Raw genomic sequence first — 72089 nt, 5'->3', positions numbered from 1 at the left:
TCATATTTTTTAAACTTCTTTTTCCTAGATAAGTCCCTTTAACATTTCATATAATAAGGGCTTGGTGATGATGAACTCCTTGAATTTGATCTTATATTTCTTAGAAGCACTTTATCTGTCCTTCCATTCTAAATGAAAGCTTTGTTGGATAGAATAATCCTGGATGTAGGTCCTTGCCTTTCATGACTTGGAATAATTCTTTCCAGCCCCATCTTGCCTGTAAGGTCTCTTTTGAGAAATCCGCTGACAGTCTGATGGGGACTCCTTTGTAGGTGACTGTCCCCTTATCTCTTGCTGCTTCTAGGATTCTCTCCTTCATTTTAATCTTGGCCAGTGTAATGATGATGTGCCTTGGTGTGTTCCTCCTTGGGTTCAACTTCTTTGGGACTCTCTGAGCTTCCTAGCCTTCCTGGAAGTCTATTTCCTTTGCCAGATTGGGGAAATTCTCCTTTATTAATTGTTCAAATGAGTTTTCCCCTGGTGGCTGTTCCTTTCCCCCTTCTGGTACCCCTATAATTCGGATGTTGGAGCATTTAAAGATGTCCTGGAGGTTTCTAATCCTCTCCTCATTTTTTTGAATTCTTGTTTCTTCATATTTTTCTGTTTGGTCATTTTTCCTTCCTTCTGGTCTGCTCCCTTAATTTGAATTCCAATTTTCTTTCCATTACTATTAGTTTACTGTGCATTACCATTCATTTCCATTAGTTTAGCCTTCATATGTTCCTCTAATTTGTGACTAAAATCAACCAGTTCTGTGAGCATCCTGATCACCAGTGTTTTGAACTGTGCATCTGAAAGTTTTGCTATTTCTTCGTTGCTTAGAGTTATGGGCTCTGGGGCTTTGAGATCTTCTTGAGCCATTTTTGGTCTGTTTGCACCTGTTAGGTATGAGGAGTGGAGCTTTAGGTGTTCACCAGGCCGGGGCCGCCCAGGTCTCTGGGTTGTGATGCTGTATGTGGGGGTGGGTCAGAGCAGGGAAATAGCGGCCCCCTCTGCTGCTTCCTGCCACCGCTTGGTCCTGTCTCACTGCTCACTCCTTTGCTGGTCTATCTGCACATGAATGTGTGACCACAGTCAAACTGCTGCCCTGTGCCCTTGCTTGGTCTGCCCATTGCTCACTGGGTCGCCCACTGGGTCACTCACTGGGTCCGCCTCTTGCAACCCCATGCCTGGGACCCGCACTCCTGAGTCCGTCTGACCAAGTTTTCCTGTGCAACCCTGCTCCGCCAGCTGCTGGCTTCACCCCTCTTACCTGTCAGGCTGAAGAATTCTTTGTTATCAGACTTCCAAAAAGTTCAATTTTCTGTGTTTTGGTTGGGTTTTCTGTTGCTAATATTTTGTTGTCTTTAAACTTGGTTGTGTGAGAAGGCACCGCGTCTCCACCTATGCCTCCATCTTGGTGGAAGTCCACTGGAGTACTATTCTTTATTATTTCTTTCACTCTACTTTAGTTTTAGTTTAACTTGCTCTTGCTGTTTTTTAACTGAAGTGAAAGCTTATTTTTTTCTTTTCTTTTTCTTTCTAATGAGGCATTTAAGATAATAAATCTCACTCTAAGCACTTCTTTTGCTACATCCTGCAATTTTTTAAGTCCTTGCCTGAAGATACATTTATTCATTTTAGAGAGAGAGGAAGTGGTAATGGAGGGAGAGAGAGAGAGGAATTAATGTGAGAGAAAATAATGATCAGCCATCTCCCAGATGTGCCCTACACGGTATCGAACCTACCACCTAGAGTATGTGATCTGACTGAGAATCCAACCCTTCACCTTTCATAAAACTAAATGATGCCCTAACTAACAGAGCCACACCACCCAGAGCACATCCTACGTAGCTCCATATACCAAATGGTTGTAGTTTGATCCCTGGTCAGGGCACATACCTAGGTTGTGGGTTTGATCCACAGTAGGGGCAACATACGGGATGCAACTGATTGTTTCTCTCTCACATCAGTGTTTCTGTCTCTATTCCCCTTCCTCTCTTTCTAAAATCAATACATGTATATTCTAGGGTGAAGATTAATAATAATAAAAGCAATATAAGAAAAAGCATTAAACACTCTACATGTAAAACTATATCAGGTTGATGTCTATTAGGAAACAGTAGATTTATAATATTCTCATGCCATTATTAAGATTAACTGCAACAACATAAAAGTTTTCTGGGATGCTAATTTTGTAAAGTAGGAGGTTAAATTTTATCAGAAATAAACAAAATGAAAATATTTTCAAGAAGTTCCTTACACTGTAGTTCTGGTGCTCTAATCTTGTAAAGAAATGTGAAATTTGCAATACTTGCCATTGCATCTAGTATTGTAAATGGTTAAAATGTTGCCACAGGAAAACTGCCCAGCAGGACTGACAGGTTCATCAGCTTGTGGCACTGTATGGCACCTGCTCCTTGGGCCTCCAGTTTTCCTGTCATCTTCACCTCCACAAATGAGCACCACCATTCTCCAGGCCCTACTTACATCTGTTATACAAGCTTCAGATTAGAGTGTGAGAATAGAGACAAATGCCACCCACTTCAGTGCACTTGCTGCTCTACCAACTGCTTGAATTGTGCAGTATGTTTTCTACTTACTCAGTCTCTTCATTCATGCATTTCTGAAGGTAGCTGACTGGTAAAGAGTATGATTTTCCTACCAGAATCCCCCTGCAGTGCAAGAAGCTATTTTCCATTCTCTAAACAGAGAACATAAAGAAAAATATGGAATAGGAAAAGTGTATCATAGCACCAGAAGCCTGAAAATAAAGTAGGGAGAACATCTCATCTGTTCATCTAAATATGATGTCAACTATTCATTCATTTACTAATTCAACAGATATTTATTGGCTAGATGGTACACAGAACTTATATTAAATTAGATAATTATTAATAAAAATGAATATTAAGGTATAATTAAATAGGCAACAATAAGTAATTAGTTCTGTTATATTACATTATTACATTAGAGGACTAAATTATAGGTTGTTTTTACAAATTTGTTATTTTAGCAAGTTTGATAATCTTGTGTTGTTCCCAGCAATGAGTATGTCAGCCTGAATATAAAAGAATACATCAAAATAAAAAGCTTCTGCATGGCTAAAGAAAACAGTATTAAATTAAAAAGACAACCAACTGTATGGGAAAACATATTTGCCAATGATACCTCAGACAAAGGTTTAATCTCCAAAATATACAAAGAACTTACACGACTCCACTCTAAGAAGACACCCAACCCAATTAAAAATGGGAAAAGGACTTGAACAAACACTTCTCCAAGGAGGACATACAGAACATTCAGAGACACATGAAGAGATGCTCAATATCGTTAGCTATCAGAGAGATGCAAATTAAAACCACAATGAGATACCACTTTACACCAGTCAGGATGGCTATCATAAACAAAGCAACAAACAACAAATGTTGGAGAGGTTGTGGGGAAAAGGGGTCCTTAGTTATCATAAACAAAGCAACAAACAACAAATGTTGGAGAGGTTGTGGGGAAAAGGGGTCCTTAGTTCACTGTTGGTGGGATTGTAGACTGGTACAACCATTATGGAAAACAGTATGGAATTTTCTCAGAAAAATAAAAATTGACCTGCCTTTTGAGCCAGCAATTCCACTGCTAGGATTATACCCCAAGAATCCTAAAACATCAATTTCAAAGAACCTATGCACCACAATGTTCATAGCAGCACAATTTACAATAGCCAAGAGTTGGAAGCAACCTAGGTGCCCATCAGTAAATGAATGGATCCAAAAATTGTGGTACATATACACCATGGAATTTTATGCAGCAGAGAGAAAGAAGGAGCTACTACCTTTTGCAACAACATGGATGGAACTGGAAAGCATTATGCTGAGTGAAATAGGCCAGGCATTGAAGGACAAATACCATATGATCTCACCTTTGACAGGAAGCTAAAGAATAAAACAAACAAGCAGACAGAATAAAAACAAAGACGCTGAAATAGAGAACAAGTGGGCAGCGACCAGAGGGGAGAGGGAAGGGAACTTAAGGGGAAAAAGGGGGAGGGATTTTGAGGAACAAGTATGAAAGACACAGAGATGAGGACTGGGGGTGGGGGGGATGGGAGGGAGGGGGGAGACTGGGCGGGGGGGAAGGGAAAAAAATGTACTTGAAAAGTAACTAAATAAAATTTAAAAAAAAAGAAGAAAGGATCTGATAGAACAACTGTAACAGCATAATCAATAAAAAAATTTAAAAAAAGAAAAAAAAAAGAATACATACATGATTATCTCCTGACATGTGGGCAAAAGAAGAAGTGAGAACAGGAAAGAAAGTCACCTTTCTCAGACCATAGCAAAGGCAGGTTAAACACAGCACTGCATAGCTGAGATGAGAGGGGGATCATAGCAGAAGGGAAGACACAGACTTGGAGAAAGCTAATCTACCCCTACCCCTGTTCAGGGTCATTAAATACCTCTCCTAGGGAGACATCAAGATCCCAGTAAGACCCTGGGGAGGCTTCAGCAAATTCCTACCTCCTATCTGGGTGGTGATCACTATGTTTCAGGACTCACTGACTATGGACACTCAGTTTAATAATTGGTACCCCACTTGACTTCTGGACTAGATAGCTGATACCTTTATGAGTCCTGGGGAAATGGAATGGCCTGCCCATAAACACACAGCAGATGAGGAACAGTGAATAGTTAGAATGTAGATTTCTTGAAGGCCAGCCATTTTGAAAAGGCTCCTGCACAGGGGTCTTCTGAAAAATGTGACCCAACACCCTCTGTTAATTTGAGATGAAGGTTGGCAGCCAAATAAGCATTTAAGTGTGTTGTCTAAAAATAATTTCCCTGAAATTCCAATTATAGGTAGGTCATTTTTTTCCTTATTCCTTAAGTTACATCCACAAGTGTTCTGGAGATCTTTGTTCCCATTTGACTGAGCTGATTGTTGAATTTCCAGCAGTTACATCTATGCAAGTTAGGTGACATCACATCAGTTGCTTGATATTGGTTGGCCATGAGAGGAGAGTCTACATTATAAAAACCAGTACTAGAAAGATCACTGACTTACAGTTACCAGCACACCACTAATTGCATCCATTGCTAAATTTGTAACTGGATAAAATAGTCACTGTGTCAGTTTTGAACATTCATTCAATGCACCAACTCCTTCCAGCAGTAGCATGGTTGGAATGTAATGACCACACTTATTAAATGTTAAATAACATTAATATTTTTTCTTTCCATGAATCACTCAAACATCCTGTGAGCTGACCACTTGAATAATGAAAAAAATGAGAAGTTAAAGTCAGCATTGTCTTGAGGGCTTGTTCTTTGAAAGCTTAAGAACCTACTCATTATCTAAATGCTGTAAACAACTAAAAGTAGAATGTTTGGGATCATTAAAGTTCACCTCAATGCTGATTCTTTGCTTTCCCACAAGCCTGAACCTACAGACCATTCCAGGTTTGAAAAATATCCCTTAAGGGAGGAAAATGCCATGTGCTTCTTCCTGCACCTGTCCCAGTACAGTGAAATACACCACTCCAGAGAAGGAAGTTCAAACCTCTTTATACAGGTGCCTAGTTTTACCTGCTTTTTAAAAATTGCTATTTAATGTAATTTTTGGTTTATAATTTTATATGCTAAGTTATCTTGAATCACTACATCTGCTAAATCAGATGACCTGGTATTTTTTTCTTCATAGAAGGAACAAACATTTTGAGTTTACCATGAAATAGAGGGTATACAGGCAAATAGCAGGTAGTGGTGGGTGGTATTTTAAGTCTGAATGTCTTTTCAGACTTAAAGGTATTTGATTTACCTAATTTACCTTAAAGGTAGGTATTTGATTTACCTAATTGAGCTAGTGGGTTCTATGATCAGCTAAATAGTCCCATAGCTGAAGTCATCACTAGCTATTTTCTTGGCTAACACAATAATGACCTTTAAATTGTCTCCAGTACTTGTGATTATTTTTGAAAATATGTGGAATGTCAGAAGCTCTAATAGGAAACATGTATGATATAACATTGATGGGAAATGTTTTTTCATATTAGTAGTTTTCATGAAGTCTTTTTAAGTGTCAAGAGAAAATGGTGAAACAAATTACAAAACAAAAAGTAGTGAAGGATCTGAAGAGAGGATTTTGTCTTGAAAAATACTGAAGTCAACAGATACTGGAATGATTTAGAAGTTCCTTACCTAAGTCATTTCATTTTATGGTTGAGAAAACTGAGGCTGGAGATAATAATTAGCTTATAAAGGTAACATAGCTAATGAGTGACAGTCAAAATTAGAATCTATTTTTCCTATTAAAAAGTGTATTTCTTCTATTAGTCTCTTAAAAATATGCTTTACTTAAGAGGCATTTACACTCCAAATTCCAAGTGGCTTGGGCCTCTCCCCTCCCCTCCCCACCTTTCCCCCTCCTCCCCTCCCCATCCTCTCCTCTCTTCTCATCCTCTTTCTCATAAACATAAATTATAGTTCCTTAGTAAACACTGAACTAGCCACTGAGGGTAGGGAGGAGTGATGATAGCATGACTGACACATTTCTTGATTTCAAAACAGTTTGCAGCCTGGTGAGGACGGTGTGTTGTAAAGCAGATGATGTAAGATAATAAACAAGAAGAGAGCAGAGTTAGGTAAAATTGTTGAGTGTAGGTTGAATATGAAGGTAACCACCTTTTGGGGGGCTCTAATATGGACCATTAGTGCTACGATAAAAGCTGGAATCTCTCAGGTGAGCAATTCCCCATTGGGGAAATCAGTTTGGGGTCCACTCCTGGGTTTCATCATTTCTTTTCTGTGTAGTAAAATATCAGCTGGGAGGGAGAAAAGGGAGAATGGGGAAATGGTGAAATGGTGTAGGGACTACAAAGCATAATTGGTGGGAATAAAATAGACGGGAAAGTTAAGAATAGCACAGGAAATGGAGACACCAAAGAACTTACACACATGACCCATGGATATGAACTAATGGGTCAGGGAGAATTACTGGAGAGAAGGAGATATTAGGAGGAGGGGGGCAAAGGTAGAAACACTGGGACAACTGTAATAACATAGTTGATAAAATACACTTTAAAAATTCAGGAATAATGATTTTGTTAAGCAAATTCACAGGAGAATGACTTACTGTACCTAACCATATCATGTTAAATCATAACAGAAAATCATCGCCACCAGGCCTAGAATACTTGTCAGCTGGCCATCATATTCTCTGCCCTATGGGAAAATCTCTAAGCTGCTCAAAGCAGTGCACATGCATTATTTATCTCTTATGCTCAGTACTTAGTGTAATATTTGTCACATTGAAGGTGCTAGAGAAACGCATAGTGAATAAATGAATAAATGAATAAATGAATAAATGAATGAACTGCCAGAAGGCTGCTTTCATTGAGCAGGAATCCAGCAAAGGGACTTGGATGATTTTAAGAAAGAGTGTTAGCTCACAATTACAAGTGTACACAGAGGCTATGAATAATCTGCACTGTAGTCTGCATCCAATCTAGTCAGAAGCAAGGACAAGAATAAATCTCTGACCTTGAAAGGATGAGGGTCACACTCTGTACCATGGTGAACTCATTAAGGCAATACCATTTTGTGAGGACACTTGAAAACTTGGCATCTTGTTCTCCTTGGCAATTCTCTACCCTCATCACTTATCACCATTTGAAATATCTCTAACCTCTATTACCTAAGGAAGCCCTCTCTTCTGTAGGAATTGATATCCAAAGTTCACAGAACAGGCATGCGAACTGAACAGGATAACTTTCTCCTTCTCAAGCTGCAAGCGGATTGTCTTCAGCAGGCAACTGGGATGTGGTGGCAGCTGCTGAATTCTAAAACAACTCAGTTCTGGCTGGTAGATGTTTTTCTCCAAACAACCCAAAGCATAATGACAACAGAATGAATTGCACTTAGGTCATACTGCCTGATCCTTGCCAGTGGTTCTTTTGGATTTTCTGTTTCCATTTAGAAGGTAAATTATAGTTGATTTTTTAAAATTTAATTTTAAAATGATATACAATAAAACTGACTTTTGCATGTAGTTCTGTGAGTCTGTGGCATGAATAGAATCATGCAACCCCAGCTGCAATCAGGAAACAGAGTAGTTACATTAGTTTCCTTAAACTCCCCCATACTGCCATTTTGTAGTTATATACCCTGCCCACCCCTGAACCTCTGGCAACAACTGATTCAGTCTCTGTCACCAGCGTTTGTCTTTTCAAGAATGTCATTTAAATGAAATAATTCCTTTGAGATTAACTTTTTTCATTCAAACATAATGTCTTTAATATTCATCTAAGTTGTTGCATGTATGAACAGTTCATGCTGAGTAATATTCTATTATATGAATGTACCTTTGTTGATTTATCCATTTATCTGTTGAAGGAAATTTGAGTTGTTTCCAGTATATGACAATTACAGAAAGAAATGCTGTGAGGTTTGTGTACAGCTTTTGTGTGAACACATTTTTATTTATTCTGGGTAAAATACTTAGAAGTGGATTGCTGAATCACTTGATAAATGTATGTTTACTTTATAATAAACTGCCAAAGTGTTTTCCAGAGTGACTGGACCACGTTCCCATCAGAAATATATAAGGCCCTGGCTGGTGTAGCTCAGTGGATTGAGTGCGAGCTGTGAACCAAAGGGTCACTGCTTCAATTTCCAGTCAGGGCACATGCCTGGGCTGTGGGCCAGGTCCCCAGTGGGGGTCATGTGAGAGGCAATCACAGATTGATATTTTTCTCCCTCTCTTTCTCCTTCCCTTCCCCTCTCTCCATAAATAAATACATAAAAAATAAAAAAAAGAAATGTATGGGAGTTCCAGTAGCTCAGTACCCTTGCCATCCCTTTGTATTATTTTAGGTATCCTAATAGGTATGTTATACTCATTTATTATGGTTTTAATTTTTGCATTTTCTTGATGATTGATGATGTAAGGCATGATTTTCATGGGCACATTTGCCTGGAGCAAATATTTTTAATTTTCGCAAAGTTCGGTTATCAAATTTTTATTCAAAGGACCAAGTTTTGCTGTTATGTGTAAAAACTCTCTTGGCCTAACTCTAGATCTTGAAGATTTTCTTCTATGTTTCCTCCTAAATATTTTCTAGTTTTACATTTTACTTTTATACCTATAATTTATTTTGGGTTATTTTTATACAGTCTGAGAATTAGGTAAAGTTGATTTTTATTTTTTGCAAATGTATGTCCAATATTTCCAAACACATTAATTGAAAACACTGTCATTTTCCATTGAATTGCCTTTGAACTTTTGTCCAAGATCAACAGGGTATATTTGTATGTATCTATTTCTGAACTCTTGATTCTGTCCCATTAATCAATCAGTCCTATGCTGTCTTGATTAACGTAGCTTAATAAAATCAGTCTTAAAATCAGGGAGTATGATTCCTTCAACTTTGCTTTTTCTCTTAAATAAACTTTTGACTGTTTTAATTGCTTTTTAGTTCCATATAAATTTTAGAATCAGCTTGTCCATGTTTATGCAATACCCTTCTGGGATGTTTATAGGAATTGCATTAAAACTGTTTGTCAATTTATCTTTACTATGTTGAGCTTCCAATCCATGACCTTGATATGTCTTTCCACTAATTTGTCTTTGATTTCTTTCTCTGGTGTTTTATATTTTCTGTATACACATTCTGCACATGTTTTCTTAGATTTATACCTATACCTCTCATTTGTAGAGCTATTATAAATTATGTACTTTATTTAAATTTCCAACTGTCTATTGCTTTTTTTTGTTTTGTTTTGTTTTAATATGTAGGAAAAATGGTAACAACCTAAATAGCGAATGTTAAAGAAACAGTTAAGCAAATTGTACCGTCATAATAGATTATCATGCAACCATTAAAAAATAATGTTTAAAAAGGAATTGGTCCATTTTGCCTAAGTTGTTAAACATATTTAAATAGAGTTGTTCATACAATTCCCTTACTTTCCTTTTATTGTCTACATGTCTGTAAGGATATCCTCCATTTTATTCTAGATATTGATAGTATGTGTCTTCTTTCTTTCTTTCTTTTTAATTTTAATTGTTGTTCAACTACAGTTTTCTGCCCTCAACCCCCATTCCAGCCACCCCCCAGCCTTCCCCATCTCCCTCTTGTCTCCACACCACCCTTGTTATTGTCCGTGTGTCCTTTATACTTCTTCCTGCAAACCCTTCCGCTTTTCCCCTGAAATTCCCTCCCATCTTCCCTCTCACTCCAGTCAGTGTTACCCTGTTCTCAATTTAAGTGTCTTTGGTTATTTTTTGCTTGCTTGTTTGTTTTGTTGATTAGGTTCCTGTTAAAGGTGAGCTCATATGATATTTGTCTTTCACTGCCTGCCTTATTTCACTCAGCACAATGCTTTCTAGTTCCATCCATGCTGTTGTAAAGGGTAGGAGCTCCTTCTTTCTTTCTGATGCATAGAATTTCATTGTGTAAATATACCATAGTTTTCAGATCGACTCATTTACTGATGGGCACTTAGGTTGCTTCCAGCACTTGGCTATTGTAAATTGTGCTACTATGAACATTGGGGTGCATAGGTTCTTTTGGATTGGTGTTTTAGGGTTCTTAGGATATAATCCTAGCAGAGGAATTGCTATGTCAAAAGGCATATCCATTTTCAGTTTTCTGAGAAAACTCCATACTGTTTTTCATAATGGTTGTACCAGTCTGCAATCCCACCAACAGTACACTAGAGATCCCTTTTCTCCACTACCTCTCCAACACTTGTTTGTTGCTTTGTTTATGGGAGCCATTCTGACTGGTGTGAAGTGGTATCTCATTGTGGTTTTAATTTGCATCTGTTTGATAGCTAGCGACACTGAGCACCTTTTCATGTGTCTCCGGATCCTCTCTATGTTCTCCCTGGAGAAGTGTCTGTTCAAGTCCTTTGCCCAATTTTTTAGTTGGGTTGCTTGTCTTCTTAGAGTGGACTGATGTGTGTTCTTTGTATATTTTGGAGATTTAACCCTTGTCTTAGGTATCATTGGCAAATATGTTTTACCATATGGTGGGTTCTCTTTATTTTAACACTATTTTCTTTAGCCCTACAGAACCTTTTAATTTTGATGAGATCCCATTTGTTTTTTCTTTCCTTTATATCCCTTGCTCTAGGAAACATATCAATGAAAACATTGCTATATGAAATATCTGAGATTTTCCTGCCTATGTTCTCCTCTTGGACTTTAATGGTGCCCTGTCTTATATTTAACTCTGTTATCCACCTTGAATTTATTTTTGTGTATGGGTTAAGTTGGTGTTGGAGTTTCATTTTCTTTCATGTAGCTCTCTAACTTTCCCAACACCATTTGCTGAAGAGACTATTTTTACTCAATTTTATATTGCTACCCCCTTTGTTGAGTATTAACTGACCGTAGAGAGTTGGATTTATTTCTGGGCTCTCTATTTTGTTCCTGTTTTTATGCCAGTACCAGGCTGTTTTGATTCCAGTGCCCTTGTAATACAGTTTGGTGTCAGGTATTGTAATCTCCCCTCTTTCATTTTGGATTATGTTTATTTGGGTCCTCTTTTATTTTCATTTAGCCTTCTTAGAGTCTTGTTGATTTTGTTTATCTTTTCAAAGAACCAGCTCCTGGATTATTGATTCTTATAATTGTACTTTTAGTCTCTATGTCATTTAATTCTTCTCTGATCTTGGTTATTTCCTACCTTCTACTTGCTCTGGGCTGTTTTGTTGTTGTTCCTTGAGTTCTTGTAGGTATAGTGTTAAGTTGTTTGCTTGAAATGTTTCCATCTTTTTTAGGTAGGCCTGTATCTGTATGAACTTTCCTCTCAGAACTGTCTTGTGTCCCTTAAATTTTGGGTTGTGAGTTCATTTTTGTTTGTTTCCAGAAACTTTGTGATTTCTTCCCTAATTTCATTCTTGACCCATTCATTGTTTAACAGCATGCTATTCAATCTCCATAGTTTTGAGTGTTTTTTTTTTCCCCCTTGGGGTTGGTTTTTAGTTTCAGTCCCTTGTAGTCAGAGAAAATGCTTGATATGGTTTCAATTTTCTTGAATTTGTTGAGGCTTGTTTTATGTCCTATCATGTGGTGTATTCTGGAAAATGTTCCATGTGCATTTGAAAAGAATGTGTATTTAGCTTCTTTGGGATGAAAGGCTCTGTATATATCAGTTAAGTCCATTTGATCTAGGGCATTGTTCAATGCCACAATATCTTTGTTGATATTTTCTTTGGAAGATCTGTCCATTTTTGACAGTGGGGTGTTCAAATCTCCTACTATAATTGTGTTGCTGTCAATATGTTTCTTAAAGTCCTCTAAGATTTTCTTTATGTATTTGGGTACTCCTATGTTGGGTGCATATGTATTTACAATGTTTATGTCTTCTTGGTGGATTCTTCCCTTTAGTATTATGAAGTAACCATCTGGGTCTTTCTTTATGGCCCTTTTTTGAAGTCTATTTTGTCTGATATGAGTATTGCTACCCCAGCTTTTTTTTCCTGTCTGTTTGCTTGGAAAATTTGTTTTCAGCCCTTCACTTTTAGTCTATGTAGGTCTTTTGTCCTGAAGTGGGTCTCTTGTAGGCAGCATATGTGTGGGTCATGCTTTCTTATCCATTCAGCTATTCTATGTCTTTTGATCGGAGCATTTAATCCATTTACATTTAAGGTTATTATTGATGGGTACTTATTCATTGCCATTTTTCTAACTGTGTTCCTCTCTGTCTTTCTCTTTTCCTTCCTTTCCTTAAAGCAGTCCTTTTAGTATTTCTTGCAGAGCTGGTTTGGTGGAGGCATATTATTTTAGACTTCTTTTGTCTTGGAAGCTCTTTATTTGGCCCTCTATCTTGATTGAGAGCCTTGCTGGGTAAAGTAGCCTTGGTTGCAGGCCTCTGGTTCTCATTACTTGGAATATTTCTTGCCATTCTCTTCTGGCTTGGGCCATTTCCTTTGAGAAGTCAGTAGCTAACCTTATTTGGGCTCCATTGTATGTTACTTCCCTTTTCTCCCTTGCTGTCTATAAGATTCTCTCTTTGTCTTGGAATTTTGCCATTTTAATGATGATATGTCTTCAGGTGGGCCTCTTTGGATTTCTCTTGATTGGGACTTTCTGTTTTTTCTGGGTTTGTATGACTTTTTCTCTCATCAAATTAGGGAAGTTTTTCATTATTACTTTTTGAAACAGATTTTTTATTCCTTGCTCATTTTGTTCTCCTTCTGGTATCTCTATTATATGGATATTATTATGTTTCATATTGTCTTGCATTTCCATTAATCCCTCTTCAATCTTTCTGGGCCCCTTTTCCTTCTCTTGCTCTACTGTACTGATCAGTTCCAAAATTGTATTCTTCATTTCCTCTTGGCCCTTGTTGATAGTTTCTATTTTCTTTTTCATGTTAATGTAGTTTGCAATGAGTTCATTATAGTTTCCCTGTAGTTTTTGGTAATTCACTGTGAACTTATGGAGCTTCCTAATAACCATTGCTTTGAACTCAATATCTGATAGCTGAGTTCCCTCTATTTCATTTAGCATTCTTTTGGGGGCTTCCTTCTTTCCTTTCATTTGGGGATTGTTTCTTTATCTTCCCATTATTTATGAGACTCTTCTTGTCAGCCTCAGCTTCTTAAATTGATCTGTTCTGACTCCCTGGGTTTATGGTGTGAAATCTATGGTAGAATGCCTATGAGTTTCAGTGGTGCCATCTCCTTGATCTCACAAACTCACTGGTCTTGAGCTGTCATTTATGTTGGTTCTGCATTTGTCTTTGGGTTTTGATTGTTATTGGGTCTTTTCTTTGTGGGTCCTTACCACTAGCTGGTTAACTGAGGGTCACTCTGTCCATCACCTCTTGTATTTTGTTGTGCTGGTGTGGGCAGGCTTTGTTGAAGCTGGTTCTTTCTTATGTACAAGGTTTTGAGGATTCTTTCTTGCTCTTGTTCAGTTGTTTGTTCTGGATAATTTCTCCACCATTTAGTTGTATTTCCAGATAGGTCCTCGATTGAGGTTTGTGTGGCTTCCACTTCTTCCTTTACCCTTTTCTGTTGTTATCTGTTAGTGGTTCCTTTGTTGTTGGGTGTCCTCTTCCAGTGGTTATCCTGGTGTTCATAGCTTCCACCTACTTTTTTGCAATCAGTTGGAGCAGGAAGGCAAAATGGCTTAATACAGCAAGAGTGCATTCTATGATATTTACAGTAACAGCTCATAGAAAATGGATAGGAGATCCTTGGCTGTGTGTAGTGTTAACCATGATATTCTACCCAACTAGCCACTTTTTAGAAAGGGTGGAAAGAGGATAAGACTCTTGATGGGGAGGGAAGGATTGTGAGTTGGATCTAGAAGGCAGTGAGGTTGTGGGAGGTCAGATTCTGAGGTAAGGAGAGAGTACAGTATAGTAAATAGGTGTAGTGTGTGAGAGAATAGTGTTAACCACTACAGTAATAGAGTTCAGGAAACTGTGAACTGGGTAAGATCTGGGAAAGGTGTTGTGTAGCATTTACAATTGTATGGAGCAGCTATTATTTACAATAACAATGGAGCAATAATCACATATGACAGAATCTATGTGATCTGGATAACAAAAATAGGAAATATAGGACCTTAAGTAGTGTGCTAATGGAATGCAAGTGAAGTACAGTAAATTAACAATACACTATGAAAGAGAGAACAAGGGAAACCTGTCAAACAATACAATTTAACCAGCTAAGCAAAGAAAACTAAACAAAAAGAATACAAAAGTACTAATAAAATAAAAGATATAAGAATAATGAAAAAATAATAATACAAATATGCAATAACTTGCAGGTTCTCTGTATTAGCAAAGTGTAATTTGTCTCACTGTCTCAGCTGTTTGAATGATCCCTCTTTTTTTCAGATTATGGTATTTTCACAGTTCTGGTTATTTTTGTCTCACCTGTAGGAATTTTTTAAAAAGGAAGGAAGAAGAGATAAAATGGAAAAGGAAGGAAGAAGGAATAAAACAAGAAAGAAGGAAAGAGAGAAAAAGGAAGTGAAAGATAAAAAATAAAAATGGAAAAAAATTTTAAAAGCCTCTTGGTGGCTTCAGTCTGGACAAACCAGTTTTGTTGGTCTTCCTGGCTGCAGCAGGCTGAGGGGTGATTGGTTTCATTTTTCTTCCTTCCTGATCCACAGTCTGTCTGCCTCCAGCCTATTTCTCCTGCGGCCTCTCTGCTCCCTCAGGTTCCATAGTTTGGGTGTGCACTATCCCCAGGGCTAGCAGGGTGCCTCTGGCTGGAGCTTTGTGTGTGGGGTCCAGATCTTCCTCTGAGCACACTCTTCCCAGGGTTAGGGGTGTGGGCTTGGGGTTTTCCACAGAGTGCACTCTCCCCTGGTTGTGGGTGTATGTTTTCTGCCAGGCTGCCTCCAGTCCCTCAGGTTCAGGTGCACACACTTCCCAGAGTTATAAGGGTGTGCAGGGCCTTCTATGCCACCTCGGGAGCACTGCCCAACTGAGCAGGGAGGAGGCCAGAGTGGCTGCTGCAGGAGAATTCCCCAAACAGTGTCTCTTTTTTCACTTTTTCTTTTTGAGAAATTTCTCTTCCTCAAGACTGCTGCTCTATACAAAGGCCTGGTCTCTCGTACAGCACAATTCTCCAACCAGACCAGGGACTATTGGGGTCAGGGCCCATCACAGCCCAACTATCATCTCTCCCCAGTCAGCATCCACCGACTGTGGATATTCATAGCCCCTGTGCGTTTGCCACTTAGTCTTTATTTCCCTCTCTGTGACTTCAAGCAACCAGGTCTCTCCCAGTGCTGTTCAAACCTCGTTTGGCAGGGGAGAGAGCTATTGACCTGGCTCTCTCCCAGGAACCCTGTGGCAGACCTGGCCTGCAGGGAGCCTGGGACTGCCACCGCGCTGGTCTCTGCATTTGTCTCAGGGGCCTTATTGTCCTGAAGCACTCTCCTTAACACCTGGTTTTTCAATGTCCTCTACAATTTTTGGTCTTCTATCTTTATATATGCTGGGGTACTGTTGGCTGTTTGCTCTGATTCTCTGTAGATAGGCCAGGTTTTTCTCCTGTATGTATCGGCAAGTGGAATCCGCTCCCTCCTACCTCCCCACCATCTTCTCCCTTGTCCACTGCTTTTATGTAGAAGCATGATTAGTTTGGAGATGTTGACCTTGTATCTTGAAATCTTGCCTATTTATTAGTTATTAGTTCTAGAAGTATTTTGATGAATCCCTTGGAATTGTCTACAAAAAAAACTACATTATCAGTGAATAGAAACAGCTTTATTTTTTCCTTTCCAGGTTTGCCTCCATGGTTTCTGATAAGAAATCTATAGTCATTGGCATTGTTGTTCCTCTATAAGTAGGAACAACAAAATTTATGTTTTATCCTGTCACTTTCCTGTTTTGTTTGTTTGCCTGTCTGGTTTTAGTTCCCAGCAATTTGAATATAATGTATCTATATGAAATTCTTTTGCTATGTTTATTTAGGGGGTCACTGAATTTTTTGAATCTACATGTTTATTTCTAACCAAATTTTGAAAGTTTTTAGCCATTGTTTTTAAAAATATCTTTTTCTGAATCTTACTTTGCCCCTGGAATTCTGATGATATTCACAGTAAACCTTTGGGCATTGTCTCATGGCCCTGACCCTCTTCATCTTTTCCACCATTTTTTCTCTGTTGTTCAGATTGGATAGTGTCTATCCTTTTATCACCAAGTTCACTAACCTTTTAGTCTGAAAACATCTAGTGGATTTTCATTTTGGCTACTCTATTCACAGTTCTAAAGTTTCCATGTGGTCCTTTATATCCTCTCTTTCTTTGATGATCTTTAAGCTATTTTAACTTTGTTTCAAGAACGTGATTGTTGTTCAAACATTTTTATAGTAGCTGCTTTAAAGTCTGTTAGTGAATCCAACATCCATGTCATCTCACTGTTGGCATCTTTTGATTGTCTTTTTCCACATGAGTTGATATTTTCCTGGTTCTATCTGTGCCACATAATTTTGAATTTTATCATGTGCATCCTTAACAATATGGCATGAGGTTCTGGATCTTGATTAAATTCTATGAAAAATTTTGATATTTTTGTTTTAGCAAATAAACATCTGATTTGGTTCAGGTAAGATTACCCTTATTTGACTTATCATTGCAACATCAGTGCTACTGGTTGGTTTTTAAGACATCTGGAATGCTCCTCTGACTTGTCACAGGCCAGTGGTAGTCTATCCCTTCGTTGAGCTCTCATCTCTCAAGGACTACCTGCCATTTATTTAGGCATAGATCCAGACATGAACAGCTAGGGGTGAGGTGGTGGTATGGGAAGGAGTTCACAAACTTAAAAGGTTGCTTTCCTAAGCTTCTTCCTCTCAGTAACCACCACAGTACTTTTTGGTTCCCCAGTCTCTCCTTTTCACTCCTCAAGCCAGGAAGTGGGGACTTAAGTTTTCTTACTCTATGATACACTTCCTGTGATTATGCCTACATCCCAGTCCGAACACTGGGAAGACAGAGACGAAAAATGCAGCCAGGTTTGCCCCTACCTTCTTGAGATCATAGTCCCCTCACTCAGAATTTTAGATTTTTATACAACTGCGTTTACCCAGCCACCACCACAAACAGTAGATGGCTTTGGGGCTAAGCTGTGAGGAAACGGAGAGAGCATAATAACAAAGGAGATAGAAAGAATAATAGTATTTCCCCCACTCTGAGATTTAAGAGTTCCGTTTCATAGTCTTAGAGCCAGAACATGAGATCTTCTTCTGGAGCATTCTTTTTCAGCCTCCAGAGGTCCGTTTTTGGTTTTAGGAACTATGCCAAAGAAGAAACAAAATGGTGAACTTGCCACCAGATCAGTGGCACATGGAATTTAGATACAGTCCCCAATTTTCAGCTACTACTTACTTTTCAGTGTTCTCAAGCAGCTGCTCTATGCATTCTGCCAAGTTATGAGATGGAGTGGAAAATGCTTCCTCTATCTCAGAGGAGCTGGAGACTTGTAGGTGGATTTTTAAGCCTTATTGTCAAAGGAAAGGCTGATTACTGACTATGGCTCTGAATCTGATAAATTCAATATTGGGAACACTTGTTTGGACATTTTTATTTTGATATATTTTCAAACTTCAGGAAAAGTTGCAAGAATTGTACAAGAAACTCCCTTACACCCTTTACTCAGACTTACTAATGCTTCACATTTTGTCCCACTTGTTTATCATTCTCTTCACCCTATCTATAAATACATATAGACAGATAATTTTTTCTGAATCATTGAAGACTAAGTTGGAGATATCATGCTTATTCTGTAACTACTTATTTTGTATTTCCTAAGAAAAGAGAACATTCTCCAACACAACCACAGTACAATTATCAAGTCAAGGAATTCAAAACTGATATAACACAATTGTCTAATCCACAGTCCAAATTCAAATTTCCAGATCATTAATTTCATTTAGTTTTTGTCTCTTTAGTACCCTCAGTCAGGTACAGTTTTTAGCTTTTTTGTTTCCAGTCAAAATGTCATGACCATGACATTTTGAAGAACGTGAATTATTTTGTAGATGTCCTCCAGTCTGGGATTGTTGATATTTTCTCACACTTAGATTTTGGTAAGAATACCACAAAAATGATGCTGTATCCTTCTCAATGAATCCTATCAGGAGTCTCTTGCCACCAAATGTCCAAATATTTCTTTCTACAACTTAATAAAGGTGGCAACTACCCAGCTTTCTCATAAAAAACTAATAGAGTTTGTACACCAGCACAAGTTTAGGGGAATGTGGGGAGACTTGCTCTTGTGAAACTTGTTTCTCTTGCTTTAGTTAGTTCGGTGGTTGTCTTGACCTAACGTCTAGGGAACATGTTAGGAGCATTCTACCTGGAATCGAAACAAGCCCAGTTATTTTTGTGCTGCTTGCCTGCTATTCCCAGTCATAGATATGTCAATGCCTGGTGGCAGTGAGCCTCTCCTGGCCTTCCTCTGGGTAACCATCCATAATTCTGCATGCCTGTGGTGCCCAAATGAATGAAGACTGACCATCACTGTGGGTGTAAAGGAAAAGATTTGCAGGATGACAGGGCCCTAATTCTCATGGGAAAAAGTCTCTCTATTCTAAACCTTACTTCTGGTTCTCAAAATAGTCCAGTGAGAAAACACTTTTTGAAAATGAATTTTAGCCAGAGAACCATTCAAGAGAGTTCAGTTTCTGAAAGCACTCCCACTCCCTCAGCCTCTGCTGCTGTGTGGTGTGTGATTTTACACAAATTGTGGATGAGTTGAGACAAGCAATCAATATTTCATTTCTGCATTGGTAACTCCACTTTAATGCAAGCCTGACAAAGCAATGTTTTTCAATAAAAAGGAAAAAAAGGAATTTGCACTAGGGTGTTTCACATGGCTTCCTGCATATATTTGCATGAAGAAATTGAGGTCATGTCCTCAAAGAGTTCACTAAATTCAGGTTGGTTCTAGTTGAATGTGATTCCATCTTACTATGCACCTCAGCCATTAGTACCCAACTCCAAAGTTACTGAAGAGAGATGAGGAAATAAATATAGTACTGAGCCCATGCCGGGTGAAGACTGTTGTCTCAAACTTCTTTTCCCCAGCAGTTTAAATCATCTAAAGGATAAATTATGAATTTGTTCTATGTTCTTATTTACTAGTCATAATATCTTTATATACCCTTTTCAGAAGCTGTAATATTTCAATATACCCTTTCCAGAGCACTAACATAGCAAAAAACCATGAGGAGCTTGAGTTCCTGGATTTTTCTAGATTTCCTCTCAATGGAATCCTGACATTGCACAAAAAAAGAGAAACATTTGACTTGGGACAAGTAGAGGGGATAATGACCCATGGCCCTGGGGTGATTTCTCCAGTTCTTGTTGCTGGCATGGCCAGAAGTTCCTTGGGACACATACAAAATCTGTGCAAACTCACAAACTCTTTTTCTTTCAGTTATAAGAAAGGGATGGCCCTGGAAAAGGCCATGGTAAAGATTGATCTATCCAAAGTAGAGCATTTTGTCACCTTTTGTTAGCATTACCCTACCTTACCTCTGGCTCTCACTTCTGACATTATCCACTTTCACCAAAAACAAATTTGCAACTTGGGGCATGTTTATAAAAGTTTATGGATAGGTGCTTCTCTGTTGTTTTACACTTTGTCTGGTATTCCTGATATGCTTTCTTCTTTACACTCCTCTTTTCCTCAAATGTTCAAAAAATTCACACTTTACTCTCCACTTCTCACCTCTCTTTCCTCAGTATGTCTTTCATTAAAACTTTTTATTCTTTCTAATCATCTGCTAGGGAGATGAAATACATGAAAACAAGGCCCCAGTGGCTTTGGGCTTTTTCTGCTTTGGAAAGGCCACTCAGTTCCAGTCAGTTTTGGGAGGCCATGAGGGGGCAGTTGCCAGGAGACCTGGGCAGAAAAAGGACTGCCTTCTGAGGTACCTTGAGAAATTGACCTAACATGTGTCTGGGGTGATCTTGGTGCTTGATGGACAAGTCAAAAGCAGGGGATCTGTCTCTCAGTTATTTCTTCCTGGCCTGCACTTCTCAGACCCTAGTTAGTGCAAATACATGCACGGGAGTGGCAAGAAAGAGAGTATGAGTCAATTTATCCAATAATATCAGAATATCTCACCAATGTTATCTTTTGGAGTTCTGTGGATCTGTCCAGCTTCTCATTTTTCCCTGAAGAAACTGTTCTGTTTGTTCTTTCATCTCTGTGTATTTTGGATGCTAGACTCATGGCAGCGTGAGGTGGATGTGGACCTCTGAGTTGATCTGGTCTCGGCCCCAGGTCAAGGTTTTGATAGGTGATGGTACTCAAGATGGCACAGGACCATGGAAGAAAATAAGGGAAAAGCATGGATTTGAAGTCAGAGGGACTGTGGGTCGCTTCTGACTCCATTTACTTAATATCTCTGAGCTTTAGGGGCACATCTGTAAAATTATATTGATCACATGAATTTTAGAGGGATAAAGGGAATAACCTGTTGAGTTCCTGGGACAGTGACCAGTATGTAGTAGGCTCTGTATAACTATCACCTCCTTCCTTTTTTTCTGAATACTTTCTGCAGCCTTGCTTTGAATCCCTTCTTCTCTTCCCTTACTCTATTCAGTGACTCTTTCAAGAAACTACCTTCGTTATTTTCTCTCTTTTCATATAGTTCTGCCTTTCTACCTGTTTCTGTTCATGGTGAGTTCACAATCCTACTTGTAGCTTCTCTCAGGCTTTCACTTTCATCCATTTACCAGAATCTTCTTCTTCACTCTTTTTAAAAAAGGCAACTTCTGAAAGTATATCTTGATTCCTACAGCCCTCAACTTATTCCCCTTTTGAGCTCCTGCCTGACTTCCTGTCCCCACAACTCACAATGACTTGCTATCCTTTGCCTGGTCTTACTGGTTTTCCTTGTGTGCATGTGTCATACCTCCTAAGCCAAACTGGAAAATTCTTGAGAGCTAGAACCATCCTATGTTATTTAGTTATTACTTACTATATCTCATGTTATACTGTCTTACATGGTGGATACACAATAAATATTCTTTACTGGATTCATGGATTCCTATTATCCTTTCCCCAAAAACCCTTGTTCTGTATCTTCTGTACCAGAGGGGACACATATATGTGGATGAAATATATGGTGGCAATTTTACAGCTAAGAAAATGTTTCTAAGCAATGGCTCACTAAGTAAAGGCTGAAGTCCTTACCCTTGGTGTCCTACAAGCTTACATTGCCATTCCAAGTGGTTATAGAGAAATCAGTGCCTCCTCATGTTGACTTTCCTGTGTTTGCATCAGGGAAGTGCAGAAGCTTGTGTCTGATGAACTCTCCATTTCCCCCTTGGAGCACAAAATCATCTCATATTTACCTGTGAGTCAGCCCAGAAATGCATCTGTCAGCAACAGAAAGGCCTTACCAAGCCATCCAGGCTGCTCTCCAGTGAGGGTGCCTATTCCAGGCATTGTGTGTTTTCTAGACCTTCATCCCTTTTACAGGAAGCCCTTCAGACTGAATTTACAAGTGGACTTTAAATTGGATCACTGCAAGATGAATTTTCTATGCTCAGTCAGATGTTAGCAATATATATTTTGGTTGTGTAAAATGGAAGTTTAGTGATGTTAGTTTCTCCCTCCTCCTTACCTTAGACTAATTATTGAAGAAAATGTTTGCAGACCTGGAGAATCTCATAATTCACTTTGCCCTCTGTTTCTTTAGAGTCAGGCCTCATAAATATCTGTTTGTGATGACATAATCGGTTTCCAAAAGAATGTGGCAGTACTGCCTGCTGAGAGTTACAGCTCCAGACTCCAAGCAAACTGGGAGACTCATTCAAGCATAAAGAGTTATGCTCCACCCTTTGCTCCCTTTACCTAAGGAAGTCTTAAAAGTTGATGAGCCAAAACTCTTCCATGAGGGTGGCCACAACATATTAAACTAAAAGAACCTGATGCTTATTTAAAAACACAAGCTTCCAAAATTTTATAAAGAAAAAAAGAAATGAACACACCCCATGAGAAGCCAGAATTTATTGTCTCTTAGAAAGTACAACACTAAAAATATCAAAGCAACATCTTTCACTTTAGAGATCACTTAGCTTTAAAATATAGTCAAGGATAATCTAATTTTCCATTTTTAGTTTCTGTTTCCTTCCTGTTTTTATAGTGTTTGTAAATTTTTATCTCTATGACATATGTATATATTATGCATTTGAAAAAAAATTATGTAAAGAAAGTGAAAATCACGGCACATTAGAACTCTAAGAACATTTGAAATATTTAGTCCAACCTCTCATTTTAGAGATGAAGAAACTGAGGTCCAAACACACATCTGAGAGCTGGTTACTGATAGCAAAGATAGTGTCACAGAAGTGGCAGGACCCTGGCTCCTAGCCCCAGCTGACATTCCATGTGGTATACTGCTGATGTGCACATTCACTAAGCATCAGTTGGACAGACAGATGCATTCATCTCGACACACTCCCATCAATGGTTTTGAGAATTCTATAATTGGGAAAAAGCTAGTGTAACTATTCTTATTTCAAACTCAGGAAATGAAAACAAAATTGGAAAGTATTTAAGTTCAGTAAATAGAACATTGAAATGATTCCCATGTCACCATTCTCACTTTTCAAATGAGAGGGCTAAGCAGATGATTCCTGAGTCCTCTCCAGCTAGAATACTCAAGAATTATAAATCTTGCTGAATATTCTCTGTGAGATTCACCCTTTTCCTTTCCTGAAATATTGCTCCTTAATAATCCTGACCCTCCAATTTTCACAAACACAAAACAGAATTAATTGTATTTATGAGGATGAAGGTGGATTTCTGTAGATTAAGAGAATCCACAGAAAACACATTTAATTCCTTGAATAAAAAAGCAATATGGGAATAGAATACAGGGGACCAGCAGAGGAGGGAAGATGGCGATGGAGTAGGATGGAGCAGTTTCCAGCTCCTGTACACATGGGTGAAAATCCTGGCAGATCTACTGAGAAACAGCACAATCAACCAACAATTCCCCATCATTTATGAAATTAAAAGACCAGAGAGTGTGACAGACGCTGAATGACCAGATAGTGGCAGGTCAGTGGGGTCTGGGAGACCTAGGTAAAGACAAAAGCAGCGGTGGGGGCCATAGCCCATGGCCCAGTGGCCCTGGTGCTGCCTCCATGGTAGGGTTACAGAGGCATTGGTCTGAGACCAGCGCCAGAGGCGTCTGGCACAGGAATTCGGGCACCCAGCGGCATTGGGAGGTGACCAGTGCCAGTCATCAACTCCCTCCCTCCCCGTCTAAGCAAGGCTGGACAACACTGAGCACAGACCTGTCTGCTTGAGTTTACAGGGAGGGTTACAAAGACAAAGGGCCATGTTCAACTGCAGACTCTGTGGTTGCCAGCCTGGGAGAATTGAGAGGCGCATTGTCCTCACCGGTCTCGCTGAGGATTGGGTTGGGCTGAGAGGCAGGCTTTCTGGAGAAGCTTTTTTTTTTTTTTTTGTGAAAGTGAACTGAGGTGTTCTCCTGCCATGGCAGCTTGGCTTGCTTCCCACCCAGCCTGGCAGCAATCCAGAGGAGGAGTGGAAGCATTTGAGTCACACCACAGGACTGGGAAGGACCATGCCAGATCCCATGGGACCCAGGCAGCCTGGTGGGTGCATGAGCACCCACACCCCAGTCTGGGAGCCTGGATGGCATGCGTGCACACGCTAGCACCCCAGCCCACAGAGTGGTCCTGCTGCAACCAGAAAAACCTGTCTGGACAGTTTGAAACTAACAAGGGAAGGTTTTGTTGTTGTTATTGTTGTTCTTTAATATTTTTTTAGTAATCTTATATATTTTTAATTTTATTATTGCTTTATCTTTCAATATTTTGTTCCTCTCCTTTCTTTTTTTCTGTTTTTATCCTTTTTCCATTCTTCCCAAACTTATTGCTTTTTCCTCCCTTCTCCTGCCTTTTTGTTTGTTTGTTTTTGTTTGTTTGTTTGCTTGTTGCTTTGTGTTCTTTTACCCACAAGAGACACAAACAACTGGGAACTGTGAAAAGAGGCCCAAAGAGGGGGCATCTCAACAGGAGAAACAGAGAGACAAATTTCACTTTGCTATAGCAAAGAAGCCACAGGTTGCTGCATATTTTCCCATTATTCTCACTTTCTTATATTTTAATAATATCTTGGTATTCCCCCTCTTTCTGAATAGGCTTCTTAGCCTTGGCTGGTTATATTGTATTATTGGACAGGTTTCCCCTGTTCTCTCCTCCACAGTGTATTCCTAATCCTCTATACTGCATGCCACTTGTTTTCCTTTAGCACACTACCCAAACCTCTATACCCCCTATTCAGACAGATCACATGGAGTCTGTCATATGATTGTTGCTCTAATATTATTGTAAATAATAGCTGTTCTATACAACTGTAAATACTTCACTACACATCTCCTGGATCTTAGCCCACTTTACAGGTTCCTGAATTCTATTACTGTAGTGATTAACTCTATTTGCTCACACACTACACCTATTTATTATTTTCTACTTTCACCTTACCTCAAAATCTGACCACCCCACAACCTCACTGCTTTCTATATCCAACTCACAGGCCTTCCCTCCCCAAGAAGAGCCTTATCTTTTGTCCATTTTTTCTTAAAAATGGCAAGTTGGGTTGAATATTATGGTTAACACTATATAGGGCCTAAAGATCTTCTATTTCTTCTCTACCGGCTGTGACTGTAAATACCATAAAATACTCTTCTGCTGTCATAAACCATTTTGCCTCCCCCACCAACTGATCACACACACAAAAAGGAGTAGGTGGAAACGAAGAACACCAAGATACCTGAAGAAGACTGCACCACTAAATTTCACAGGTATTCTACCACAGAAGTTCACACCATAAACTCAGGGAGTCAGAACAGATCAATTTAAGAAGCTGAGGCTAATAAGAAGAGTCTCGCAAATTATGGGCAGACAAAGAAACAATTCCCAAGTGAAAGAAAAAGCAGACTTCAGAAAAAATATTAGATGAAATAGAGGCTAATCAATGATCAGATACTGAACTCAAAGCACTGGTTATCAAGAAGTTCAAACAGCTCACAATCAGCTACCAGAAACGACAGGGGAATTAAAATGAACACACCACAAACTATATCAACATAAAAAAAGAAACTCTCAATAGGAGCCAAGAGGAAATGAAGAACACAATATCTTAACTGAAGAACACAGTAGAAGGAATCAAAAGCAGGATCAATGAAGTAGAAGATCTGATCAGACAGTTGGAAGACAAGGTAGAAAAAAACTTCCAGAAAGAGCAAGAAAAGGAAAAGAGGCTCAGAAAGAATGAAGAGGGATTAAGAGAAATGCAAGACAATAAGAAACGTAATAATATCCAGATAATAGGGATACCAGAAGGAGAAGAAGAAGAACAAGGGATAGAAAACCTATTCGAAAGAGTAATGATGGAAAACTTCCCCAATTTGATGAGAGAAAAAGTCACACAAATCCAGGACGACAGAGAGTCCCAATCAAGAGGAACCCAAGGAGGCCCACTTGAAGACACATCATCATTAAAATGGCAAAATTCCAAGACAAAGAGAGAATCTTAAAGGCAGCAAGGGAGAAAAAAGAAATAACATACAAGGGAGCCCCAATAAGGTTAGCTACTGACTTCTCAATGGAAACACTCCAAGCAAGAAGAGAATGGCAAGAAATATTCCAAGTAATGAGAACCAGAGGCCTACAACCAAGGCTACTTTACCCAGCAAGGCTCTCAATCAAGATAGAAGGCCAAATAAAGAGCTTTCAAGACAAAACAAGTCTAAAAAATATGTCTCCACCAAACCAGCTCTACAAGAAATACTAAAAGAACTGCTTTAAGGAAAGGAAGGAAAAGAGAGAGACAGAGAGGAAGACAGGCACAAAAATGGCAATGAATAAGTACCTATCAATAATAACCTTAAATGTAAATGGATTACATGCTCCAATCAAAAGACATAGAATAGCTGCATGGATAAGAAAGCATGACCCATACATATGCTGCCTACAAGAGACCCACCTCAAAACAAAAGACCATTAAAGACTAAAAGTGAAAGCCTGGAAACAAATTTTCCAAGAAAACGAACAAGATATAAAAGCCGTGGTATCAATTCTCATATCAGACAAAATAGACTTCAAAAAAGGGCCATAAAGAGAGACCCAGATGGTTACTTCATAATATTAAAGGGAAGAATCCACCAAGAAGATATAAACATTGTAAATATATATGCACCCAACATAGGAGTACCCAAATACATAAAGAAAATCTTAGAGGACTTTAAGAAACATATTGACAGCAACACAATTATAGTAGGAGATTTGAACACCCCACTGTCAAAAATGGACAGATCTTCCAAAGAAAATATCAACAAAGATATTGCGGCATTAGACAACACCATAGAGGAAATGGACTTAACTGATATATATAGAGCCCTTTATCCCAGAGAGGCTAAATACATATTCTTTTCAAATGCACATGGAATATTTTCAAAGATATACCACATGATAGGACATAAAACGAGCCTCAACAAATTCAAGAAAATTGAAAGCACACCAAGCATTTTCTCTGACCACAAAGGACTGAAATTGGAAACTGACACCAAGAGAAAAACACCAAAACACCGAAAATCATGGAGACTGAATGATATGCTATTAAACAATGAATGGGTCAAGAATGAAATTAGCCAAGAAATCAAAAAATTTTTGGAAATAAATGAAAATGAAATCACAACAACCAAAAAAGTATTGTACACAGTGAAGGCAGTCATGAGCGGGAAGTTCATAGCAATACAGGCTTACCTAGAAAAGATAGTAACATTTCAAACAAACAACCTAACCCTACAACTGCAAGAGCTCGAGTAACAACAACAAAGACAGCCCAGAGCAAGTAGAAGGAAGGAAATAACCAAGATCAGAGCAGAATTAAATGACATAGAGACTAAACTCACAATTCTAAAAATCTATGAATTCAGGAGCTGGTTTTTTAAAAGATAAACAAAAATAGACAAGCCTTTAAGCAGGCCCATCAAAAAAAAAAGAGGAGAGAGAACCCAAATAAATACAATCAGAAATGAAAGAGAAGAGATTACAACTGACACCACAGAAATACAAAGGATTATAAGAAATTACTATGAAGAACTGTATGCCAAGAAATTTGAAAACCTAGGGGAAATGGACACCTGTCTAGAAAAATACAATCTTCAAAAACTCAATGAAAAAGAAACAGAAAATCAAAACACACCAATAACAGCAAAAGAAATCAAAGCAGTAATCAAAAAACTCCCATCACACAAAAGCCCTGGACCAGATGGTTTCACAGGAGAATTCTACAAAGCATTTAAGAAAGAGCTAACCCCTATTCTCCAAAAACTATTCCAAAAAATCCAAAATGATAGAAAACTCCCAAACTCTTTTTATGAAGCCAGCATCATCTTAATTCCAAAACCAGATACAGACACAACAAAGAAAGAAAACTTCAGGCCAATATCACTGATGAACATAGACGCTAAAATCCTCAACAAAATATTGGCAAATCGCATCCAACAATATATCAAAATGATCATACAGCAAGACCAAGTGGGATTCATCCCAGGGATGCAAGGATGGTTAAATATTCGCAAATTAGTAAATGTAATACATCACATAAACAAAAGCAAAGACAAAAACCACATAATCATATCAATAGACACAGAAAAAGCTTTTGATAAGGTACAACATCCATTTATGATAAAAACACTCAGCAAAGTGGGAATAGAGGGAGCATTCCTCAATATAATAAAGGCCATATATGAGAGACCTACAGCCAACATTATACTCAATGGGCAAAAACTAAAAGCTTTCCCACTAAGACCAGGAACTAGACAAGTATCTCCACTTTCACCACTTCTATTCAATATAGTATAGGAAGTTTTAGCCATAGCGATCAGGCAAGAAAAGGAAATAAAAGGCATCCAAATAGGAAAGGAGGAAACAAAACTGTCACTGTTTGCAGATGACATGATAGTGTACATGGAAAATCCTATAGGCCCTACCCAAAAACTGCTCGAACTATTTAATGAATTTGGCAAAACAGCGGGATACAAAGTCAATATTCAGAAATCAAAGGCATTTTTGTATACCAACAATGAATCAGCAAGAGCAGAAATCAAGGAAAAACTCCCATTCACTATAGCAAAAACAAAAATAAAATATCTGGGAATAAACCTAACTAAGGAGGTAAAAAACCTGTATGCAGAAAACTACACAGCCCTGAAGAAAGAAATCAAGGAAGACACAAACAAATGGAAACATATACCTCGCTCATGAATTGAAAGAATTAACATCATCAAAATGTCCCTACTATCCAAAGCAATATACAGATTCAATGCAATACCTATTTAAGTACCAATGGCATATTTCACAGACATAGAACAAACACTTCAAAAATTTATATGGAACCATAAATGACTCCGAAGAGCAGCTGCACTTTTGAGAAAGAAGAACAAAGTAGGAGGGATCACAATACCTGATATCAAACTGTATTACAAAGCCACTGTAATCAAAACAGCCTGGTACTGGCATAAAAACAGGTACATAGACCAATGGAACAGAACGGAGAGCCAGAAATCAACCCAACTCTCTACAGTCAATTAATATTTGACAAAGGGGGCAGTAACATAAAATGGAGTAAAGATAGCCTCTTCAATAAATAGTGTTGGGAGAACTGGACAGCTACATGCAAAAAAAATGAAACTTGAGCATAAACTTACACCATATACCAAAATAAATTTGAGGTGGATAAAAGACGTAAATATAACCCGTGACACCATTAAAGTCCTAGAGGAGAACATTGGCAAGAAAATCTCAGATATTTCACGCAGCGACATTTTTACTGATATGTCCCCTAGAGCAAGGAATATAAAGGAAAGAATAAACAAATGGGATCTCATCAAAATTAAAAGCTTCTGCGTGGCTAAAGAAAACAGTATTAAATTAGCAAGACAACCAACTGTATGGGAACACATATTTGCCAATGATACCTCAGACAAGAATGTAATCTCCAAAATGTACAAAGAACTTACACGACTGCACTCTAAGAAGACATTTAACCCAATTAAAAAATGGGAAAAGGACTTGAACAGACACTTCTCCAAGGAGGACATACAGAACATCCAGAGACACATGAAGAGATGCTCAATATCGTTAGCTGTCAGAGAGATGCAAATTAAAACCAAAATGAGATACCACATTACACCAGTCAGGATGGCTATCTTAAACAAAGCAACAAACAACAAATGTTGGAGAGGTTGTGGGGAAAAGGGGTCCTTAGCACTGTTGGTGGGATTGCAGACTGGTACAACCATTATGGAAAAGAGTATGGAATTTTCTCAGAAAAATAAAATTGACCTGCCTTTTGACCCAGCAATTCCACTGCTAGGATTATATCCTAAGAATCCTAAAACATCAATTTCAAAGAACCTATGCACCACAATGTTCATAGCAGCACAATTTACACTAGCCAAGAGTTGGAGGCAACCTAGGTGCCCATCAGTAAATGAATGGATCCAAAAATTGTGGTACATATACACAATGGAATTCTATGCAGTAGAGAGAAAGAAGGAGCTCCTACCCTTTGCAACAACATGAATGGAACTGGAAAGCATTATGCTGAGTAAGATAGGCCAGGTGTTGAAAGACAAATACCATATGATCTCACCTTTAACAGGAAGCTAAACAACAAAACAAACAAGCAAGCAGAATAAAAACAAAAACACTGAAATAGAGAACAGGGGGGACAGGGACCAGAGGGGAGAGGGGAGAAAATTTCAGGGGAAGAAGGGGAGGGATTTAGAGGAACTAGTATAAAGGACACATGGACAACAGCTAAGGGGGTGGAAATGGGAGGGAGGTGGGGAGTATGGGTGAGGGTGGGCTGGGATGGGATTAAAAGAAACATGTACTTGAGAAATAATTAAATAAATAAATAAATTTGAAAAAAACAATATGGGAATAAATAATAAACCATATATTGAAGCTCATAAATAGCAGTAACTATGGAACATAATAAACTCTAGATAAAACTGTATGCATTATTACTTCTTGCACTATTATTTCTAGCAAATGTTCGATTCCTGGTTGACTCTGTACCACTCAACCTGTCAGGATTAGTCAGGATGAACTCAAAAAAGCACTAGACACTTTTGATATTAAAAAAACAGTACTATTAAAAAAGGTAATTTGTTATTTGAAAGGTAAATTCTAGTGTATTCCAGAATTGTGGTTTAATAACATTTACTTGCTGTTTTTTTTACACTAATATCCATAAAAGCTTTATTCATAATCGCTCCAAACTGGAAACAACCCAAATGTTCATCAACAGGAGAACGAGAAAACAAACTGTTGTATCTACACAATGGAAGCATTCTCATCAACTAAAAAATGAATATTGATACATGCAAAAACATGGTTGAATCTCAAAATCATTAGTTGAGTGAAAGAAGACAGGCACATATTGTATTATTTTATTTTATTTTTTTAAATTAATTTTATTTAGTTATTTTTGAAGTACAGTATTTTGTCTATTTTTCCCATCCCAGTTACTTGCTGTTTTAAATTATTTACATAACAGTTTTCTCCATTAGCAGAGCTAAGAAAGGGTAATTATATATTTTATAATTATTGGAAGATGTTTTGTGTATTTTTACTATTTTATCCTTTATCATATCTCTTGCAAGTATATCTCTTTAAAGATCCTATGAACTCACCATGGCTTGATCTCAACTTGTATTATGTAGACAGAATACTCCCATCATGGATGAGTCTTGAGTAGGGTTATCTAAATCTGACTTATCACATCCCCATAGTCAGCTGACTATTTGTTTCAAATTTATAAACCCTTCTGCAGGGCATAGATGAAGATCTTTTAGGAAAAATTCTAGTGATTGTTGATATAATGAGGATAGCTTACGTGACATTGATGTCATCTTGAAGCCAAGGAGAGTGGACTGGAATGCTCATGTGTAAACAACGATGACTTCACTGTACTACTAATCAGTGGGGCAGTGGAGGCTCTTGAGTGAGCATGTGTACTGTGTGGCTGTGGCATTCAAAATTATTGAGCAAGTAGAGGAATGAATCTGCATTGAATTTTGCATTAAGCTTGAACATTCTTCTGTGGAAACTATTTAGATGATTCATGCTTTTGGGGATGACTCAATGAGTGCAGCACAAATAAAACTGTGGCACAAATGTTTCAAAGATGTAAAAGAATCTGTTGAAAGTGATCCATGTTCTGGAAGGCCTGCATCAAGCAGAGCTCCTGAGAGTGTTGAATGTGCACTGGCTACAATCAACAAAGACTGGCAACTGACAGTATGAGAACTATAAGCAGATCTGAGGATTCTGAAAACCACTGTGTCCAAGATTTTGATGCAGGATCTTGGCATGAAATGTGTCATGGCATAATTTGTTTGTGGCTTCTGCTACTAGAATAGAAAGAACATCATGCTGCAGTTGCTAATGACTTGATTCAAACTACTACTAATGAACCAGATTTCCTCAAGAAGGCCATAACCAAAGATGAATCTGATTCAGAAACAAAGGTCCAGTCATCCCAATGGAATTTGCCTGGTTCTCCAGACCAGAAGAAGCCACAGCAAAGTCACAGCAAGATCAAGATCATGTTAACTGTGGTTTTTTTTTATTAAGAAGGTGTTGTACATTATGAGTATACCCCTCCAGGCAAAATAATTAATGAGAAGTACCTCAATGTTCTTTGGCAGTTGAGAGATGCAATATGATGAAAATGGCTACAACTGTGTACAGCAGGTGATTGGCAGCTTCATCATGACCATGGGCCTGCTCATGTATCACATCTGATGTACACATCTGTTGCACACACAACTGCACACATCTGGTGCAGTTTTTTTGTGAAACATCAAATCACCCAGGTAACTCAGCCTCTGACTATGGCCCAGATTCAGCACCCTGCAACTTCTGTTTTTTTTCCAAAACTAAAATTGTCTTTGAAAGGGAAGAAATTTCAGGCTGTTATTGAGATTCAGGAAAATATGACAAGGCAGCTGATGGTGATTCTAACAAAGGATTTTGCAGAGTGTTTTAAACAGTCAAAGAGATGCTGGGAGAACTGTGTGGGATCCCAATGTGCCTGCTTTGAAGGGGACTGAGGTGTCATTGTCCTATGTACAATGTTCCTTGTATCTTGTACCTTCTCCAATTGATGTCTTTATTTTTTCATAGTGCATGGTTGGATACTTTCTTGACAGACCTCATTGTACAGCTCATGGCAAGGAGCAAAGGCTTGCTTCAGAAAGGAACTCTCACTGCCAGTCAACTGGGGCGATTTTTACCAGATAGAGAATTCTTTAAGAAACAGAGGAGAAAGTGAGTGTATGAGTTTTTATGGGCAAAGCAACTTGGACATAATAGTTTCTCCACATCATTTCCCTCACCTCTCAATCCTTGCCCACCTTAATGGAATTAACATGTCATTGTGTAAAAAATGGAGTTTAAAAGAAGGCTTAATGAATGAATTAAAATATTATTGAAGAATTACATTCAATTCTGCACATGACTCTTTAAAGAAGATATAAAGAAACTGACACATTTTGAAGTGGGGCAATCAAACTTGAAAGAAATCATGAGTATGGTTAATAGTTAAGGAAATGGAGATGATAGACTCAGTGGAAATATATTAGGTGTTTTTAAATATCTGAAGCATTGTCACATGGAAAAGTTACTCCCATCATGTTATTTGGCTCTTTGGAACATGGAAAGACAAATTTTGGCTTATTATAAGAAAATATTTTCTAAGAACCAGAAAGATAGGAAGGTTTAGTGAACTGTGACTCCCCAACCCCATCCTGTAATGGAGACGTTTGGGCCTAGTGAGGGTGAACGCTGGTTAGAGAGGCAAACTGTGATAGATGGTTAGACTAGATACCACTTTAGGATACTTCCCATTAATAAAATGAAACAGTAATGTAATGAGAGAGATCTTTAAGACGGACTGAGGTTTGGTTTATCCAAAAGAACCTTTTTTTAAAAAAGATTTTATTGGTTCAAGATGGCGGTTCCTAGTACAAAAGAGAGGGAGACCTGTCCGATTGGAAGAGGTGAGACCAGCAAGCCAGCAGTTGCCAAGCATATATGAAAATAAGAGACCAGAAACCTCATCGGTCACGGAGGAACCAGATGGTAGGGAGACAGCAGCGGTACAGTAGTCTCTGGGATGGAGCAGAGGGAAACAGCCGGTGCAGGGTAGGGGAACCAGCGCCCAGTGGCCAGAGCCCAATGGAACTTGGGACTGCGTCCAGCGCACAGACGGCTCGGCGCAATTTGGGGAACTAGTCGCTCCACACGCAATGTGTCTGGGCCAGTGCCTGGGAGCTCCTAGGCCAGCATTCAGCGCCCAGAAAGCTCCCTCCCTAGGATTTTTGGGCCTGGACCTGCCAAGAGACCCAACCAGAGGGGAGCAGAGGAGATTTCAGCCTGCACACAGTTCTGGGTCCAGCGCTCGGCATGGTGCTGCTCCATCCCTAGGTTTTTTTTTGGCAGAGGTTGGCCAGGGGACCCAGACAAACACAGGAGCAGAAGGAATACACACCACGTTGCCGCGACCTGCGCACAGAGTTTCTGGGTTGGCACCCAGTCCTCAGATCGGCTCCCAGCTTCCAGTCCACCCCCCTCAGACTATCTGGAAGCCCCAGGCGCTGAGGGGTCCTGGGAAAAGAGCTCAGACCCTCAACCCCCTCCCTTTCTGGCCAAGCAAGGTGGGGTGCCAGGAGAGACTTGTTTGATAGAGTTTACAGAGAGGGTGCGGAGGACAAAGGGCCCCAACCAAGGACTCCGTGGTTGCCAGATCAGAACTCAGAGGTGCAGCCTGGGGCTCTGAATCCAGTAGACACGGCAGCCTGGTCTGCTTCACACCCAGCTTGACAGCAATCCCAGGATTGGGTAGAGGGTCTGGGGCTTCCCAACTGAACAGGGTCAGGTCTGTGCTCAATCCCAAGGGAACCAGGCAACTAGGCTGGTGCAAGTGCCTGCAAACACAGGAAACCAGCCTATGGCAGTAACCCCTGGGAGGGGAGCGCTGCGAGAAAGTCCTAGTTCCCCATTGTAGGGAGCTGGGGAGAGGCGCCAAGTGTCTGGATCCTGAGAGGGGTTGGCTGAAAAAATCACAACAATTGACCCTCTGTAACCAGCCAACTGCAACCAGAAAATCCAGTTTGGCTAGTTTGAAGCCAACAAGTGACATTTCCTGTTCTGATGTTGTTTTTGAGAGATTATTTTTGTTTGTGCATTTTTTGTTTTTTGTTTATCGGGTTTTTTTTTACTTTATTTTATTTTTATTCCTTCTTTTTTAACTTTTCTTCCTTCTCCATTCCTTTTCTTTATCTTTTTGCTTTTTTAAAGTAAACTGTTATTTCTTTTAAATTTTATTACTGTTTCATCTTTCCATACTTTTGTCCTCTTTTCCCGGATTTTCTGTTTTATTTCTTTTTCTTTTCTTTCTAAACTTATTGCTCTTTCTTCCAATCCCCTACCATTTTTCTTTCTTCCTTTTATTTCTTTCCTTATCATTTCTTTCTTTTACCCACAAGAGTCACAATCAACTTGAAAATATGAAAAGACCAAAGCTGGACCCATAGAAGAGGCCTCCCAATAGTAGAGTCAGAGAGACAAATTGCACATTGTTGTAGGAGAGAAGCCAAAAGTTGCTGCATATTTGAGTAGGTGGAAGCAGAAAACAACAGGATAACCAAAAGAGACTGTACCACTGAAATTCACAGGCATTCCATCACAAAAGTTCACACCATAAACCCAGGGTGTCAAAACAGATTAATCTAAGAAGCTGAGGCTAACAAGAAGAGTCTCGCAAACAACGAAAAGACAAAGAAACAATCCCCAAATGAACGGAAAGGAGGAATCCTCAGAAAGAATGTTAGATGAAATAGAGGCAAGTCAATTATCAGATTCTGAATTCAAAGCACTGGTTATCAGGAAGTTCAAAGAGCTCACAATCAGCTACCAGAAACTACAGGGGGAGCTACAATGATCTCACTGTGAACTATATCAACATGAAAAAGGAAATGGAAATTATTAGCAAGGGCCAAGAGGAAATGAAGAATACAATTTCTGAATTAAAAAACACAGTAGAAAGCATTAAAAATAGGGTACATGGAACAGAAGATAGGATTAATGAATTGGAGGACAAAGTAGAAAGCATCTCACAGAAAGAACAGGAAAGGGAAAAGAGGCTCAGAAAGAATGAAGAGAGATTAAGAGAAATGCAAGACAATATGAAACGTAATAATATCCGAATAATAGTAATACCAGAAGGAGAAGAAGAAGAACAAGGGATAGAAAACATATTTGAAAGATTAATGAGAGAAAATTTCCCTAATTTGATAAAAGAAAAAGTCACACAAATCCAGGAATCACACAGAGTCCCAATCAAGAGGAACCCAAGGAGGCCCACTTGAAGACACATCATCATTAAAATGGCAAAATTCCAAGACAAAGAAAGAATCTTAAAGGTAGCAAGGGAGAAAAAAGAAATAACATACAAGGGAGTCCCAATAAGGTTAGCCACTGACTTCTCAATGGAAACACTCCAAGCAAGAAGAGAATGGCAAAAAATATTCCAAGTAATGAGAACCAGAGGCCTACAACCAAGGCTACTTTACCCAGCAAGGCTCTCAATCAAGATAGAAGGCCAAATAAAGAGCTTTCAAGACAAAAGAAGTCTAAAAGAATTTGCTGCCACCAAGCCAGCTCTGCAAGAAATACTAAAAGGTCTGCTTTAAGGAAAGGAAGGAAAAGAGGGAGACAGAGAGGAACACAGGCACAAAAATGGCAATGAATAAGTACCTATCAATAATAACCTTAAACATAAATGGATTAAGTGCTCAAATCAAAAGACACAGAATAGCTGGATGGATAAGAAAGTATGACCCACACATATGCTGCCTACAAGAGACACGCCTCAGGACAAAAGACCATCACAGACTAAAAGTGAAAGGCTGGAAACAAATTTTCCAAGGAAATGGACAAGAAAAAAAAGCTGCGGTAGCAATTCTCATATCAGACAAAATAGACTTCAAAAAAAAGAGCCATAAAGAGTGACCCAGAAGGTCACTTCATAATACTCAAGGGAAGAATCCACCAAGAAGACATTAACATCATAAATATATATGCACCCAACATAGGAGCACCAAAATATATAAGGAAAATCTTAGAGGAATTCAAGAAAGATATAGGCAGCAACACAATTATACAGGGGAATTTTAACACCCCACTATCAAAAATGGACACATCTTCCAAACAAAATATCAACAAAGACATTGCGGCATTAAACAACACCCTTGATGAAATGGACCTAACTGATATATACAGAGCTCTTCACCCCAAAGAAGCTAAATACACATTCTTTTCAAATGCACATGGAACATTCTCAAAGATAGACCACATGATAGGACACAAAACAAGACTCAACAAATTCAAGAATATTGAAATCATACCAAGCATTTTCTCTGACCACAAGGGACTGAAATTGGAAACCAACCCCAAAGGAAAAAACCCAAAACACCCAAAATCATGGAGACTGAATGCTATGCTATTAAACAATGAATGGGTCAAGAATGAAATTAGGGAAGAAATCAAAAAGTTTCTGGAAACAAATGAAAAAAATCTCACAACAACCCCAAACTTATGGGACGCAGCAAAGGCAGTCCTGAGAGGGAAGTTTATAGCAATACAGGCCTACCTAAAGAAGATAGAAACATTTTAAACAAACAACCTCACTCTACGCCTGCAAGAACTCGAGGAACAACAACAAAAACAGCCCAAAGCAAGCAGAAGGAAGGAAATAACTAAGATCAGAGCAGAACTAAATGACATAGAGACTAAAAGCACAATTCTAAGGATCAATGGTACAGGAGTTGGTTCTTTGAAAAGATAAACAAAATAGACAAGCCTTTAAGTAGGCTCATCAAGAAAAGAAGGGAACAGACACAAATAAACACAATCAGAAATGAAAGAGGAGAGATTACAACTGATACAACAGAAATAGAAAGGATTATAATAAATTACTATGAAAAACTGTATGCCAAGAAATTTGAGAACCTAGGGGAAATGGACACATTTCTAGAAAAATATAATCTCCCAAAACTCAATGAAAAAGAAGTAGAACACCTGAATAGACCAATAACAGCAAAAGAAATTGAAGCAGTAATCAAAAAACTTCCATTACACAAAAGCCCTGGACCAGATGGGTTCACAGGAGAATTCTACAAAGCATTTAAGGAAGAGCTAACCCCCATCCTTCACGGACTATTCCAAAAAATCCAAAAGGATGGAAAACTCCCAAATTCTTTTTATGAAGCCAGCATCATCCTAATTCTAAAACCAGATAGAGATACAACAAAGAAAGAAAACTTCAGGCCAATATCGCTGATGAACATAGATGCTAAAATCCTCAACAAAATATTGGAAAATCACATCCAACAATATATCCAAAAGATTATACACCATGACCAAGTGGGATTCATCCCAGGGATGCAAGGATGGTTCAATATTCACAAATCAGTAAATGTAATTCATCACATCAACAAAAGCAAAAACAAAAATCACATGATCATATCAATAGATTCAGAAAAAGCTTTTGATAAGGTACAGCACCCATTTATCATAAAAACACTCAGAAAAGTGGGACTATAGGGAGCATTCCTCAATATAATAAAGGCCATATATGAGAGACCTACAGCCAATATCATACTCAATGGGCAAAAACTAAAAGCTTTTCCACTAAGATCAGGAACAAGACAAGGATGTCCACTTTCACCACTTCTATTCAATATAGTATTAGAAGTTTTAGCCACAGCGATCAGGCAGGAAAAGGAAATAAAAGGCATCCAAATAGGAAAGGAGGAAACAAAACTGTCACTGTTTGCAGATGACATGATAGTGTACATGGAAAATTCTATAGACTCTACTCAAAAACTGCTCGAACTAATTAATGAATTTGGCAAAACAGCAGGTTACAAAGTCAATATCCAGAAATCAAAGGCATTTTTGTATACGAACAATGAATCAGCAGAAGCAGAAATGAAGGAAAAAATCCCATTCGATATAGCAAAAAGAAAAATGAAATATCTGGGAATAAACCTAACCAAGAGGTGAAAGACCTGTATTCAGAAAACTACACAGCACTGAAGAAAGAAATCAGGGAAGACACAAACAAATGATAACATATACCTTGTTCATGGATTGGAAGAATTAACATCATCAAAATGTCCATACTACCCAAAGCAATATACAGATTCAATGCAATACCCATTAAAGTACCAATGGCATATTTCACAGACATAGAACAAACACTTCAAAAATTTATATGGAATTATAAACGAGCCCGAATAGCAGCTGCACTTTTGAGAAAGAAGAACAAAGTAGGAGGGATCACAATACCTGATATCAAACTGTATTACAAAGCTACTGTAATCAAAACAGCCTGGTACTGGCATTAAAACAGGCACATAGACCAGTGGAACAGAACAGAGAGCCCAGAAATCAACCCAACTCTCTACAGTCAATTAATTATTCGACAAAGGGGGCAGTAACATAAAATGAAGTAAAGATAGCCTCTTCAGCAAATGGTGTTGGGAGAACTGGACAGCTACGTGCAAAAAAATGAATCTTGAGCACCAACTTACACCATACACAAAAATAAATTCAAGGTGAATAAAAGACTTAAATATAACCCGTGACACCATTAAAGTCCTAGAGGAGACCATTGGCAAGAAAATCTCCGATATTTCACGCAGCGACATTTTTACTGATATGTCCCCTAGAGCAAGGAATATAAAGGAAAGAATAAACAAATGGGATCTCATCAAAATAAAAAGCTTCTGCATGGCTAAAGAAAACAGTATTAAATTAGCAAGACAACCAACTGTATGGGAAAACATATTTGCCAATGATACCTCAGACAAAGTTTTAGTCTCCAAAATATACAAAGAACTTACACGACTCCACTCTAGGAAGACATTGAACCCAATTAAAAAATGGGAAAAGGACTTGAACAGACACTTCTCTAAAGAGGACATACAGAATATCCAGAGACACATGAAGAGATGCTCAATATCATTAGCTATCAGAGAGATGCAAATTAAAACCACAATGAGATACCACTTTACACCAGTTAGGATGGCTATAATAAAGAAAGCAACAAACAACAAATGTTGGAGAGGTTGTGGGGAAAAGGGGACCTTAGTTAACTGTTGGTGGGATTGCAGACTGGTACAACCATTATGGAAAAGAGTATGGAATTTTCTCAGAAAAATAAAAATTGACCTGCCTTTTGACCCAGCAATTCCACTGCTAGGATTATACCCCAAGAATCCTAAAACATCAATTTCAAAGAACCTATGCACCACAATGTTCATAGTAGCACAATTTACAATAGCCAAGAGTTGGAAGCAACCTAGGTGCCCATCAGTAAACGAATGGATCCAAAAATTGTGGTACATATACACAATGGAATTCTATGCAGTAGAGAGGAAGAAGGAGCTCCTACCCTTTGCAACAACATGGATGGAACTGGAAAGCATTATGCTGAGTGAAATAGGCCAGGCATTGGAGGACAAATACCATATGATCTCACCTTTGACAGAAAGCTGAAGAATAAAGCAAACAAGCACACAGAATAAAAACAAAGACACTGAAATAGAGAACAAGGGGGCAGCTACCAGAGGGGAGATAGAAGGGAATTTAAGGGTATAAATGGGGAGGGATTTTGAGGAACAAGTATGAAAGACACAGGGATGAGGACTGGGGGAAGGGAATGGGAGAGAGGGGGGAGACAGGGCGGGGGGGGGGCTGGAATGGGAGAAATAGACAAAAAATGTACTTGAAAAATAACTAAATAAAAAAAAGATTTTATTTATTTATTTTTAGACAGAGGGGAAGGAGGGAGAAATAGAGGAGGAGAAATATCAATGTGTGGTTGCCTCCCATGCACCCCACACTGGATAACCTGGCCTGCAACCCAGGCATGTGCCCTCACTAGGAGTTGAGCCACCGACCCTTTGATTTACAGGCTGGCACTCAATCCACTTAGCCACACCAGTCAGGGCAAGAGCCTAACTTTTGGCACAACTTTTCCCAAAGCCAAAATCTTTCTCGGTAGAATCCCAGAAGTACCTCTCATAACCTTGTCAAACATTCTCACTAGCCCCTTCAACTCCTTTTGCCTAAAATGGAAGTTTATTCGTTCAGCAAACCTCTTCTGCACACTTATTCTATATTGTGTCTTAGAGGAAAATAAGGAAACAAAATAAATCTTACCTTTACAGAGCTTATGAGTTAGTCCAGACCTTAGAAACCACAACCACACATTGGAGGTTCCTGTAAGATGATTTGTAGTGACCCTCATTAGCTCTGCCATTCATGTTTCCTGCCTACTTATTCCCTTTTGTTTCTTGCAACTGCAGGTTCCCAAAGCTCTCTTGCTGCTACCTGTCTAAAGCACTCTTCTACATCATCTTACATGGGCACATCTTCCAAGCTGCCTTCTCCAAAAATAACTCTTGCTTTTCTCCTTATCCCTCCCACTCTATAGGAGCTGACCCTTAATGCTTGAGGAAACAGTCTAACCAGTGAATAAGATTAATAGGTTTAATTCTTTCCTTTCCTAGGGAGAATTTGTGTATTAAATAATCTTAATAAGTTTAAATTATTTATTTGAAGCAATCCTTTGTGGATGTGATGTATGAGGATACTTTCCTACTGTATTCCACTGTGTCCCTGACCTTTTTATGGAACTACATAGCAATACAAACTGGTTTAATAGTCACATAGAAGAACACATCTATAAACAAAAGTGATACATAATAAAAACAACTTTGTAACATCTGAGAGCAAGCAAAATACAGAAAAACAAATTAAGGGCAATGGTTTGTTGGGAAAGACCCCTGCACATAGGTCCTTCTTTATTTAAGTCTTGAAGGAGGTGATAGGCATATGCAACCTTGATTCCATTTTTCCCTCTTCTCTTAGAAGTTCTGAAAGAGGAATGAGAGCACAGATATTGATTAGATTGGTCTGTCTAATGTTAATACTAGAGGTAAGTGTGCTTTGGGGTTTAAATTACTTGCTGGAAGATATTTGCTGACTGGTTACTAGGAAACAGCATGACTCATTGCTCACATGCCCCCTGTGGCCAACTTTTTATCCCCAAGTTACACTTGGAGAATGAAATAGTCCTGTATCCTTAAATTGCTATGACAAAAAGATAATGGCTGTGAATGAAATAATCAACTGATTTGTCTAAAGAATTGCCTGAGTGGAAGTGAGGGGACTGTAGACAGCCTGGATTTGGCCCCTAATCTTCCAGTCATTCATCACCTAACACATTAGAGCAAGACTGATAGAAATTTTGGGAAAAAATGTGGAGTGCTTCATTTTAGTAAGAAGAAATGAAGCTGTAGAAATAAAATGACCCCTGAAGATGAGATATACCAAGAAAGAATTCCTACATGTGTCTTATAGGCACAAATAGTCCAGGGGCTTAATAGTGGTAGATAGATATATGCAAGACAAAAATAGCAGTAATATATTTAAAAAGCCCATACATGGCAACAATGAAACTGATGTGGATAATAAATACTACACATACTATGTCTTCCTTAGAGGTTTTTCCCCACCATTCTGACTAAGTACATTTATATTGTAATCCAGTCTTTCCAGTTTCCATGAAATGAAACACTTAAATATTCCTTTAATAATTTTTCTAAAGATTCAAATAACTGAAAAAGATCAGCATGAATTCCAAACAATCAGATCCTCCAAAACAATTCATAAATTAAAATATAAATTATAAGGTATATTAAAAGTACTGTGAGCACAAATTAACATAAAAGAAAGAGTTAGTCAAATCACTTACCTGCTACCTCATGGGCATCATCTGTGATACACAGCTTTTTAGGAACTTTAATACAGGATTATTTAATGAATTTCCATAACAACATCAGTATGGTCAGAGAAAAAGCCTAAATAATATAAGCTTCACCTGACAGGAGAGGAAAATATTAAATATCAAAAGAATGAGATATTATTCATGGGTACTTGTGGGTATGTTTGTGTATGAGCATGAGAGTGAGAGTAAGCAGGGGGACACATGCCCCTAATGTGAAGAGGAGTGAAGGGAGATTTGGCAGGAGCATGTTTTATAATATTAACTTGTTTTCACTTTATATTTAGCCTTTATCTTCACCTGTTCAAGTTGACATCAAGATCTGTGCCTGCTGTGGATTTGCCGGAGGGGGAATGAATAGTAAAAGTCAAAATTCTAAGACCATTGAGAAGAGTGGGGACCCAAGAAAGAGTACATAATACTTATGTCCTGAAGAGAAGAGAGGGAGGGCAGCTGAGAGGGAGATTGATATTCCTCAGAACAACTTAGATTCTCCTGGTCCAGGAGAGTGAGGGCCTGCTCCCTGCTCCTGGCAACATCCTGAGGCTAAGGTGGGGCTTCAGAGGAGCTGGGCCTGTGATGCCCTTGGGAAGCACCTCAACAATTTTTGCCCCAAGGTTGGCACAGAAGCCACAGGGTGGAGATCATCATATGGTCTGAAGCCATGTGCCTCTTGGCAGCAACCAGACAGCAGAGGACTACAAGCTCCCCCAATGTTTTGATCTATGGGTCAAATCTCCACACCCTGCTCTAACCTGCTGAAGGTGATGATGAGGAAGCCTCAAGAGTGGTTGAGCTATTTTGTCCTTCAGCCCAGGAGGAAAGGGCTTAGAGAGGATACTAAGTTGGTTTATGGACAGTAAACCACCTATCTGAGTTTATAAACTAAGATTTATACTTGCTATGAAAGTATAAATCTTTTTATCCTTTACATCCTGGAGAGCACAAGACTCTGAGACAGCTGTCTCAGTTCTGCCCAAGCTCTACCACTAACCAGTTGTGTGTGATCTTAGCAAGTCCAGTAAGCTTACCAACCTCAACTTCTTCATCTGTAAAGTTGGGATTAGTAATAGTACCAATTTCAGATGGCTGTTGCAAGGAGATTATTTGTATCTCTGACACAGAACAAAGGCTCAAAATGATCTTCTATTATTATCATTTAGTTCTTTTCTATAACTGCCTCCTCAGTTGTTACCTAAACATGAAGGACATTGCTGTACCTAAAAAAATCTTTCAATCTACAGTTCCAGTTATTGATGAATCTTTTTTTTCACCATATGCTTAAAAAACAAACAAAAATCTCTTTCTCTATGACCCCAGGAGAATACTAAATTTCCTGTGAAACGAAACACTTTCAGGGGAGTGTTCCTGGGAGAAAGGGATTTTTCCTAGTTTATAAGTAGCTTACTGCTTGAATCCTGCATAGTGGCAATGCTTCCCCACAGACAAGTAGGAATGCCAACTGTGTGGGTGGAAGTCCAGCCTGCTCTGTATTCTTCCAGCAAATGGGAGTTAGTCAAATTTCTGATATCCAAGGATCCAGTGAGCTCATCAGGGTCTTGGGACATATGACAGAAGGGGAAGGGAGATGGAGAATTCTTTCTTATAATGACATATGCTGGAGTGATCTCTGGGATTAGCCAATTTTGATTCTGTGGAAATTCAGTATTCATTTTGGGGCAGGAGTCTATGAAGTTTTATCCCCAAGTTACACTTGGAGAATGAAATAGTCCTGTATCCTTAATTGCTATGACAAAAAGATAATGGTTGTAAATGAAATAATCAGCTGATTTGTCTAAAGAATTGCCTGAGTGGAAGTGAGGGGACTGTAGATAGCCGCAGTCTGGATCTGGCCCCTAATCTCCAAGTCAGTGGAAACCTCATGGGCTCTGTGCCTGGTGACAGACTTTTCTGAGTAGATGTGATGTACGCAGACAGAGGTAGGCAGTGTGCACATTCTAGGCTGTGGTACAGGTCATGCCACATGTTCTTTGATGTACCTTAATTCACAGTCCTTGTGAGCTCATTTCTTTAAGCAGCCTATTCAAGGTATCCACACTGTGGGTTCCCCAACTCTGCTTGCACAAGTGAATGTACTCCTCACCTTGCTCCATTTAGCTTCTGCATGAGTCTGACCATCAGCTTCTCCTACCTGGTGCCTACCTAACCTTTTATGTACTCATCACATAAGCCTTGGCAACACAGGGGCAGCCCACCTGCCTCCTGACTTTCCTTATGTCTTCAGTCAAGAAGATGTATTTAAAGAAATACTACCTCTCAAGATGAGAAGCCCAGTTCAAGCACCTAGGAGGATACAAAGGTTTTTTCCTCTGTGGGATTATGCCCTCACCAGGGAGATGGCTACACAACTTGGTGTCTCTGTGGCAAATGGCATAGAAAGTTAAAATAAATACAAGTTATGTGAGAGAGGAGACTTCCAGGTAAGGGCCTTAAGGAAAACTCTGAAAGGAGTGGGCCTGGGAAAGGAAGCAGAAGTTTGGCTCTGTGATCAGGGGGGCAAGAAGTGTGAAGACAGATCTAGGCTTACAAAAGGAGCACAAGTCTCCCCCACTATCTGAAAGTATAGCATTCCAGTGACACTTTTCCTGAGCTGAAATGGCGTAAAGTGAAGAAGCAATTACCTCAAGACAGACATATCTAGCTAGCAATGCACAAAATAAATTCAGATACAGCACAGATTATCTCAGACACAGTTCAAAGCCCTGGGGGCCTGATTCAGAGATGCTGAGTATGGTTCCCAAGGAAGAAACTTGGTGGGGCTGTGCTCCCTGCTCTTCCTGCTTCTGTAACATCCACTAAAGGCTATTTTTGCTCTTCACCTTTTTTGAGAAAAGCAAAATTTTTCTTTGGATTTTTTTGTTGTTGTTAGCAAAAATAGATACCAATGTAGGTCTTTTGTAAAAGCCAAATGGCGTAATATGAACCCTCAAAAAGCAGGGGATACCTGTATTTGTGAGACTTTGAACCTGTGTTTTAGATTCCCTCAGAAAATGATAGCAAGGGAGATAGTAGCTGAGTGGTACTCGGGCATTTTATTCTTTAGAATTCTTTGAAAAAAGAGTATTGTGCAGAAATAAATCCATAACATAACCTTAAAGAAAAGTCATTAAAGGAGCAAGACATTCATTTCTCGTGGCTGCCATAACAAATTACCACAAATGGGAGGTTTATTCTCTCTTAGTTACAGAGGCAAAAAATTAAAATCAGCATTACTGGGTTGAAAACAAGGGGTCAGCAGGGTTGGGCTCTGAGCTGGGGCCTTGAGGCAAATTGGTTCCTGGCCTCTTCTGGCTTCTAAGGGCTGCTAATATTCCTGGGCTTGTGGCTGCATTCCTCTAATTTCTGCCATGGAGTCATCAGGTTTTCTTCTCTGGGTCTGTGTTTAGACTCTCCCCTGCCTTTCTCCACTGCCTCGTTCTGCTAAGGAAATGTATGATTGCACTGAAGGCCCACCTGGACAATTCAGGATCTTCTCTCCATCTCAAGATCCTTAACTTAATCACACCTGCAAAGCCTCTTTTTTCCATATGAGGTAACATTCACAGGTCCAAGGAAGAAAGATGTGGGCATCTTTTGGAGGGCTATTTTTCAGCCTATCCTAGGGCTTATCTTCACACACACTGTCTTAAATTTCTATGCAGCTACTTAATAGTGTGTTACTGACCCAAAGGGGTTCTGTCCCTGCCCAAATGCCTCTATCACATTCTGACCACAGGTCCAAGTCTAGAAACCAATGCAGACCCCCCTACTGGCCACATGCCTTGGTAAAGTCCTCTTCTCAAACAAAACGTTTTCATTTCTTACCAACTTTTTTTTTTAAGATTTTATTTATTTATCTTTTAGAGGGAAAGGGAAGGAGAGAGGGAGAGAAACATCAATGTATGGTTGCTTTTTGTGCATCCCCTGCTGGGAATTGGCCTGCAGGGAACTGGCCTGCAACCCAGGAATGTGCCCTGACTGGGAATCGAACCGCAATTGTCTGGTTTGCAGGCCTGTGCTCAATCCACTGAGCTACACCAGCCAGGGCTCTTACCAACTTTTTTTAAAATGTAGAGAAACAGGTCAGAAGCTTTTTGTAGAGAATCCTTCTCTGGTTGTGCATGAAAAAGCAGCAGAGCTTTGTAAAGGGATAACCACTTGGAAATGTATTTAGAAACTCAACTACAAAGACTTAGGATTGTTTGACATTGATTTCATGCTCTCCCCATCCCCATCTACCAATTTCCACTTATGCCTTTTTTCCTTTTCTTCATTTTGATGTATTCCATCTTACAATTGTAATAAGGTGCTCAAGCTGTGAATTTCAGGGTCATTATTGCACTTCTTAGGAAGTTAAAGCCCTACTCTTTGACCTCATGCTTTCTAATACCACCTAAGGTATGCCATAATTGCCCACAAATGCACAGTTTATCAGGTCTTATTGCTCACATGAAGCCTACTTCTATAGTAGGATGAGAAGAGAGGGGTAGATCTCCTGCTATTTGCATTAGCACTTCTCAGGAAATGCTGAATCTTGGTACTGAAAGAACATGTAAAAATAATCAGTTTGTTCCCTAACTTGGACCACTGCACTCACAAGACTGCAACTTCTTACATTAATGGAGATTAGAATATAACTTTTTAAAAGTTTATTTACTGAGTTTAGAAAAAGAGGAAAGTGGGAGAGAAAGAGAGAGGGAGGTTGATTTGTTGTTCACTTATTCATACATTTATTGGTTGATTCTTATATGTGCCCTGATCAGGGATTGAACCTGTAACCTTGGTGAATCAGGACCGTGTTCTAACCAACTGAGCTCCCAGGCTGGAACTATAACTTTCTGAATTTGGAGCCTCATTAGACAGTATCAGTAAAAACAGAGCAGGAGCTATATTATCTTTAATTGCCTTTAGACAGAATTAACTACTGAGATCTTGGCCATGAGTTTCTGGGAAGCCAGCAGAGTTTGTTCCCTGCTTTGAAAGCAAATTCAGAAAAGATATGTGGGTATTATCAGAGAGGGCAGATCTGGATATCTTCAGTCCTTTCTGCTAATTTCACAAATGAACAAAATGTGTGGATGAAAGCATAATGGGATTGTCAAGGTGATAACTTTATGTGTGTAAAATTTGGAGAGTCATACACATTCACCCATCTAAATGTAAGGAGCCATCCAGCCACTTCTACTTAGTGTTCTTGTTACCAAGAGTTGGAAAATAGCTACAGTTTTCACTCTGAGCCTGGAAGAGACCCAGAGAGAGATGCTCATACTCAAAGCTGTGATTGCTGAGTCTTTTAGCATCCCTGGGTACAACTGACTAAAGCAGGTAATCAATACCAAACTTTGAGAAAAAAGCTAGTATGGGCATGTTACAGATGATATCCCATGAATAAATAACTCAAATAATGACATTTGTATTACAATCAAGCTCATCTATAATTTAGCAAATACAATACCCGTTAAAAGAACACCTAGGATGATTACTGCCACAATAAAGAGTTAATTGGTTTCTATCTTCTGAGAAGTCACTCAAATAAGATAGAGAAAGTAAAGTGCCTGTGTACTATACATATGAATGTACAGTAGTTTCTACACCACACTTCTTTCTGCTCTGAGACTGCCCTTCAATAGCATTTCAAATTGTACCAATTGGGTCAGTCTTTAACCCAAAGAAGCTTTCAGAAAGGTCTTTTTCTTTTCCATGTGGGAATCAAATCTCTATCATGGAAGAATATAATTCACCGTTTTAAATAAATTAATTCACTGAGCATCAAATATACAGGAGTATAAATAATGTCCTCCCGGGATTGAAGTGCTTTTATAATATAAATAAAGCATTCTACTCAGAAGTAACTCTCCATTCTGGCTGGTAACAGTTTCCATTATAAATGGTTAATAGTATCTCATTCACATGGCTGGCTCAAAGACTTTGGGGTGGCCAAATAGGCAACATAAATCAGGACTCATTCCAGGGTGAGAGTAATGATAAGACTAGGCTAGAAAGGCAGGAAGAAGTGATCAAGACTCAGACCATCCCCTGAAGCAGGTGTCCCTGCTTTACCACTAAAGGAGTTAGGCACAAGGAAATCAACAAGATCTGAGCAAGTTCCATGCTGTGAACCCAGTTTATTTTGAGGTGTCTTGGAAGTTTCTAAATTTTGATGAGACACTACAAGTCAAGGCCATGCATTTGGGTCTGGAAAGTTTGGTTATTACAAGATAAAAAATGAAATCCTTGTCAGAGTAACCACTGCCATCAGCTTTTGCCTCACTAGTTGATCTGTATTGGATTTATTTGGGCACTTTAGAGTCACACAGATAAAGTTAGTGTGTGTGAAAGATATTGTTGAACATTATCATTTCCAAAGATGTATTTTGGAAAAAATAATGTCTTTCAAATAATGCTCATGCTTACCCTGAGTCAGTAATTGCTATATGAAATAAAACTGAGTATGTTCCTAATGTTCTCTAGAGATGCTGTAAGTACCATTTGGTAATATTTATGGTCTTCAGTCAAACAGGAGTTAAGGCCATAAATCATTACCCTGAATATAATATTTTTGTTTTATGAAAGTCTGAGCTTTCAACCCCAAAGCAACAAATCAGTCCACTCCTTATTGAGCCTGTTACAGTCCCATCCTTGAGTATGGCCACATTTATTACTATTGTCAACTGCCTCTGTGCAAGAACAGGAAAGAGGGAGGGGAATATAAATATAAATTGAATAGCAGTGCCTTGAGGGGTGGCCTGGCTGCATGGGCAGGAACACAACATGGGGACTTTCACCTCAGGGTCACGATGGCCTGTGTACTGATGTGGTGATCAAGTTTCCATGTCACCAAGAATCTAGCTGTTAACTGTCACCAGAGTTGAGAGGCTTGACACAAGGGCAAAGTGCTCAGAGGAGTTGAAGGCTGAACTTTCAGCCTTTTGACTGACCCTTAAAGTGCTTGGGCTTTTCTGAGGACAAGCCTACTTCTCAAGGAATGCATTCTATTATCTTCTAAGGGATGTTGGAGATACCAAGGACCAGAGGACATACTAGCTTGCTTGTGGAAGGAGGCCTCTAGGGATTTATCTTTGACAGATTTGATGAAATTTTAAAAACACCTATAAAACAAGAAACCAGTGCTTTATTCTCATGGAGGAAGCACCATGCACCACCCCACCTTCCAGGGAGAGTTGCCACCAGAAGGGAGAGTGAAGTAGATTCCCAAAGACAATAGCTAAGTCTGTAACTGACACATCAAACTGGATGGTAGTAAATGATGTTTATAAAGACTCATTGCCAGAGACTCATCAAAATGGAAAGCTTTTCTTTGACATCTAAATGAAATCATTAATTTTGGAATGTCTTCTTCATATTTAGGGCATTTATAAGACCATGAAAAATCAAGGACCCCTTAGCTGTAGATGCAATTATATGGCTTTTATTTTCATCTTCCTTACTAAAAAACAAACTGTAAAATTAATATGAGGGTTTATGAGATAAATTACAACAAAAGAGGACATTAATCACTGACATGGACAATAGTGGAATACAAAAGATAGACAGGATATGTCATTAAGGAATTGCATTCAGACAGATACTTCCAGATTCCTTTACCCTACTCACTTTTTTCTCCTTTATTCAATCTACATGGTCTCCAATATAACATGACTAACAAATTAATTATATTTTATTCTATTTTAAGTTGTGCTAATAATTTTGGTTTAAAAGTCTCAAATGAGTCAGAAAAATATACTCAACAAGAAATTGAACCAAATAGTTTTGTTGCAAAATATCATCTCTACTTCATTTATGTGGTTCTAATCATTACACTTCCAGTACTCTGCCCAAGGCTAATCTATCCTTTGCTAAATAAAAATTTGAACACTATTTACGTACTTATAAAACAAAAAGCCAACATCTTACTCATTCCAATCTTACAAAGAACATGTTCTGTCATTTCCTCAAGAAAACAAAGTAGAGACAGAGCTTTGGTGTTTAATGAAAATTAGATTGGAGAGGGAAAGCTAAATTGCTGTTGAATTTCTGTGATATCAATGCAAGGCATTTGTCTTCTCTGTGCCTCAGCTTCTCCACTGAGAATTGAGGACACTGTTTCATAGAGACGTGTACAGATTAGAGCACAGGGATATGTCACATATGACTCACATGCTAATTCTTCTCTGTAACTCAACTTTGGACAACCTATTATTAGGGAGCTGCATTTTGCTTGGTGCTAAACTAAAATGAATTATGAGGAAGTTGGACATGATTCAGAAGCAACTTGAAAATGATTTAATGCCTTGGAAATGAGCTCCATGAGAAGACCAAAGAGACCAGGGGTATTTGGGTGATGGAAAGATGATTGTATGGGTGAAGCAAGCCTGTGTGTAATGTCATACACAGAAACTCAACAAGCCCAAATCTCATTTTTAAAGTTGCCTTAAGAAATTATCAGACAATGGTACCTGATCACAATTAAACAAACAGAGGCACTGAGCAATTTGAGTAGCTTTTCCATGTTTCCACTGCTTGTTAAATGGCATAGCTAAGATATGAATGCAAGTTCTGTCTGATCCCAAAAGCCATGCTCTGAAAAATTCCTCAGGTACTGAGGATTAATTGAGGTAAAACATTTGCTGCGGAGTCTCTCACCTAGTTAATGGTCATAAATGGCAGTTATCATTACTGTGTTTTAGAACACCAACATTTGTTAACTCCTGTAGTTTGAGCCAGTGGTTTTCATCTGGCATGCTGCGAGAATTTTTAAAACATGCAATACCAGACTTTTAATGCGTGGTTTCCTCTTTTCCCTTAGACTGTCAAATAAAAATAATGACAACAGTCAACACACCAGTGTTGTGAATAAATCCAGTGTGAATAAACCAAAATTATACTTATTTTTTGTCAGGTCAGTAAAAAATATATTTCTGGTGTGTCACAGAATTTTAGTAGTTAGTTTATATGCACCATGAAATGAAAAAAGGTTGGAAATCACTGGCTTGGGCCACAATTTTTGTTAGATATCTGTCTACTTCACTGGCCCCACTGAGCTTAAATGAAACTAGTAGTTACAAAAGCCAACAAATTAGAAACAGGAAGTAAATCGCCAAAACAGTCACTGTGGGTTGTTGGGAGACAGCTTGCTGCAGGACTTCTCAAACTAGATTGTTCTGTTCAGCTAAGCTGTTGTTGTCACCTTCCCCACCTCCTGCCCTGTTCCCATTACACTTTTTAGTTATTGTGTCAAATACAACAGGTTTTTTTTAGTATTTTAACAGTGTACTATGAATATCATTGTGTTATAAATAATTGGCACTTCTTATTTATACAAGTAGTTTTATAAAGGTTACTGTATGTGTGTGCATATATGTTTATGTCTATGTATGTATAGGCATATCCCATGTTGTTGCACTTTGCTTTATTGAGCTTCACAGATATTGCATATTGAAGGAGGCTGAAGATGGTACTTAACTGCTGCAAGTTCATGATAAAACTTCAATGGAGGAGGAATTGTGTCTCATGGATGTATAAAGAAACTGGTATCTTGATTTGGAATCTACTCCTGGTGAAGATGCTGTGAAGATTGTTAAAATGATGTATATTATCACATAAGCTTAGTTGATAAAGCAGGGTTTGAAAATGTAGGCTCCAATTCTGAAAGAAGTTACTTTGGGTAAAATCCTGTCAAACAGAATCACATACTATAGAGAGAAAAAGTGTTTATGAAAGGAAGAATTGATCAATGCAACAAACTTCACTGTTTTCTTTTTTAATAATTTATTTTTATTAATTTTTAAATATATTTTATTGATTATGCCATTACAGTTGTTCTATTCCCCCCCTCCATTCCCCTCCACCCTACACACCCCATCCCCCACCATTCCCCCCTTTAGTTTATGACTATGTGTCTCAAGTTCTTTAGATTCTATATTTCCCATACTATTCTTGCCCTCCCCCCTATCTATTTTCTACTTACTGTCTATGCTACTTATTTTCTGCACCTTCTCCCCTCTTCTCCTTCTCCCACTCCCCTGTTGCTAATCCTCCATATGATCTTCATTTCTATGGTTCTGTTCCTGATCTAGCTGTCCTGTTAGTTTGCTTTTGTTTTAGGTGTGGTTGTTAATAACTGTGAGTTTGCTGTCCTTTCACTGTTCATTTTTTTAATCTTCTTTTTCTTAGGTAAGTCCCTTTAACATTTCCTATAATAATGGCTTGGTGATGATGAACTCCTTGAATTTGATCTTATTTGAGAAGCACTTTATCTGTCCTTCCATTCTAAATGAAAGCTTTGCTGGATAGAACAATCTTGGATGTAGGTCTGGATTTCATGACTTGGAATATTTCTTTCCAGCCCTTTCTTGCCTGTAAGGTCTCTTTTGAGAAATCCACTGACAGTCTGATGGGGACTCCTTTGTAGGTGACTGTCCCCTTATCTCTTGCTGCTTCTAGGATTCTCTCTTTCATTTTAATCTTGGCTAATATAATTATGATGTGCCTTGACGTGTTCCTTTTTGGGTCCAACTTCTTTGGGACTCTGAGCTTCCTGGATTTCTTGGAAGTCTATTTCCTTTACCAGATTGGGGAAATTCTCCTTTATTATTTGTTCAAATAAGTTTTCCACTTATGGCTGTTCCTCTTCCCCTTCTGGTTCCCCTATAATTCAGATGTTGGAATGTTTAAAGATGTCCCGAAGGTTCCTAAGCCTCTCCTCATTTTTTTGAATTCTTGGTTCTTCATCCTTTTCTGTTTGGTCATTTTTTTTCCTCTTTCTGGTCCACTCCTTTGATCTGAGTCTCAGTTTCCTTTCCATCACTATTGGTTTCCTGTGCAATTCCCTTCATTTCCATTAGTTTAGCCTTCATATGTTCCTCTAATTTGTGACTAAAATCAGCCAGTTCTGTGAGCATCCTGATGACCAGTGTTTTGAACTGTGCATCTGAAAGTTTGGCTATTTCTTCATTGCTTAGATTTATGGGCTCTGGGGCTCTGAGTTGTTCTTGAGCCATGTTTTGATCTGTTCATGCCTGTTAGGTATGAGCAGAGCCTTAGGTGTTCACTAGGGTGAGGCCACCCAGGTCCCTGGTTTGTGACCCTGTATGTGGGGGAAGGGTCAGAGAGGGACAATAGCAGTTCCCTCTGCCGCTTTCCACCACTGGGGCCTCTACAGTCTGTCTCACTACTCGATCCTTCACCAGTTTATCTGTGAGCAAATGTGTGACTGTGGTCAGCCCTCAGTGGGTCTGCCTGCTACTCCACACCTGGGATCCGCCCATGCCTGCTGGCGTACCTGGGTCATGTGCCCAGGTCAGTCTGGTGGATCTTTCCTGCCCGACCCTGCTCTGCTGCTGGCTGTGCCCCTCTTATCGGTTTGGCTGAAGGGTTCGTTGTTGTCAGACTTCTGTATAGTTCAATTTTCTGTGGTTTGGCTGCGTTTTTGTTGCTAAAATTTTGTTGTTTTTAAATTTGGTTGTGTGAGAAGGTATAGTGCTTCCACCTATGCCTCCGTCTTGGCAGAAGTCCCACTATTTTCTTATTTAAAGAAACTATCACAGCTCCCTCAACTTTCAGCAATCACCACCCTAATTAGTGAACACCATCAACATTGAGGCAAGATCCTCTACCAGTGAAAGGTTATAACTCACTGAAAGCTCAGATATTGCTTAGCATTTTAACAATAAAGTATTTTTTAATATTTTATTTATTTTTAGAGAGAAGGGAAGGAGAAAGAGTGGGAGAGAAACATCAATGTGTGGTTGCCTCTCATGTGTCCCCTATTGTGGACCTGGCCTGCAACCCAAGCATGTGCCCTGACTGGGAATCAAACCAGTGACCCTTTGCTTCACAGGCCCGTGCTCAATCCACTGAACTACACCAGCCAGGGCTAAAGTATTTTTCAATTAAGGTACATACATTGTCTTTTTAGATTTAATGCCCATTACATACTTACTAGGCTACAGCACAGTATAAACATAACCTTCATATGAATTGGAAAACAAAAAAATTCCTGTAACTTGCTTTATTGTGATGGTCCAAACCTAACCCATAATATCTGAGGTGTGCCCATATGAATATACATATGTATATTTGATATTTCCTGAACTGTTCTGTAGGAAACATGTAGGTTAGGGTAATCTAATTTTAAATTACAAAGCAAACAAATGAAAACCCTATGTGAATAAAATACAAGATCTTCAAAGGGCTGGGATCCTGTACCTTCTCCATGCTCTGTCACCATGAGTGTGTTTAGCACTGCATGAGATTTTATTGATTCAGTGGATAAAATCAGACAGCACGAGTAATTCTTTTCAATTTTGAGACTATTTAGTAAGTGAAGACAATTTCTTCTTTAAGCAAGATTAAGACAACTAAGAGTCTTCCCGAGTCAAATTGTAGTACTCAGTGAGCCTGAGTGCCAGAGAGAAGATGCTGAATGCTTGTGAGGCAGTCTGTTATCCTAAGGCTGCCATGGGAAAGAAGCAAAGCTAAGGCACTTGAGGAGCTTGTGGGTGGAAGGGGAAATATGTTCTCTTAAATTCGGTACTTCTACAACTCCATGTTAAGTCTACTTTAGAGAATGTTATTTCTCTGAAAACTGCCAATATCCAAATATCCATAAATATGCCAGCAACAAATATTCAGAATTGGGAAGAGACTAACACAACACTCAATCACTTTAGGTATTCTCATTTTGAATGTCCTATCTTTATACAGCTAGCTCTCCACTTCTACATCTATGCAGTGGCTAAGTCTATAAGGTGACAGCACAATAAGTCAATTTGTTCAGTCAGTTAAGTCAATCAACTTACAAGTTCCCTGGAAACTGATACATTGATTAAATTCAGCCATAAATTAAGTCACAATATTCAAATATGTATATGTCTTTTTTGAGGCTCTGAGTCTTAGTAGACTAATGTCAATACTGGATTCCAATTTTAGTTTGCTTCTAAATGAAGGCTGGTGCTTTTTGAACTTTAAGTGGTAATTATTGAGATTGCTGTAATTATGATTTGCACAGCTTAAAAGTTATGAGAGTATCATTTTATTTGCTAAATAGTGTTGTTTTCTTCTGCATGTTTACATTTACCAAACAAATATAGAGAGCTTTGAGTTTACCTGTTATCTTTTGGGACCCCCGAGGAAAATGAGGTTGGTTTGTCTCATATCACATTCTTAGCAAATGTAGTATGTAAACAAAAAAAATCCGTATGGTGCATAACATCTCTTAAAGGAAAAATAAGGGGCTTCCCAAGGAAAGCGGCTTGGGGGATTCTGAAGTCAAATTGAAAGTAACAAATGTGCTATTTTAATTTTGGCCTTAAAACTTCCTTTCCTGGAATGGTCTCAATATCACAATCTCTGCTCAACAGCACACTCTAAACTAGAAACTCTCCTTATATTTCGGTTTGCTTTTCTTCAGAAAAAAATCACCAGAGCTCTGGATGAGAGCTCCAACCCTTCCTACTCCAACCTTAGAATCCCAAGAAGAATTCTATATAAACAGAATTCTCCCTGAAAAAAAAACCTTTCTTTTCTTTCCTCACCTCTCCATCTTTGGATTGAGTTTTGGAGGTGTTTCCTGGCTCCCATTGCTCACACAAGCTTGGACCACTGCCCCCCTCTGTACCCCAGCCCTGCTTTCCTTCACTGAGAATCCCTGGCCTAGCAGCTTAGAGTGGACATTTGCATCCTTCCTACATCCAGGAAATATGAGTCTCCTTCCTGATGCCTGGAGTGGTTAAGACCACGGGGGGAGTGTATTGAAAGTCTAGTTCACTGTTGGTGGGATTGCAGATTGGTACAACCACTATGGAAAACAGTATGAAATTTTCTCAGAAAACTGAAAATGGATCTGCCTTTTGACCCAGCAATTTCTCTGCTAGGAGTATATCCTAAGAACCCTAAAACACCAATCTGAAAGAACTTATGCACCCTAATGTTCCTAGCAGCACAATTAATAATAGCCAAGTGCTGGAAGCAACCTAGGTGCCCATCAGTAAATGAATGGATCCCAAAACTATGGTATATTTACACAATGAAATTCTATGCAGCAGAGAGAAAGAAGGAGCTTTGGGACAGCATGGATGGAACTGGAAAGCATTATGCTGAGTGAAATAAGCCAGGTGGTAAAAGACAAATACCATATAATCTCACCTTTAACAGGAACCTAAACAAACAAACAAAAAAAAACCAAGCAAGCAACATATAACCAAAGACACTGAAATAGAGAACAGGCTGACAGGGACCAGAGGGGAGGAGGGAATTTCAGGGGAAAAGGGGAAGAAGGGTTTATAGGAACAAGTATAAAGGACACATGGACAAAAACTAAGGGGAGTGAAAATGGGATGGAGGTGGGGAGCACTGGGGGGGTGAGCTGGGATGGGAGTAAAAGACAGAAAATTGTACTTGAATAACAATTAAAATAAATAAATTTAAAAAATAAAGTTATTGGTGAAAATTTTAAAAAGTCTACATCCAACCACAACAATTTGTCAGTCTTCATTATTGCTAGCTGTGTGGTAGCACCACTGGAAAAAAGGGTCAATGTGGCTTCCAATTAAAATTTCCTATTGAAGATGGATTTATGTTTGGTCTATTTCAAACCACATTGGGCTGCAAGTTATCATTTAGGTTGTCAAGCTGGCAGCACTTTCCTTTTTTTAGTGCAGAGGGTTTAAAAGCCATTAATTCACTTTGTTTAATATGTAAGGACATACATAACTGAGTATTTTTTATATTTTTAAAGGAGGGGAAACAACTTTGATCCAGATATTTTCTGGATACAATTAAACATTTAAGATACGAGTCAAATTTTCAGGGTTTTTGTTCTATATATTGGTCATTCCTGCTGTTAACGTGTTTATTATGGGAACTTTTTGGTGAAAGGGAAAAACAGAACCTTCTTGATGATCCTTAGACTCATATACTGGGAATTTCAAACTCAGCCCAGGTCTTTTAGAGGTGAGGTTTTTTTCTAAAAGAGAAACATAATTGCTTATGTTTTAGGATAAGAAATACATATTTTTAATCATCTTGGGCAGAAAGTCAAATTCATGTTCTGACCTTTTAATAATGTCAGTACAAATAAATCAATTACTTTTAGGAATAAAATTTGTACTACATAACTGTGGTTTAAAAATTAAAGAGAAGGAAACAAATGGAAAGGAACAAAGTGTTTTAGGGGAGTATCTTGGCAAAACATATCAGGTCTGGAGATAATCTGTTTATAATAAATGAGCACTGAAAAAGGGAAGGAGACAATAGCAAAAGGGGAGTGAGTCCCTTGCCAAACAAGACCCAAACATTTCAAATACAAAACAATATGTCTTAGCTCATTTATCTTCTGTGAGATCTATCCTTTGATTTTCCTCTAATCTTGTTTCCTTGTTTTTAGAGGAGGTCCTAGCTGTGGTCTTGCTTAGTGAAAAATGAAAATCTCTTAAATTTCTTATCTGTCTTAATAGCCTTAATATTAGTCTTTTCTAGGAACTCATTCTTGGCCCTTTCCACCCACCCCCACCCACTCTCACTCCCTTTCCCATTCCCAACCTGGGCAAAATCAATTAAGCTCACTTACTCCATCTATTTAACTATGTTCATTATCTTCGATACATGGTGTCCTGGAATTCACAATCCCATTATGCAACCTTGTGATGGGATGAGAAGGATGCAGTTAATGTAGCTGTTGAAGTCATCATCCAGCACTAATTTGCAGCCAGGGGGGACCCTTGCAGGTCAAAAGAGCCTGAAGCATAAACTGTAGCTGAAAAGTGGTGAGAGCTACACCTGTTCCCTGGGCTCAACTCAAGACTTTTGACACCAACTGGTAATGATCCTGGAATAATACAGAACCTTGGTTTTTATCCTCTAACTACACTGATGTTAGAGGGAATATTTTTTTAAAAAGATATTTCCTTCGTGTTAGAAAAACTAGGAGATCTTCCAAAAACATCAGAGAAACAACCTTTAATGTCATCATGAGAATTAAGAAGTTACCTTTTTAAAATCTGATTTAATCTTGGAAATGCAGCTGAGTTTTTCAGCTCTTGTCAAGATTTAATAAATGTAATAATGGTAAAATGATAACAACTAGTATTTATTGAACCATACTTACCACCTGCCACACACAGGGTATAAGCATTCGGCAAATTTGATCTTACCTAGTCCTCACAGCAGGGACTATTTTATAAATATTTAAAAAGTGAAACAACTGAGGTTTTGAGAGGTTATTGCCCCCCAGACATAACATAGCAAAGCTGAGATTTGAACTCTGGAGTCTGATTCCTGAATATTCATGCTTAATCACTCTACCTTAGTATAGCTGATAAAATGCCCGATTATTTAAAATGTGTCTAATTCAGCTACCTAGCAGCAATTTGTGTTCATATTTTTCTGTCCCCACAGGATATCATATACTCAGGCTCAAATAAAAATGACTTTTCAATTATTAAAGGAAGAGAGAGCATTACATGTGGGCAACTCAAATGCAAGTTTACACAGTAGACAGTCCATGTAGATAGGAGAAAAAAATCCACTGAAAGCAGCACTTGGGATCAATTTTGTATCACCATTAAAGCAAATATATGAATTATTGGCTACGGAAGTGTTACTGGTTAAGGGCTCTATGTGTGCCAGGGACAACTGCTGAGGCTTCCAGTACTGAGCAGTTGGGTGACTCAGAGACAGCATAGCTTTAAGATGAGGTATGAGATTGAGTTGGTCCACTTTCTTCTTTCTGTAGAATCCCTTTCAGTTTTTCCATCTGCTTTGTTGAGTGTGTGAATATTAACAAGAAAGGGCTATTGCCCTGGCAAGGTAGCTCCATCAGCTATAGTGTCATCCTATACACCAAAATGTTGGGGATTCAATTCCTGGTCAGGGCACATATGAAAGACAACCAATCGATGTTTCTCTCTCACATTGTTGTTTCTCTTTCATTCTCTCTCTCCCTTCCTCTCTGTTTAAAATTGATACACATACTTTTTTTTTAAAGAAAGGGCTGTTTTTCTTTCTCAAAATTGCAACTGCTATTTGGGGGTCATTTATGGTTCTATATAAATTTTTGAAGTGTTTGTTCTATGTCTGTGAAATATGTCATTGGGTACTTTAATAGGTGTTGCATTGAATCTCTAAATTGCTTTGGGTAGTATGGACATTTTGATGATCTTAATTCTTCAAATCCATGAACATGGTATATGTTTCCATTTGTTTGTGTCTTCCTTGATTTCTTTCTTCAGTGTTGTGTAGTTTTCTGCATACAGGTCTTTTACCTCCTTGGTTAGGTTTATTCTTAGGTATTTTATTTTTCTTTTTGCTATACCAAGTGGAATTTTTTTCTTGATTTCTGTTTCTGCTGTTTCATTTTTGGTATACAAAAATGCCTTTGATTTCTAGATATTGACTTTGTAACCCGCTGTTTTTCCAAATTCATTTATTAGGTCAAGCAGTTTGGGGGGAGAGTCTACAGTATTTTTCATGTACACTATATGTCATCTGCAAACAGTGACATTTTTGTTTTCTCCTTTCTGATTTGGATGCCTTTTATTTCCTTTTCTTACCTGATCACTGAGGCTAAAATTTCCAATACTATATTGAATAGAAGTGGTGAAATAAGCCAGGTGGTAAAAGACAAATACCATATGATCTCACCTTTAACAGGAAACTAAACAACAAAACAAATAAACAAGCAAAATATAACCAAAGACACTGAAATAGAGAACAGGCTGACAGGGACCAGAGGGGGGAGGGGAGGAAATTTCAGGAGTAAAGGGGAAGGATTTACAGGAACTAGTATAAAGGACACATGGATAAAAACTAAGGGAGGTAGAAATGGGAGGGAGGTGGAAAACATTGGGTGGGGTGGGCTGGGATGGGAGTAAAAGACAGAAAACTACTTGAACAACAATTAAATTAAAAAAAACTCTTAAAAAAGAAAGGGCTGTTAATACTAAATGAAATTAGGTTCGAATATCCTCTGATACTGATACAATTCTGTGGACTTCCATTTGTTCAGGAAAATAGGGAGATCTTGGTGGATCATTGTTTTTGTTTGTTTTTATTCTCAGGTTATTTTATTTCTTTTTTACATTGATGGTATCGAAGTAGCCAAATCACTGAAATAAAACTCAGGCAGTACTTAGAGTCATTGTAAAAGAAATGCACTTGAGAACAGGTTTTTGTGTTCATCACTAACACTTCTTGGAATCCAGAGGATTATCCTGTTCAGTGGTTAAGAATGGTGAGTGCTTTGTCCAAGCAGTGCTTGCTTTTCCTCTGGATTGAGGACATGAGTCAGATTATTAGAGGTGCCAAAATAGAGTGTATTGTTCATGTCATCCTGTGAGATGCAAGGACCCAGGAGAGTGATTGTGTTTACCCTTTATCAGCACCAGAATCCCTCAACAGTCTAGACTTTCTCAGGGATCAAGTGGAGAAATTTCAGGGTTAGCACTGGAACAAGGCAGGAACTCCAAGCCAACCACACTTCCCCCCTCCTCTTCCCCCTCCCTCCTGCCTGACTATGGGAATCGAGAAGCCTGTGCTTTTAAAAATGAAGCAGTCTCCGAGGGTTGTAGCAAGGCTTTTGGGGGGTGCATGTTTGGTTCACTTTAGCATCCTCCCATGATTCAGAATCTGCCTCTCGTGTTTGCTGTCATCTGAGATTGTCCTTCGGAAGGTAAACAGTCACTTTTCCAACTCTGTGTGATTTTAATGTCTTCAAGCAGTCCATGGGAACTTATGGAATTTTCTATCTAAGATATTAAAAGACAAATTCCATCTGTGGTCTGTGTTTCTATCACAAACAAATGCTGTTTATACTGACAGGGTGCAGCCTCTGACTGCTAGAGGCTTAATCCAAATGGGAGAGGTTTCTCAACATCCAGAGCCTTTCTCCAATCTTCTTGCATCCAGAAACCATGCCGGCAGATTTGCAGAATTTGTGGGAAGGGTGTCTGAGATAATCTTAAATCATTTCTTATTTTAATCAGGTTAAAATACTCAAACGTACACTCTCAGTACTCTGCTATTGGTCTCTGTCAGTGCAACACATCAACAATAAGGGAGAATTAATAACCCTCTAAATATGTGGCCTCTCACATATATATCATGGCTTGCACTTAGGTTGGCTCCAGTTTTGGAGAAAGATCCAGATTAATGATTTAGATACTTTGATCTAAACCAGATTTCTCTAGTTGGAATTTGATTTTCTAAGATTTATATTTACCATGGAGAATCTATCAATGTTTTTTTTTTAAATTTTAAGTTGGAGGGACACCATTCAGGAGATCACATAACAATAAAATAAGACCAAAAGTCAGTTATCAAATGTAAGGCTGCGATCTGCATGTAGTGTTGAAGATCAGATTAATGAACATGCTGCCTGTATATTGACTAGTACTTAGGTTTCTAAACCACATGGAAGGTCCTTTTCCATCCACTTGAGACCCAGCATATCTTCACATTAATAAAACAAGCAAGGTGCTAATGAAAGACAACTTATATTTAAAAGCAGTGGATAATTATTCTGAAGATTTTTTTAAAGCAGGGCAATTATTCCCAAGGCTAGATGCACATGAGACCAAGTTGGAGATTTTTTATTTGTATTTTTTAAATTTTTTATTTATTTATTTTTAGAGAGAGGGGAAGGGAAGGAGAAAGAGTGGGAGAGAAACATCAATGTGTGGTTGCCTCTCATGTGTCCCCTACTGAGGACCTGGCCTTCAACCCAGGCATGTGCCCTGACTGGTAGTTGACCTGGTGACCCTTTGCTTCATAGACCCATGCTCAATCCACTGAGCTACACCAGCCAGGCCAAGTTGGGGATTTTTTTAAAATGCTGATATATAGGGCCCTCCCCAGTAAATTCTTATATAATTGGTCTGTTATGAGGCGCTGATGTAGTGAAACAAAAAGGGACTTTGGAGTTAGATAGAGCTGGGTTCAACTCTCAGATCCACCACTCCTTACTAGCATATAACCTTGGCCAAGGTACTCAACTCCTTAAGCACCAGTTTCCTAGTCTGTAAAATGACAATGTAATAGTCCTTGCCTTGACAAATCACCCTGAAAAAACCTAGAAGAGTGTCAGGAACATCCACTGAGTACTCAATTAATATTACTGAATGAATAAACAGAAAACCTCAAAAACTTCCAACTGATCACTCTCTGTGGTATTTAGTTACTAAATCAGATATCTCTTAAGTACCACTTCAGAGCTTGACCTCATCTATCTCTTCTTTCAGCCATCAATGAAACACCATCCTTTTCTGTAGAGGTTTTGGCTGTTTTGTACAACTCGATATCACCTTTCCTCTTACCTGCTGTGTTCCTCTTACCTGCCATCCAAGAGCTACCCTGTTGATCCAGGGAGTCCCTGCCCAGAGGCCACATATGTGCAGCCCAAAGAGAGAGATGGTTAATGCATCCTGCAGCAAAGCTTTGACTAAAGGGAGGTGGAGATGGTGGGTAAATTCCCTTTCTCTCTCCAAGACATACTGTCCAGACACAGTCTATGTAGCTTCTTCAAGGAAGGACCCGGCACATTCACACTAGGTAAAGACCAACTTTATGATGCATCATGTGCTCAACCTATTTTTCTGCCACTCTCTCTTTTCCCCTCCCCTCTAAAACTTAGTGTTGTACTGTCTAATGAAGAAATCAAGTTGTGATTCTTGGTGAATTTAAACTAACTGTTATCCTTTTGACACAATCGCATACCTCATTCCATGGGGCTGAACATTGTAGTATGTTTATTATGTTTGTTTCTTTCCCAGTGTCCATTTTTTATATCCTGCTTGAAATTAGAGTTAATTGTAGTTAGCAGAGCTCATAGTTGATGTCATGGCTGAGTGTCACCAATTCAAATGTTTAAAACTCTACCCCCAATGTGATAATATTATGATACAGGGCCTTTGGGAGGTAACTGGGATTACATGAGTTCATAAAGATGGAGCCCTCATGAATGGGATTAGTGTTCTAACAGGAGTCAGGAGAGAGCTTGCTTTCCCTCTTTGCTCTCTGTCACGTGAGTATGCAATGAGAAGTCAGCAGTCTGCAAACCAGGTGGAGGTCCACGTCCAAACCTGGCTGTGCTGGAAGCCTGATATCAGCCTTTCACCTTCCAGAACTATGAGCCACCTAAGTCCCTGGTCCTTCATGATAGCAGTTTGAGCTGACCAACACAGTCACATTAGGGATGCTCTTATCCAGTCAGTTTCTTTCTCAGGTCTCTCATTCTCCACCAACCTTTAAGATTAGTTGTTTCCAGAAAACTCTCCTTGGTGCTCTGTACCATGACATTAACCCATGACAAGTTCACGTGTTCCTACACTGTCACATTTATCCAGATGTATGTGATTTACAAGGCAGTATCACTAGCCCAAGCCCAGGTCTTCAGCTTGGCTAGCACAGTACCTGTTGCATAGGAATCACTGGTGCCTTAAGCCTCAAATGTCCAAAGCTTTTTTTCTATCCCAACTATTTCTGCCCTAATGTAGGCTTGTCTGAACTCTCTTATATTGGTAATAATAAGTTCTGACTAGTCCTTCTTTATCCAGTCTTGCTATTCTTTGAGCCATCTATACTATTGTCAGGGTGAGTGTTTGGAAACTTAAAACTGATAATACTAGTCCCTTAATTTGAGTTCTCAGCACTTCTCATGCCTATAGGTCAAAACCCAACTTCATGTGCAAGTCTCTCTCCCTGATCTGGTCCTTGCCCACCTCTTCCTCCCAGACTTGACTGTTTCCTGCACATTTGCAACATTCTAGCCACAATGCACCAGGTACAGTTAAAGGACTGTGTCTGCTGTTCTTTAAGCTTACTCTACATCTCTGATTAGTGTTTGATATGCATCTCAAACTTAACATGCTTAAAACAGAACTTTCCTTTGTTTTACTCTGAACTTATCTTCTCAGTGAAAGGCACCACCATTTTTTTGGTGCCAAAAACTTAGAAGTCATTTTTCCCCTCTCCTTTCCCCACTCCCTATATCTAAGTAAATAGAGCTGACCTTATGAAAAACAATATTTCAAATAATCTTATTATGACTCATCATCTCCACTAGTGACATCCTAGATAAAATTACATTTTACTATTTTGAAAATATTGTCCTAATTGGTTTCATTCTTACTTTCACCTTCCAGCACTCAATCTACTCTTTTTTAAAAATATTAACTATGTCATGTTATACATCTTCTCAAACTCTTCATTGGCTTCACTTAGAATAAAATGAAAACTCCTGGTGTGTTTACAAGTCCCTGAAAAGGATATGGCCCTGATTACTTTTCTGTCTTCACCTCTGCCTGATTGTCCCCTAGCTCAGCATTCTCCTGCTCTGACTAACCTAGACTCCATACTCATGGCCGTATCTAGTTCTTTACATGTGTTTCTCTCCCTCAGCCCAGAACTCCTCAGAGCTTCTCATGGCTGTCTCCTCCTTGTCTCCAGATCTCTGCTCAAATGCTGTCTTCTCAGAAAGGCCTCTGTGATACCCAATCTAAAGTAGTTGCCACCTTTAGTCTCACTATTGATCATATTACCCTACTTTACTTCTTTTATAGCACTTACTATTTGAAACTTTATTATTATATAATGTCATTTTATAATTATTATGCCCTTTCTTCATTCTATTATCTTTCTTTCCCACTAAATTTTATTCTAAGGCAAAGAGATTATATCTTATTTATTGTTGTATAATAGTGTCTAAAATACTATTAGATAATAATACTAATAATTAATTTATAATAAGGGATCAAGAACTAATAATATAGTCTCACTAAATATTTGTTGAAAGAATGAATAAATAAATTCTTCAGGGCCTTTATGCATGCTGTTTCCTCTGCTTGCTGCCAGAAAGATCCTGTTCACTATCTCTATTTGCCTTATGAATTTATATCCACTATTAAAGGCCCAGCCCAAATGTTTGTGAGGCTACTCTGATCTTTCACTCAGGTATAGGTAGCCTTTTTGTCTTCCATGCCACCTCTCTACAAGTTTGTACTCTATTGTTATACCCACAGTCTGTAGTACAAATGGTGTCCTTTCTACTAAACTATGATGATAAAGTATCTAGGCTTTTAGGAGTGGAAAATGAGAGCCAACAAAGTTTATAGACTTCCTCAATATTGATAAACTTGTTTTCTTGATGCCAACATAGTTAAAGGTCACCAATATTTTTCTCCCTTTGGTATCTGCTTTAAAAATAAAATGCCTTGTACATTGAAAACACCCAATAAATGTTTAAATATGTAGACACATGTTTTCTTATCACTTTAAATTTTTCTTTGCTTTAATATTGTTAAAATTATAACTCTTTCTCCATCATCACTTACTTCTTGCTTTGAGATTCAGTGTAGCTCCTTCTTCATGTAGCTCCCTCTCTTAAACAAGAACAGATGTTATGACCTTGGTTATTGGCCAGGGAGAACTCCAGAGAAGAAATAACCATGTTTTTGTTTTTAGATAAAGATATTGTAAATATCCAACAGCAGAACTTAATGTGTTGATATGAATTGTGTGCTTTAAGATGAGATATGTCCATATCCAAAGTTTCCAGAGGGCCTTAAAGATTACTGAAATTTTGAGACCCAGCTGTATTGTGTTCTGGGTATTCATATATTTAATCACTACATTGTGCAGTGTAAATAAATACAATTGTCACTTGTCACTTATACCTCGGTGAAGCTAGGAAGGAAGAAATGAATGAACAACAGAAAAGCTCTGAATTAGGTAATGAAGACCATGGCAATGCATTTATCCAGTAGAGCCATTTTAATGTTCACCATGTTCTCTTCCCCAGACTTTCTTCTCAGGTCCTAGGCTGGACAACAATGAGAACAGCTCCTGTCCCAGCAGAAACTGTGTAAAGGGAAGTGTGGTAGAGGCATAGTTGCAAGCCTTGTCCCATGTGCCTTATGAATAGAGGTGTCAGCAGTTTTTGACTTTCTGTTTTGTTTTGAACTTAGAAGAACCTGAGTATTGGACTCTTCCTTGATTTTTCCCCCTAGTTGCTGAGCATCAGTTATATTGAACTGTGAAACCCTTGCATTCTGACTCCTTACTTCTGGCTCCTTTTCTGTTAAGAGTTCACAACTTTCTAAGGCCCTGGGTTCTGTAGGTTTCACATTCTGACTTCCTACCTGATGTGTAAGTCATACCATTATCCAAGGTTCATAACAACAGTGAAAAGAGAACTACACTAAAGGGCCTGGGAGCCAGAGAGTTTTCCCCTACTGTAGACTTCACTGGGAAAAAATAAATGGGTACTTTCTTTTTGAAGGAGATAAAATTGCCTTTTCTATTATTTTTCATATATAGTTTCCTTTCTACAGAAGGACTGCTTTCATATTGTTCTCAGGTGAGACTTAGTAAATGTTTTTTTTTTACCTACTTCTTTTTTTAAGATTTTATTTACTTATCTTTTAGAGGGGAAGGGAAGAAGAGAGGGAGAGAAATATCAATGTATGGTTGCCTCTCATGTGTCACCTGCTGGGAACTGGCCTGCAACCCAAGCATGTGCCCTGACTGGGAATCAAACTGCGATCTTTGGTTTGCAGGCCCGCGCTCAATCCACTGAACTCCACCAGCCAGGACTTCCTACTTCTTAAGTTAGTCAGACTCTGAGTAAATGAGGATCAGAAAAATGCAAGAGATTTCTCAAACCAAGACTTGTCACCAATGGACTACGATTTGGAAGATTCTTGAAGTCTTAACAGGTTTATTTTGTCCCTGGTGTAAAAATCTCTAGGAGATTAAACAAAATGAAGAGATTGGATAATAAGTCTGAGAAAACAAGATAATTGTAGTTAGGGCTATTTAAACTGCAGAACAGGAGATCTCCAACAGGTAGAGTATTGTTTCCTAAAGAAACTACAATGAGCTCCTGGAAACTGGAAGAGTAGCAAGTCATAAAGACAACTAAGCCTGTCCACATACATCTTTACACTGAACCTTGAAAATGCCTAACATCAGTGGTAAAAATCATTCAATAACAGGTAAATGTCATGAGAAACAAAATACAGGTATTTACAAACTGATTGAGACAAGAAAAGATCTTGAAGTAACATTCAAGCAAATATATTAATAAGCAAATAAGGATTGCCATGGTTAACATATGTTATGACATGTATTTTTCTTTAATTAGCAATAATGATTGCATCAATATCTTATTTGTACTTCAGTAAGAACTTTTTGTGATTATCCCAAGCTCTGTGATTCTCATCTGGTTTTAGACAAAAAGATCCATCTTCTTTTTTGAAAAAGATTTTATTTATTTATCTTTAGAGGGGAAGGGAAGGAGAGAGGGAGAGAAATATCAATGTATGGTTGCCTCTCTTGTGTCCCCTGCTGGGAACTAGTCTGCAACCCAAGCATTTGTCCTGACTGGGAATTTAACCACAATCCTCTGGTTCGCAGGCTCACACTCAATCCACTGAGCTACACCAGCCATGGAAAAGATCCATCTTCTTTAAAGCAACGTATGGCATGGAATGTTTCCGGAGCAGAGACAGAAGAACAGTATCACAAATAAATACATAAGTCCTTTGAACAAGAGCAGTTGCTGAGAAGCAGGTATTTTGGTTCCTTCCTTTGCCTCAAGACTTAACACCAGGACCCCAAGGAGTCCTTTCTAAAGCTCTCTGATACATGTGAATTTTAACTCAGATTCTCCAAGTCACATTGAAGTATACTGCATAGTTTAAGGTATAAGGCTAGAATAGTCTAGGTGGTATATGGCTAGACCTGCCAATTGTCCAGAACACAGTTACTGCCCATCCCAAAGAGCCATTACAACTGTATCCAAGAGGATACTTTAGGAAACAGTGTTTTTCAAATCCCAGGCTTTAGTGTGTGTTTTGTGGATTTTTTTTTAATCTTCTCACTGACCCCTCAGAAGCCATGGCACAGACCAGTCCTGTGCTTATGCAGATTCAATGCTCTTTGAGAAGTACTCTGTGTCAATTATCCTGATGGCTCATAGAGTAGTGCCATGCCCTATCTTTAATTAAAATATATGAATGAGCCACTGTATTACCTGAGTCCATGTTGTCCCCTGAGAGTCTAAATGACACAGCTGCCCCTGGCACTAGCCAAAGGATGTTACCACCTCTGAGCTGTGAGGTTGGAACTGAAGAGTGTGCTTCCACTGGATATTATTCCCACCTCCTCCAAATCCTGTAGTCACTAGTAAACCATTTTATAACACAGGGTCTTGGGCTAACATGCAGCATCAGCTAATTCTCATTCAAATTAAACAATGAGAATGAGTCGGTTGGCAGCTTTGTTAGAAATAGAATCATTCAGGCATGGCATTAGGCTTGGGTTCAAAGTGAGCTGTCTCGAATGGAGTGGCTCACTTTAGCATGGTAAACAACAACCACCTGCTATTCTCTTTAATGCACCCAGAGGATAAGGAACACTTTATTATTTTAACTAGCATGCAGCCCCTGGAGGCTGTCTTACTAGACACCAATCACCAAATTTACAGCTTGTAGTGATATCTAGGAAGATATGAGAAAAACACAATGTCTTTAAGAGTCCCTGTCACAAAATTGGAAGTCAAATTGAACTTTAATTTTTAGAGCAAAGAAAATATATCTTCTCCCTGGAGAATTAAAAAATATGAACAAATTGCAAATGATTTTTAAAGTATACAATAAGGCTGCCAGCTTCATTCATGGGAAAATAATTGGCATTTTATGTCAGTATTTTCCATGAATTATTTGAAAAACAAAATGTTTCATTTATATGGAACTATTTCCCACTGTTCTTCAAAGCTCCTCTCCACTAAATGACTTTCCCCGGTGATTGGCACGTGTATATAACTCCAAAGAGGGCAAAATATATCAGAGGAGCCAGGGGTTGGTTTTTATGGCATGTAATGCATTCAGAGCTATTAAGGGAAAAAAAGGAATTGGAAAAAGCAAAAGAAGTTGCTTAACTCTGTCACCCAAGGGTTACAGACAGAAGCATCTATTCTTCCTCTGGGCCCTGAATCCTAGGGACTTGGAGAGAGCTCTGTGCAGTTAGAAGCCCACACCACTGGAGTTACAGACCACATAGTTTGTCTATATTTGGAATTTTAGCTCCTTAGTTCCAGTATAGTGAAGTGGTTCTCTGACATTTTCCTTAAATTGGATGAAAATAGTCTGAAGACAAGCTAATTTTTTGAAGAATGGTGTGTGTTCCTGGTGTTTCTCATCTTTGACATGAGAGAAGCTGGGAATCTAAGCACAAAGATTTCCATCCTCTATGGAAGAGAAGGGTGTTGCATGAAGCTTGCCAATGCAGTGTACCGGAGACTGTGTATGGGAGGGAGGCTAACCATCTCAGAGACAAATATTTTGTTACTTTTTGGCAGAAGCATTAGGAGTGAGTGTTTGAAGTTAAACCCTGAGTCCTGCTTGTAAACATTTCCATGTCCATGTGTTTACAGCATTAAGCAAATGAGTACAACATGTATCACACTGAGATGCAGAAAAGCTTAATGCATCAGTCCTTCTATGCATGAAAAATATCACAAGGTAGTATATTTGAGCTATTTTATGTGATATTTCTCATACCAGAGAAATCTTTACCAAAAATCTTTATATACCCCAAGACTACATATATCAAAAGTGTTAGCTTAGAAAGTATATAGCAATGGTGTTCATTTTCAGAGAACACATATTTTCAACACATCTCTCTCTATTTTGGCTTAAGCACTATGTTACTGGAGTTGGGTAGTTTTTTTCTCTCATGAATTCCTCACCCTGTGAGGAAGGGTTAAAAGAGATAACACCACTGAGCAGGAACCACTGGGATGTACCCTCCCTACAAATATCGTTCAGAGCAAGTAGGAAGTTCTAATGACCCTTGTCATTCTCTCCCAGCAGAAGCCACATCCTTAGAGCTCCACAGACTTCTACAGGTTCCACTAGACTGCCCACTCAGAAAGCAACCCTGAACTGGTCAGGAGGGTCAGGAAGGCCTGCCTGGCTCTGGAGCTCATGGAAAACCTACTGTCTCACCTGTCATGCTCCTCCTTTCCCCAGAGCATGAGCTCCAGGCCAAGAACTGGGTTTCTTTCTTGTTAAATCTGTGTTTATTTCAAAGCTGCTCCTCTGGTTTCCAGTTCTTTCAAGATAGAGCCCTGATGTATGCTTGTCTTCAGGACCTGGAGCTTGGACTTGAACCTTAGCTGGAAGTTAGCGCTCAGGTGTATGCTTGCAAAGCTCCCTGTTGCTGTCTGTCTGCTTTCTCATGGTGCCCGCTCTGGGGTCCCATTGCCATGTTTGCTGGGGTTCAGAGAGATCACCCTTATCCCCTAATGAACTTCTCAAATGTCAAACACCAATACCTTTGCTGACCTCTGGCAGTCATGTATCTTAGGATTATGCTCAGAATAAGGCCTCCCAGTCTGGGTGGCTTTATTTTCTGTAACTCAGTTGGTCTCCAAGCTCCTGTCCCATTCACACATATGTCTTGTCTGTCTGTACTAATAGATATTATTTCAGTGGTTTTCATGCCACTGAAATAATATGAATTACCTAACCAGCTCATCTTCTCCAGTAACTGACACCCAAGTCACAGATAGCCATGTGTCTACTACATTACCCTATCCTTCCCTTCTCCCTAGTTTACCACTACCCTCATCCCCATTGTTGTTGATGGGCCCTAACCAAATTGTAGAAATCATATTTCTCCCCCATGGAATTTGTATGTTTAAAACAGGAAATAGACTGAGAGTGATCTCATGACCAACCACCCCAGTTCCAGGCCCTCCTTCTAACCAAGCTGCATTACTCTTCTGGGTCTATGAGATAATGATTATCATCATTGTTATTATTTTGCTTGATCTCATTCTTACCTAGATTGAGTTCTTTACTTTGCAACCAGAACAGTCCTAACTCATTAAGTTCCCCAGAGAGCTAAGTGTCTGATAACTTCCCATAGAAAAAGTGTGGTGAGGTTGGGAGCAGAGCTGCTGGGTGAGGGCTCTTCTTCACCTCTCTGCCTTCAACCCAAGTATCTCTATTTTATGTGTTTCATACATTGGAAATTCACACATTATTTTACCTAAAATATATTCTGCTACTAAAAAGTAAAACTACTCCCTGTGCCTAGGGGCCTCCCATGGTCATACCCATTTGTGTGGCTAGGCAACTGGATTCCTCCGTGTCAGGCCTCCCTCATCTCTCACTGAAAGAACTTGTCCAGGCTAGATGACTCCTGAAGTCCTTTCAAATGCTAGCATGCTATCATTGAGCCCAAATCCAAATAGTTTCATTTTGAGTCTGTTCTTCTGCATCAAATATGTAGTAAACCAATAGCATTTCAAAGTCTAGTAGCAAGTGTTAGGTATGGGTAGTACAGCATGTTTTAATGATTTGGACTTTCTAAAGCAAATATTATGTGCCTACCATTATTATTTATCTTATAATTCTGCAGTCTGACAAGCACAGTCATAAAAGGTAACATACATGATGAATTCTCTCGTAATAAACTATAAAGCATTGTCAGAATTTTTTTTGCAATATTAATGGGCATGTAAGAAATAGCCTCAAATGTTCTGGAATATCAGAAAGTTCTTTGATTTTGTTTACTTGATATTTTTTTCAAAAATCTAGGACTAAATTGACATTCACAGAGTGCTGTTCAAATCCAGCACTCATTTATGGAG

The sequence above is a fragment of the Artibeus jamaicensis genome, unplaced genomic scaffold (genome assembly GCF_021234435.1).
Source record: "Artibeus jamaicensis isolate MK-2021 breed Jamaican fruit bat unplaced genomic scaffold, CSHL_Jam_final contig_515, whole genome shotgun sequence".
Classification (NCBI taxonomy): domain Eukaryota; kingdom Metazoa; phylum Chordata; class Mammalia; order Chiroptera; family Phyllostomidae; genus Artibeus; species Artibeus jamaicensis.
This window is presented reverse-complemented; position numbering follows the sequence as displayed.